The 72,089-nt window shown below is 30.9% G+C and overlaps 4 protein-coding genes and 1 non-coding gene across 8 annotated transcripts in view; 3 read left to right on the top strand and 2 right to left on the bottom strand.

Moving 5' to 3' along the window:
- Window positions 1-2,493: 2,493 nt before the first annotated feature.
- Window positions 2,494-2,952, top strand: LOC107261422. Its single transcript, XM_015720525.2, has one exon. It carries the CDS (start codon window positions 2,494-2,496, stop codon window positions 2,950-2,952), a length of 459 nt encoding a protein of 152 aa, XP_015576011.2.
- A 19,458-nt stretch (window positions 2,953-22,410) lies between these two features.
- Window positions 22,411-25,238, top strand: LOC8262806. Of its 2 annotated transcripts, none has more exons than XM_002521128.4 (5): window positions 22,411-22,677; window positions 23,418-23,680; window positions 23,783-23,994; window positions 24,442-24,703; window positions 24,782-25,238. In XM_002521128.4, the coding sequence occupies exons 2-5, from the start codon at window positions 23,420-23,422 to the stop codon at window positions 25,076-25,078; spliced, it is 1,032 nt and encodes a 343-aa protein (XP_002521174.2). In that variant the 5' UTR covers window positions 22,411-22,677; window positions 23,418-23,419; the 3' UTR covers window positions 25,079-25,238. The 2 variants fall into 2 exon arrangements, with proteins under 2 accessions (XP_002521174.2, XP_025013493.1); XM_025157725.2 differs by having other exon boundaries at window positions 22,673-22,773.
- Window positions 25,239-29,069: 3,831 nt separating this feature from the next.
- LOC8262807 lies at window positions 29,070-52,783 on the bottom strand. 3 transcript variants are annotated; one of them, XM_015720528.3, is made up of 21 exons: window positions 52,505-52,783; window positions 52,307-52,391; window positions 51,861-51,903; window positions 51,521-51,766; window positions 51,228-51,327; window positions 51,063-51,137; window positions 49,077-49,175; window positions 48,531-48,647; window positions 48,290-48,405; window positions 48,057-48,156; window positions 46,495-46,853; window positions 45,700-46,030; window positions 44,813-45,027; window positions 42,074-42,292; window positions 37,820-38,006; window positions 36,192-36,436; window positions 32,979-33,071; window positions 32,768-32,869; window positions 32,052-32,409; window positions 30,192-30,329; window positions 29,070-30,075 (listed from the first exon to the last, which is right to left on the bottom strand). In XM_015720528.3, exons 1-21 carry the CDS (start codon window positions 52,634-52,636, stop codon window positions 29,440-29,442), a joined length of 3,996 nt encoding a protein of 1,331 aa, XP_015576014.2. In that variant the 5' UTR covers window positions 52,637-52,783; the 3' UTR covers window positions 29,070-29,439. The 3 variants fall into 3 exon arrangements, with proteins under 3 accessions (XP_015576014.2, XP_002521175.2, XP_015576015.2); XM_002521129.4 differs by having other exon boundaries at window positions 51,861-51,900; XM_015720529.3 differs by lacking the exons at window positions 51,063-51,137; window positions 51,228-51,327; window positions 51,521-51,766; ... (1 more) ...; window positions 52,307-52,391; window positions 52,505-52,783 and adding an exon at window positions 49,563-51,029.
- A 17,197-nt stretch (window positions 52,784-69,980) lies between these two features.
- LOC125370430 overlaps window positions 69,981-72,089 on the top strand; it is a 2,361-nt gene continuing 252 nt past the window's right edge. Inside the window, exons 1-5 of the mRNA XM_048375819.1 lie at window positions 69,981-70,243; window positions 70,577-70,914; window positions 71,134-71,286; window positions 71,343-71,535; window positions 71,606-72,089. The exon at window positions 71,606-72,089 is cut by the window's right edge and continues 252 nt beyond it. Of these exons, the coding sequence (XP_048231776.1) occupies window positions 69,981-70,243; window positions 70,577-70,914; window positions 71,134-71,286; window positions 71,343-71,535; window positions 71,606-72,089 (1,431 nt within the window). The remainder of the gene's footprint in view (window positions 70,244-70,576; window positions 70,915-71,133; window positions 71,287-71,342; window positions 71,536-71,605) is intronic.
- On the bottom strand, window positions 70,373-70,480 carry LOC112535198. Its single transcript, XR_003079374.1, has one exon. It is a non-coding gene; the product is annotated as a small nucleolar RNA R71 (small nucleolar RNA).

Genomic DNA, 72,089 nt, shown 5'->3' with positions numbered 1-72,089 from the left:
ATCTAAAACTTGTTCTTGCATGTATAATCATTATAAGAAAGTAAAGTAACCTAAGCCTCAAGCAAAGAGACATTTGAGCAAGATAAAATTTAATCCCAATATCAAATGTCATTATTACATGAGGAATGGGCACATAAACATATATTTTTAGGAAGGCATAACTCCAACTAGAGGAAACCTTCTCAACTAATCCCAAAGGATCCAAAATAGTTTGGGTACCTAAAAGAAAGAAAACTTAATTTGATTTTTGTAGGTATCCTTCAAGTCAACCTTGAAAGAAGGAGACCGGCATGTAGATAGTGGTTGCTCAAAGCACATGACAGAAAATAACAACCTCTTCTCTCATTTAATGAAAATTGATGGAGGAAAAGTGACTTTTGGAAACAATGCCAAAGATAAGATTGTAGGCATTGGGTCCATTAGTAAGAAAGACTCTCCTCTCATTGATAATATTCTTCTTATTGATGGTTTGAAGCATAACTTGATGAGTGTAAATCAATTATGTGATAAAGGTAATAAAGTCACCTTTGACTCTCAGGGTTGTCAAATCACCTCCTTAGGGAATGACAAGAAAATCTTTAGAGGAGAAAGGTTTAACAATACCTATACAATTAACTTATACAAAATTGCTAATGAATCTTCTGTATGTCTTATGTCAACTAGTGAAGATTCTTGGTTTTGGTATAAAAGGCTTGAACATGCAAGCATGGAGCTACTTCATAGCCTAAAGAAGGATGAGCTTGTGATTAGGTTGCCCAAGGTAAAGTTCTCAAAGGACAAGACTTGTGGACCTTATCAAATGGGAGAGCAACACAAAGCCTCCTTCAAAGTAAAGAATATAATGAGTACATTTAGACCTCTTCAACTTATTCACATGTATTTGTTTGGCCTTACTAGAGTTGCTAGCTTAGAAGGAAAACATTAATGCATATGTCCTCGTAGATGATTACTCTAGATTTACTTGACTTAGTTTCTTAGCTTATAAGAATGATGCCTCTAAAGCTTTTAAAATTTTTGTAGAAAGGGTTCAAAATGGAAAGGGCTTTTGTATTTTCAAAATAAGAAGTGACCACGAAAAAGAATTCGAAAATGTTATTTTTTAGTCTTTTTGTGATGAAAATGGCAGTTCACATGATTTTTCTTCCTCTAAAACACCATAACAAAATAGTGTTGTAGAAAGGAAAAATAGAACTCCTTTAGAGATGGCGAAAATAATGCTTAATGAGTAGGGTTACCTACTTACTTTTGGGTCGAAGCCGTCAATACATCATCTTATTTCATTAATAGATTTTTTAAAAGACCTATTTTAAATAAAACGTCTTATGAGCTATGGAATAGAAGAAAATCCAAAATTTTATATCTAAAAGTATTTAGATGCAAATGTTACATTTTAAACACCAAGGATCATCTCGGAAAATTTTCTTCCAAAATGGATGAAGGTATATTTTTGGGCTACTTCTCCTCTAGTAAGCATATAAGGTATTTAACAAAAATTCTATGGTAGTTTAAGAATCTATGAATGATGTTTTTGATGAGTCTAGTACACTTAATCTTGTGAAAGGTTCTTTTGACTATTTTATAGATGACTTTGAGAAGCTCAGAATCAATGATAATGTGAATCAAGAAGGAGAAGCTTCTTAATCTCAACCTCATCAAGATGAACCCTCAATACCTCCTCAAGGGGAAGCTCAGCAAGAATTTCCTAGAGAATGGAGGAAATCAAGAGGACATCCAAAGGAACTTATGATGTTACAAAAGGTGTAAGTATTAGATCCATTTTAAAAATTTAAATAATAATCTTGCTTTTGTCTCTCAAATTGAGCTAAGGACCATTAGTAAGGCTCAAGATGATGACTGTTGGGTGATTTTTATGCAAGAGGAATTCAACTAATTTGAGAGAAATCAAGTTTGAGAACTTATCCCTAGACCCAAGGATCATCCGATCATAGGTTGTAAATAGGTGTATAGGAATAATTTAGATGAGCAAGGTGTCATTACTAGGAAGAAAGCTTGGTTGGTTGCCCAAGGCTATAACTAAGAGAGAGGCATTGACTATGATGAAGCCTTTTCCCTCGTAACAAGATTGAAAGCCATTAGAATATTGCTAGCCTATGCTTCTCACATGAACTTTAAACTTTTTCAAATGGATGTCAGAAGTGCTTTTTTAAATGGTTTCATAGAAAAAGAAGTGTATGTTGAACAACCTCCAAATTCTGAACATCAGGAGTTTCCATATTATGTTTTTAAACTAGCTAAGGCCTTGTATGGTTTAAAACAAGCTCCTAGAGCTTGGTATGAAAAACTTAGCTCATTCTTGTTGCAAAATAGTTTTTCAAAAGGGAAGGTTGATACAATACTTTTTATAAAAACTCCTAAGCATGATACTCAAGTTGTTTAAATTTATGTTGATGATATAATATTTGGTGCTACTAATGAATCCTTATGCGAGAAGTTTTCTAAGTGCATGACTAAGGAATTTGAAATGAGCATATGATGGGTGAGCTCAAGTTCTTTCTAAGATTGCAAATCAAGCAATGCAAGGATGACATCTTCATCAACAAATCCAAGTACACAAAGAAACTTCTTAGAAAGTTTGAAAAGGAAAGATGCAAGATTGTTAAAACACCAATGAGCACATCAATAAAGTTGGGCAAGGATGAGAAGGGTAAGCTTATTGATGAGAAGAAATATAAAGATATGATTAGTTCTCTACTTTGTCTCATAGCTTCTAGACCCGATACCATGTGTAGTGCATGTGCTCATTTTCAATCTAGTCCTAAAGAGTTTCACTTGCATACTGTTAAGCGAACCATGCATCTAGGTCTTTGGTATCCAAAGGATACATCTTTTGACATAACTGGCTTCTCCAATCCCGATTATGCGAGTAGTCTCTTAGATAGAAAAAGCACTTCTAGAACTTGTCATTTTTTAGGAGAATGTCTATTTTCTTAGTCTAGTAAGAAGCAAGTAACGGTTGCCTTATCTATCATCGAAGCATAATACGTTATGGTCGGATGTTGTTGTACTCAAATTTTATAGATAAAACAAGTTAAGGATTACGACTAAGTGCTTAGTCATATTCCAATTAAATGTGATAATACTAGTGCAATAAACTTTTCTAAGAACCCTATCAACACTCTAGGAGTAAGCAGATAGACATTAGACATAATTTCTTAAGAGATCATGTCCAAAAATGTAGTACTAGAATTTATTGACATAAACAATTAACTTGCTAACATCTTTCGAAAACCCCACATTAAGGATAGATTAAACTTCATTAGGAGAGAATTAGTCATGTTTGATGGAAATTGTCTAAATTGAATGCTTCTTAATTACTTATTTTAATTATGAATGGAATCAAACTTAGATCAATAAGAAAATTTTATTGGTTGATTCATCCATTTATACATCAGTGTAAATTGCACATATGGTGGGACAAAAGAAGACATCACTTGCATTCAATTTTTTAAACACCTTATGCAAAATTTCAAAATTCGTGGTCGTCAAATATGGCAACAATTGAAGCATTGCTTTTGTGGTAAAATTAGCGGTCGCACTCCATGATCACGGTTGCGAATTGCACGATTTATGCAAATTTTTCACCGTTATTTTAGATAAAATGACGAGTTACACCTTTAAAATGCAATTATTGTATAAATATCCCCCAGGCCTCATTACATGCAATTTAACTCTTTCAAACATTCTTCAAGCAATTCCTCTCTCTTTCTCAAAGCTTTTTCTCATTTTTTTAATATACATTTCATTTCATCTTTATCTCCTCTCTCTCTCGCAATGGCTCCTAAGAATATCATCTCTCAAGACAACAAGGGCAAAGGAAAAGCCCAAGATGATGAATTTCTTGCATCTTCTCTAGACATACCTACCAAAATGAAGGGAACAAGCCAAGAAGTAAGGAGCAAGTACAAGATCCTTACAAAGAAGAAATTCAAAGAATCAAGGGTACCTCTCAACGTGGACTTAAGAAAACTTGGCCTCTATAAAGATGTCATAAAGCACATTAACAATGTGTAAATGAAGAAGATTGTATACCCAAGTTTGGATGGATACAAAGAACTTACCTTGGAATTTTTGAGTTCTTTAGAAGTCAATAAGAGACAAGAAGTGAAGAAGAATGGTTTGAGCAAGAAACGAATGTAACTTAAAGAAAGATCATCCCAAGAGACAAAATGATGATCTTCATGACAAGACAAGCGAAAAGAATTGAGAAGTTCTATAAGCTTCTCAAGCATGTTCATGAAGATCTCATTAAAATGCAAAAGCATCATGGGATACCTCTTTGCCGTCCAAATTCTTGGTGCTTATCGGATGATGAGTCTAGTGATGAGAAGGATGAAGAGAAAGAAGAGACAAGTGGTTCAAAGGACATCTAGAAGCTATTACTTCTCTCATCTCATCTTGCGTTGCATTCATTTCTTTTTCATCTTCTTTATTGTTTTTCACCATTTTCATTTTCTTTTGTGTTTTGTTTATTTTGTTCTCATTGTCCCTAGTTATGTAATCTCCCATTCTTATTAATATGATTTATTTTTTATTGTGCCAAATGATTCCCTCTACTATGCCTTTATATTAATTTCTTTTACTCCTTTATGTCATTTATCTTTCTTTAATGCCTTTACATGTTTCATCTTTTGAATTTGATAAAGGGGGAGAGAGATTAAAGAGCAAAAATTATCCTTAACTTACATGCATAAATTGAGGGGGAGTCAAAATTTTAGACTTTCTTATATATTTTACCTTTTTACTCAATTTGTTTATCAAAATCAAAAAGGGGGAGATTGTTAGACTAAGTGCCTTGTCACATGGCTTATTCTCTAATCTTTGATCTTAACAAATAAATTGATGCTTGAACTAATGTAATCTTGAGTTTCATTAGTGTAGCATAAGTCAAGTTCAAATCGCAATCGCACCACAAGGGCGCGCCTGGGAAAATCAACATTTTGGTGGCAGCAACTTCTAATGTACAATTGCTCAAAATCATGACCGCACCATGAAGGGCGCGACCGCAAAAAATCGAAGGTTTGAAGGCAGAAGTCTCTTGCCTTAAAAAGCTTGAAATGGCGACCGCGCCTCAAGAGGGTGCAACTATGAAAATTGAACACTAAAGTATCTGTTGGAAACTACCAATGATCATATCAGAAAGCCGCTAATGCCATGGTGCCACGTCAGATAAACATTCGAGGCATTTCAAGAATCACAACCACGAAGCAAGAATCACGACCGTGATTTACATTCTCACAAGTGTATTTAATGCACCTCTTAAAGTAAAAACTAGTGGATCTTTTGGGTTATGTGAATAACGGCTCTTTAGGATTTTTAGGCTATAGAAACCACATCAAATGGTTATTTCTCTTCTTCTTGCAATTAATATTTCTCTTTTAGGTTGTTGAAAGAGCTTGAATGCTCTTGTGAAGATTGACTGTAAGCCAAAAACACTTGGATTAAGGTTTAAGGGTTAGCCTAGAAAAACTCTTGTAAGGGTTATGTGTGAGCTTAAGAAACACAAGTTTGTAAGGTTTAGTATGAGCACTAAAACACTAAGTTGGAAGTGAGCTTGAAAAACTCCAAATGTAAAGATTGTAGTATAGTAAATACCCAACTATGAATTGGGGAGTGGACGTAGGGTTTGTTAACACCCAAACTACTATAATTCTTTGTGTGCTATTTCTCTTACTCTTTACTCATTCTTCCTTACCACAAAACTTTAAATTACCATCCTTTCTAGATTCACCAAATCAATCCCCCCCCCCCCTGATTTATTATGGCAAACATACAAATTAATGTTAACCTTAGAAAGCATATAAGAAATTTCAAAAAATTGCTTATCTTGCTTGCTTTCTTTCAATCTGTTAGGGAAAGGAAAAGGAATATGAGGCTTATAAGTCTCAGCTGCCTTGTGGAATTCAGGTCTTAAAAATGCCTCATTTTCTTTCTTCTTTTATCCAAAATTGGGCTCCACTCTTCCTACCTTTTATACTAATGCATCAGCAATCTCCACATCTTTTTGTGTGCTACATAAGGAGAATCTTTGTCAATTAAAGTTTCAAAATCATTATCAAATCATTCACCATCTTCAAGAATGATGATGGCTTTTTCTTGCTCAAATTGACTTGGTAATTCTACTTTCTTATTTTTGTCACGGCCCGATCTGTGGGGCAGTGACCCGTGCTAGGAAATGGGTAGACGTAAGGCCACCGAAACCCATAGCAAGTCTGACCATTCACTAACTCAATCAAAGTATAATTCAAATTCTATCCATTATAACATTTTTGCATAACCAACTTTCAACCACTTAGATACTATATATTTAATTCAGTTTGTCAGAACAAATTAGACAATATCTGGTTTAACATGCCAAAACAAAATAATAAGTTTTGGAATCACTACTGCGAAGAATCTAGAATTCTAAGAGCCAAATATACAAATAAAATTAGTTACATTAAATCTAAAGATGAAGGAAGTCCGGCTGCCAGAGAAGAGCAACTGCGGGAAAACTAATAAAACACTTGAAAAATAATTAAATTTGAGACTGTCAGTCTCGAGAGTGAGTTAAAATCATATAACCCAAAAATACATCCAACCATCTCAATAAAATATTTATTTAATCAGAATAAAATATTATATCATATTAAAATGCGTGTCATGCTATGATTCAGTAAAATACAATTTAAATGTTATGGGACGAGTACCTCAGCAGAACCCTAACCCCAACACTAATAGCCTTTCGGCTCTCTCGCTCCAATAGGACTGGCGCATAGAGAGCAATGCTCGACCAGGGATATTTAATCCGGCAATCCAATCTTCATAGCTTAGAGAGTCGAACTCGACCATGGCAAATCTCAAAAATATTCATTTACTACTTGTCTCAAATTTATACCGATGCGCACGCGGTCCTGATGCAACCTATCAGGTGGCATGTTCTATTGGCGTCTCATCCCGTGTCAATATGCAATCATAATATCGATGATGTAGAAAGTAATATATATATATATATATCAAGCAACTTAACTAAATATTGAATAAGAACTCATAAAAAACTTTAGCAATATCCACCATAACAAAATATACGTTGATAATAATATACATAGTAATTATTAGTCGAAATTGCTATATAAAATTTTGGCATATGATAAATGTATAGCAGATATATGACTTTAACTCACAATTTTGATGACCCCTTGCTCTGCTCCTAAACCTCGGGTGAAGCGGGCTGATATGATGGATTATCTATTCAGAGGAAAAATTCAATCAATAAAAATAAAATATTTAATAAATGACCCAAGGACTAAACTCCTAGAATTAACTATTTAAGAATTTTAACTAAAAAATTCTACCAAAAATTCGGGAGAACTTTCTCTAAAATACGGACGTTTACCCTCCATATAATAGGTCTAGAACCTGCCAGAAACACTTTCAATATTCATCAATAACAAAATCAATTTTTATTATAGGCTAATCACTTAGTCAAAATTTTAATTGCAAATATCTAATTAAATTACTAGAATTTAGAGCTATCGATTTAAGGTCCACTAATTTATTTATTCTAATTATTTAGCTTCATTTTATTAAGAGTTCTAACGCAACTAAATAGAAGGTAGTATATAAAATTATTATATTGCTCAATTTCGATAGCACATCTTTTTAATTTTCAAAGATACTTACACATATACTTTAAATTATTTTTCTCCAATAAATAACCAATATAATTTTTTATTAATAATTTCTAAAATCAATAGGCTAAAGAATTACCGAAATGCTTGATAAATCCATCGACTCGTCTTCAGCTGCTGCAGTCTGATTGACGATCCGAGCGCACCTACGGACTCGAGATAACGCGCAGGCGATGATTCTAGCATCTAATTTTCAGATCCAACCCCGATTATTCTGATACATCAAAAACAGTTTCAACCATCCATTTTCAAACAGAGTCCGATCGCTGCAAAATTAGTGTTATTGGAAAGCTTGTGACTAAGAGAGTTCATCCATAAACTTTGATCAGCCAAACTTGGCCGGAAGTCGCCGGAAATCAAGAAAAATCCAAACTGTCCCTATGAGTTTATCTCGCCGTATTTTTCAATATTCCGGCAGCCTTAAGGGATGAAGATGACCGAAAAATAAAACCTCACCAGTTGCTGGTCGTTTTGAGAGCAAAAATACTAAAAATAGACGCCAGAATCACCAAGCAATACATGTGAGGACCACCTAAGTCTAGCCCATTTTAGATTTAGCCCAATTTCCCATTTATGTGATTAGCCTAAATTAACTATTCAATTATGTACAAAGAGACCTACCTAGTCTAGTTACAAATTATGCTTCAGCTATCAAGTATTTATCTTAGATGGGCTACACTTTACATTCCAAGGCCCAATTCAGTTTTTCTAATGTAAATGTGTTAATTCATTTATTAAATATAGCAAAGCCCGCCTAAGTCTAAGTAGATTTTATAATTTAGGTCTAGTTTACCATATTTTAAACCTAATAGGCTACAAGTTATATACCAAATTCCAATTACAAAAGCTAGGTCTAGATGTCCATCTTTTAATCTTCAATCATACAATTCGCACTTAATCATCAAATTATAGGAAAATAAAGCTAAAATAAAATAAGAGAAAGTGATAAAACTAAGCTATTATAACCCTCATATAACTAATTAACTCAAAAATGACTGTAAATATCCAAAAATAGCTAAAAATGGCAAAAATTCTTGAAATCGGCAAAAATGGGTGACTAATAAGATGAATAGTGATTGGCTACATCACAAAGCCGATCGACTCTACGTACAGTTGATTGACTCTAGGGTTTCCTCTAGGCCAATTTTGATAGTTTTTCGCCTCTAACGCCCATTCATCCGAGATACATGCATGAAAACACGTAAGAAACAATTAGAACATGTACAAAAATAAAATTACACGAAAAAAAGTCCATTTTTAAAGCAATAAACTAAAAGATAACTTACAGTAAATAAAATTTCTTAAATATGGCAATTCCTAAACATGTAAAATTTAACATAACCTAGATCAAATATATGAACTATCATAATGAAAAGCAAGTTTAACATGTTAATCAACTCATATGATTCATCAAATTCAAAATCATAGGAATAAGAAAGTTGTCCATTTCAAAATCTAGGAATATCAACATGATGGAAAACATACAAGTCATAATAACTCTAAATAAGTACATAAAACAGGTGAAATAATCATTAAGAGCAATCATAAAAATCTCACAATGTTACTAATCATAAAGAATCATAAAAAGAAGAAGATGATGATGTGACAATGGATTTGGGAGCCTCAGGTTGTCATGTATTATGCAGATCCTCGAGTCTCAAGAGTATAGGAGGAGGTTGAATCAAAGATTAGGTAGGAATCTAAAGTGTTTTGACTATGTGTTTGGTTTTTGGAAGTTTGTGTACGTTACCTCGAGAAAGCTTACTGTCATTCTATCTACTGATGATTCCTTCCTTAGGCTTAGTGTCTCCCTTTCTATTTATAAAGAAGGATGGAGGAAACCCTAAAATGTTCTAAATAATGAATATTGAATAAATCATGAAAAATATTAAAAATTTGAATAATTATTAATAAACCTTCTTGAAGAAGCATTTTAATTATTTTTAGTGTTCTAGTAAAGTAAATGTGCAAATGTTTATGATCTAAGAAAATATGTGATAAATCTTAAATATAGTATCTAGTCTAGCCTATTACTTAATTCTACCCTTGTTGTTTTAATATATACGAATCTAATGAATGAGATGGTGATATTCATTTTTCTTTAATTACTCAAACAAATAATGTAACTAAAGTCTCTTAAATCAATTGAAACAAAGATGGTGTTTTCTAATGCATTCAACTTAGATATCTTAACTCTTAAAACTGAATTACTATTATTGACCTCAGGATCAATTGATCTCTATTTTGAACTTAACATCCAAATTTAGAGTTGCTAATGAAGTTTTTGAGTGTTTATATGATAGCGTTAAAACTGGACAAAGTATGGACCAAAGTGCCTTAAGCTTTTCAAGAGTATTGTGGAAATACCCTAAAAGCGCGAGGGCACTTTTGATATGGTCAAAGTCTACCAATAATGTGGCAAGTGATCCTAGAGGACAGCCAACCAATCAAAGACATCTGAAAGTCAACAAGTCTTCTATGAAAGGAGCATGAGGGCACTTTAAAAGCACGAGGGTGGTTCAATTCAAGACAAAAGCATAAAAATGGTAAAAGGTTACGCAAGGAAAAGCAGAGGGCAGCCTCAAGGTGTGAGGTCAGTTTTTATAATTAATGCTAAGTCAGTGACCATTAGAAAGACAACTAATATTACAATGCCACGTGTCTGGAGTTGTTGGAAATATAACGTCTACTTTTAGAAAGCGCTAGGGCATTGTTTAGGCAAAAATTCACCTTTTGCCAAATCGCTAAGAATTTCATTTAATGAGTTATGAGACCCTTGTAACATCCTTAAAGGATTGGTATGAGTATAAATACCCTTTTTAAAGACACTAGAGATAACAAGTGCGAATTTTAGTGCACTTAAATCTTGCAAATTTAATTCTCGACTTACTACATTTATTTCTTTCTTTGTATAGTGTTCTAAGTTGAATTTCTTTATTCAATTTAAGGGTTGTTGTGTGAGCCTATATATTAAAAACATAGAGAATTGGTTATTGAGTTTTCATTAAAACTCAAAGGTTAAGGGACTTAATGAGTGATTGATACACTAAAGAAAGAGGTTCAATATTAACCTGTAAAAACACCAAGTTGTTGGGTGAGCTTATAAAATCTAAGGGTTGTAATCAAGTATTGATTATAGTGAAATACTCAAGTGTGGTCTTGAGGAATGGACATAGGGAGACACTATAAATGCCTTGTCTCAATTTTCCTAACCCTTACTCTCTATCTTTTTACTTTTTTAATTTCTTGTGTGATTTTAAAACTAGGACGTCATCTATTTTCTGCAATTTGAAGTCGCTAATTCAACCCCTTTAACTTGTTTTCAAGGGATAATAATATGATGTTAAACAATAATAATAATCGAAACTAATCAAGAAATCTTCCATTAAATATAAAGATAACAAGGTTCATACAAAGTAGAAAGACTAAATTAAATACTAACAAAAAACTTAGCCTAACATATTCAATTTCGTAATTATAGTAATTAAATAATTTAACATGACAATTAAATATAATATAAGAACTCTCTCTAGCTCCAGAATATTTTCAAGATAGGAAGATAATTGATCATCACTCTTACTCCTCAAAAGTCTTTTTGATCTTAAAAGAATAATAAAAATCTAAAAACTAAATTTTTTAATGAAGAACTATAGAGAAAACTTCCAGGGACAAAAATGGTGGATAGATGATAATATAGAGTAGTGTGTATAGTCTCCAATACTAATCTAAATCTGTAGAGATTCCTTTTTGCAGAGTCCTTTTCCAAAAATAAGTCTCTTAAAAGTTATCTGTAATTATCCTAACTTAAACAAATACCTAATAAAAATCCATAAATAATAAAAACAAGACTAATTTTTTCCCTGGGCATTGATGGGTGTCGAATCCAACAAAAATAAATTTCTACTCTTTAAATAAAAATAACTTGTAAATAGTGACAAGTAGGGTCGAATCCACAGAGATTGGTAAGATTTATTTCTTTAACAAAATTCAAATAAAATTAGGGAGGATTTTAAATTTGGAATCAGAACAAATTAAACTAAAAATCAATTAGAAGCAATAATAAAATTTAAGATAAATCAATATGAGAAAACTCTAACCCAAGGTATAATCTTAGTTTTAATTCATTGAATTGATCATTGATGCAAATATAATTTCCAAATCCATTAATAAATTGGTTATAGTTATTGAGAAGCTCTAGCAACCTAATTTCTCCTTAATTTTTCGTTAATCAATGAAAGCCATTTGATTAATTCTCTTATTAAATAAACAACCTTAGAAAAGCTTCTAAGATTTAATTTACCAATAGCAATGCAATTTAGAGAAACCCAATTCTAGCCAATAAATACATAAAATGAATTCATTTACACTAGATCATGTATCCACATAACATAGGTATGTTATTCTACCACTAATCATTAGAATAATTAAACAATTACGGATTTAATATTCTAATTTGGCATAGATTATCTTGATAATTGAGTAATATGCATTTTTACACAATCAACAAAAATAGAATTCCTAATAGACATAGAAAATACATGAATATTAATAAATTTGAGAAAATAATGAAGAACAATTAAATCTCACAATTCATATGAATTCAAACCTTAATTAATCTTGAGTTGGAAAGAAAAGAGTTCAACCACACATAATTGTTATAGAGAAAATAAAACAAAGAAAATGCTAAAACAATGAATGAAAAATATTGGTATGAGAGTTGGTCCCTTCTTAACCCTAAAACTCCTAATATATATCTTCTAATTCTCCAAATAGGAAAACTCACCCAATAAGAAATAGTAAAAGTTGTGTCTAAATAGGAATCAATCATTCCTAAATAAATCTTAAGTAATAAGGAGTTTAAGTAAATAAACACTCCCAAAAATAAATTAAAAATCCATATGGCAAATAATATCATTTTAAACTTCTTTCCACAAAATTCAGATTGCTGAAAAACGCCGTGGGCACGCTCTAACTGAAAAAATCTTTTGTTTTCTCCCTTTTGTCCAAAACTCTCCAAAGCATCATTCTTTATGCAAACTCATCAAATATCATCCTTTTAGCTTCATGGTGCATCAAAACGTTCCGTCTAATATAAAAATCAATAATCACATTTAAAATCCACAATTAAGCAAAAATACTCAATAATAACTAAGAAAATATGATAATTAGTATGCATAAAATGTACACTATCAGGCATATACTTTTCAGCTGGGCCTTGAAAATAGCTAGTTCACACGTCTCTTTCTTGGATCTTGACAGCAACATATCATATTAAGCTTATTTTTTTAAGTAATTTGCTCCATAATTTTTTATGACTAATATTACCTGAAATTAGAACATTAAGTTTAAGTGAAGTATAAAAACATATATTCGCCATATTAGAAATATAAGGGAGAAGATGCATTTTCACCCCTCAAGTGCTTCGAGGTACAAATATGCCCTTTAAAGGGACATTTAACTTGGAAAACATGTTTTTCCTATTATATTGGCCCCTCGTTTCAATTGGAAGAGAACTGCATGTAACACTGTTTGTGAATGCTGACATGCAGAATAAGAGACCCATTGCTCATAATTAACAAACCATTACAACAAGAGACTCTTGTAAATAACAAAACGTATATGTTTCTTCTCTAACTGATAACTGCAAAAGCAGTTACATCCATAACTAATTGCAAAAATAAGAAACAGGAAGATGAAGACAAAGGTTGAAGTTGTATTGTGTTAAACACGGGGGTCAAAACTCCTTCCACTGGATTGGAAACATGGCAGATGGTGGGGACCTTTGTGTTGATGCTATCAAAACTGTATTTCTGTAGGTTATCGTCATATTGATTGTGCTCATCTTTATAGGAATGAGATTGAAATTAGGGAAGCTCTTGATAGAGCTTTTAAAGCTGTCACTCTACCCCGAGTGGCAGTGGCGAAAGTCTTAAACTGAAACTTAGAATCGTCAATGGCCAGTAACTCCTTTTTAGAATTAAGATCCCAATCCAAAACTCTTATCATCTTCACCATGACTCTGTTCTACACTAAAAGATAAGGAAATGCCAATTTCCACAACATTACATGCCTCTGTTTTAGCTCATTCCTTTCTCTCCTAACTCTTCACATACAATGATGCTTCTTTTACTCAATCTTCTATAACTCACTCTCAGCAACCATTTCAGTTCTTATAAACTTTTTCCACAAGTCCAGACATTCCATTTCCGTGGCTGCAGAGGTTTCGGTCTTTAAGAATTCTAATGATTCAAACACCACCTAAAGATTTCTTGAAGACTCACCTGACGCGAGTCGACAAACTCGGATGAATTTACTAACATCTGGATACTGAATGAAATGACGGAGAGCATAAAACAAAATGGCAAAACTCTATTCTTTTTTGCATTCCATCTCTTCCGCTACTAAACACATTAGAAATTAAAACAAAAAGAAGAAAAGAGCTTTACAAACACTCGCCTGAACAATTAAAAAAAAAAAAAAGCTACTTTTGAGTTTAATGAGAAGAAATAAATAAAAAGAGTAAACTAAATAAAGAAAAACTGAAACTCAAAAAGACACTTGGCATGTCTTGGTTTGCTTCTTGAAAAGAGAAAAGAAACGCGAATAAGTGAAGTAAAAGAGATTGCAACTGAATCTTCACTAATCTCACTTTCTCTGTCAACTCACTTCACGAAACCATAAACTCTTCTCAGTTGCAACTTCTCTCTCCCCACTATCACAACAACAGAACTCGAGCCCTAGTTTCAACTTCTTGGGATGCCCCCGTAGTAGCAAGAAATGCCATTGCTGTTACTGAAATTCTTGGTAGGAAATTAGATGTCAAGGAGTTGGTTCTTGCTAGGTTGGAATTTGAAGCTTAAGTTGTAGGTCATCATGCTAATAATATAGCATTTGCTATTATCGGTAGATTTATGTTGATTAGAAATTATGAGCATTAGAATTGATGAGATTAAAGGGGTAAAATGCCCCGCTGGTATCAAATTTTTGCCTTTGTTTTTATTTGGTATCAAACCTTTAATTTGTTTCTTTTTAGTATCTTTTCTATTATTTTTGTTACTTCTGCCAATACTAACGAGGATTCCGGCAATTAATTGATGATGTGGCTGCCGAATTTATAAAAAACCACAGACCACTTGACACATGTTTTGCTCACTCATTTATTTAATCCTAGTCAGCAAATAAATAACCCTAAAACATTTAGTACTTACTTTTACCTTTAGATAAACAATTTGTCTCCATTTTACCCAAGAGTAATGGCTTTCTTTTAGCTTAGATGAAAAATATTTTACTTCCACCTCCATTGTCAAAACTTTCTGAGCTTTCTCTTTCTAGTTTTTTTACACAACTGTAGCTGCACATTACGAGATTGGGTAGCAATGTCAATTGATTGGCGGGTAACGGAGCCCATAATACCATAAGTAAATGCACCTCAAGTTCTTATATGGTAATTCAAAGAATTGAAGTTCTTTTCATGTTGAATTTGCATCTTTGTATGCGTATTGCATGTTGCATTAGTTTGGAAGTTATTTGACTATAAAAATACTAAATATGCATATTGGGCTAGGATTTTCTCATTATTTTCTACTCTGAAGAAATCCCTTTTATGGATTGAATGTTGATGATGTTTATTAATACTAATGTATGTTTAATTAATTTAGGGTAATTGTATTTTACAGTGTCTAATTCTGAGTACTTTAGTTTGTATTGGCATGATTATGGAGTTGATGGTAGAGGTCAGCCTAAGCTATGGGATGTGGGAGCTATTGATTTTTACAGTTTAGATAAGATCTCTAGGTTAGAAATTTATTCAATGGCTATAGAGCTAGGAATGAAACCTGAAAATAAAATTATTATGTGGAAGTATCCTAAGAAGAGTATGAATGATGGATTGAGAAGCCTTGATAATGATGCTTTAGAAATAGTAATGTCTGTGGAGGATTGTAAAATGATGCATGTTTTTAGTAGGGATAAGTTTGAAGAAATAGAAGAAGTTGGGGAACCACATGCTAGTGAAGAGGCTGTGAAAAATATGTCTGAGATGGAAGGAGAGGAACCACAAAATGAAAAAAATATTGATGATGACAACTGTGAGAATAGTGATGCAGATTCAAAGGACAGTGAGTTTGTGGACTCTGATTATGACCTCAAGGATGAAGATATTGATGATGATGCCATGTTTAAGAAGTTTGTTAATAAGGAGCTTGAGAGGGACAGACCATCTAGATCTAGTAGTGCTAGGCAACCTACTGAGGAGTTGTGTGAAGAGTCAAATGTGACAGTATGTGCTTCATCAGATGAGCTATTGTCATGCTCTTCAACTGAAGATAGTGATGCAGATTCAAGGAAGCACAAGTGCCCTATGTTTAATAAGGAGACTGACATGGCAAATCCTAACTTTAAGATTGAAATGCTTTCAGTTCCTTCAAACAATTTAAGAATGCGGTTAAGAGCTCATCAATCAAAACTAGAAATGGGTAATATTTGGACTAAAAACAAGGTAGAAATGCAAGGCTAAGTGCAAGAAAAGATGTCAGTTCTTCATTTGGGCTTACTTGATGAACACAGACAAAGAAATAATGCAGATTAAGTCAGCTTGTTTGACTCATAACTATTCAAGAGAGGCATACAATAGGCATGTTAATGCCAAATGGATAGCTGACCATTATATTGAAAGGTTCAGAGTTAATCCCACTTGGGCAATTCAAGGGATCATACAAGCTGTGAAAGAAGATCGTGGTGTTGATGTGTCAAGATTTAAAGCATGGAGAGCAAGAAATGCTGCCTTGAAATTTATCAATAGTGATGAGACAGAACAACTTTCTAGACTTCATGATTATAAGCTAGAACTGTTGAGAAGTAATCTAGGAAGTACTATAGTTTTTTATTTCAATGAAGGAGTTTTTAGCAGTATATATGTGTGCTTTGCTGCGTTGAGGAAAGGATTTAAGTGTTATAGGCTTTTGATATCTCTGGATAGGTGTTGGCTTAAAGGAGTATCTGGAGGACAGTTTCTCACAGTTGCTGCTTTAGATGCAAATGACTGCATCTATCCAGTAGCATGGTGTGTTGTCCAGAAAGAAAACAAGCGATACTAGAAATGGTTTTTGGAGTTGCTAGCTGAAGATTTGGAGATATCAAACAGTTATCACTTGGTGTTCATGAGTGACAAGTAGAAGGTAAATATTCTTTACATTTTCCTTTTTTAAAAAGAAATTCATATATATATGGTATTAATTTTGTATTGTGATTTTGGAATAGGGTCTTATTCCTGCCATTGAAGAACTATTCCCTAATTATGAACAGAGGTTTTGTGTTAGACATATGCATAATAATTTTAAGAATCAATTTAATAGTCTAGGGCTGAAAGAACTTGTGTGGGGTGGTGCTATATGTCGAGTTATTTTAAAAAATAATGGACAAGCTTGCATCAGAATCAAAATAAGGACATAACTACATGAATAGCATCCCCCCTCATCACTGGTCTAGATCTCATTTTAGGACTAATGCTAAGGGTGACATGTTGTTAAACAACTTATGTGAGTTTGTAATAATTTTATCTTAGATGCTAGAACCAAGGGTGTGATAGCTATGAATGAGGTTATAAGAACAAAATTAATGAAGATGATACATAAGAAAAGGGATGCTATGAAAAAAGTGGCCTCTGCTTACTGCCTAAGATCCTAAAAAAACTAGAAAAGTCAAAAGAATCTTGCTGGATGTTTAGAACAGAGTGGTCTGGGGATAAGAGGTTCCAAGTGGTTGGGCCAGGGGGATAATTTGTAGTTGACAAACAGGAAATGACATGCACATGTAGGAGGTGGGATCTAACCAGTATACCTTGTTATCATGTTGTATATGCAATTTGGTATAACAATGAAAACCCTGAATTTTATATACATGAGTACTGCAAGGTTGAAACATACCTAAAATGCTATAGCATTTGTTTAACCCAACTACTAGTAAAGAATTTTGGCCCAAGGCAACTTCCCACCATCCTACCCTCCTCCCACCCCACTTCAACCAATCAAACCTAGAAAAAGCAGGCCTGCTAGAAAGAGAAGGTTAGAGGAAGAAGAGATGGAAGCTTTAATAAAAAATGGCAAGATCACAAAGAAGGGCTTTGTAATGACATGCACAATTTATGGTGCTAAAGGCCACAACAAGAGGTTTCATGGTGCTAGTACTTCTACAAGGCAACAATAGAGGAGGGAAAAACTGCATGTAAGTATTCATCTCATATAATTCTGTCTGCAATAAACCTCATATGAACTAATGTGAATATATTATACTAGGTGATGAGGAAGACACAAAAACAATAAAAGAAAAAGGGATCCAATGGTGAAAGTAGTGCACAGAATGTAAGCTACTAATATACTGTATATACTTCTGCTTGTATTAAGACGTGTATTTTTGTTTTGGTTTACCAAGCTTGTGAGTTGCATTTACAGGTGCAAAGTGGTGCTGCCACTTTTTTTAATACACATGAGATGATCATGGAGCTTCAAATGTGTTTGAAATACATGAAGATGATCATGAAGCTTCAAATGTGTTTGAAATACATGAAAATGATCATGGAGCTTCAAATGTGTTTGATACCCACGAACTTGATCATGAAGATGACCATGGAGCTCCTACAAGCACAGCTCCTTTAGGGATAGGTTCAACATTTGATAATTTGTCACCGCTAATACCATCATGACAGATAAGTAATCTATCACCTCTAATATTTACTTAAGTAATGAAAAATAGTGGTATGCTAAATAGAGATTTTATTATACAATTATTCAATATAACACCATCAGCAACACAAGTAAAAACAGTTGCAGTTGAGCTTGGCATACCAGCTCATTTAGTTAATTTCGAGGATTATGCTTTACAGTAGAAATCACATTTACAGTCTATCACATCACCTTCAATAACTACTAGCAAGAAGACTAAGAGCATTTAGTGAGCTACCACTAGATCTGGACATTGGAAGACTTTCACAGACACAAAATGGAGGAAGTGCAAAAAAGCTAACAACTGAAGCTAAGGGAAAAAAGACTTTCAAACCCCCAAGGTTGTTGAGCAAAGAGATTAGGACTGAAGGAAGTGCTGCAATAAGTAAGAATGAAGTTGGCATAATAACAAAGCTTCAAGACAAAGGAAAATAAAAGACTGATGGAAATGTTTCAATAAAGAAGAGAGCTTGGGTGCCTCCAAGAACTGTAGAGAACAAAGGAATTAGGATTTGAACAAAGACTTAGATGAAGAAGACCTAAGAAATAATTGTTTTGTATTTTTGAAACCCTAATTAATACTTTTTTTTATTGTTGTGTTGTTATTATATGTGTGGATCTAACATATGGTCCTTTGACATATTTTTTTGTAATGGTTTTTAATAGCCTTGGGTGTAAGGTTCATGTGCTCTCTTTTTTATCATAATAGGAATAGAATATTGCACAGGAATTCCACACCCATTCACTTTTTGTTCAAACATTTGATTATTAAAAGTAATCAACAACTATATTATTTAAATGACAGCATATTATTGCTATGCTTATTATTAAATTGTCACTATATCCGTCTGTTTCCTAGTTTGGTTTATATAACAATTTATTATGCTTGTTTATGACATTAAAATAAGAACCACAGGAAAAACCACAAGAATCTATGAAGAAAACCATATTTCATTTCATTTCATTCATTCATCATCAAAATACCAAAGTAATAGTAGTTATAAAAATTATTGTTTTCAAAATATACACCACACCACCATCTAACTACCTCTATTTCCAAAATACACCTCACCACCTATCCAAAGTACATCTTCAAATTAAGCTAACAAAAGTATATCTTGTAAATCAGAATTCCAACTATAGCGTGAACCAAGCTTATATAGGTCCCTACTGTACTTCATGCTCCCTTTTTCTTTCTTTAATTTCTTCATCTTTGAATTTAGCAAACTAACTCCATTCTTGTGCTCATTCAGCAGCTCACTTGTAATCTTAGATTCAAACCTCTCCAAATTAGCATTGAAACGCCTTAACTTAATTCTTGCAACATCACTAGTGTCCTTTCATTAACCCATACGTAGTGTCACTTAAAAAGAATCATAGATGAAGAACCTATACAAGAACAAACTTTCATAACAATTAAAACTATAGCAATGTAAACTAAGAAAAGCACTCTTATACTTACTACAAATGAGCATCCCTAAAACTTGCGACCGGAGCTCCTCTCAGTTCAAGAGACGAATAATTTTACAGGCCTTCCACATGCATAGTTAAAATTCTCAACTCCAAAAATATATTTCTCTCGGTTAAGTACACTTTTAGCTGTTTTTTGCTTTATTTTTTCAACAAGGTAAAGTACAAGGAAGCTTAAGAATCGATTATAAGAGAAAGGGGAACCAGAGAGTGAATCGAGCCAAATTATAAAAACTAGGGTCTAAAATTGGAAATTTTCTTTTTTCTGATTTAGGGTTATTTATTTAGGGGTGGGACACAAGTGATTTGCTGACTAGGATTAAATAAAGAAGTCAGCCAAATATGTGTTAAGTAGTTTGTGGTTTTTTATAAATCCGACAGCCACATTATCAATTAATTGTCGGCATCCTCATTGGTACTGACGGGAGTAACAGAAATAATAGGATCGGTACTAAAAAGAAACAAATTAAAGATTTAGTATTAAATGGAAACAAAGGGCAAAATTTTGTTACCGACGGGTTATTTTACCCGACATTAAAGTTTTCAATTGAGAAATATATTTTCTTTGTACTTGTAAGCCCTGATTTTGAAACACTCACTAAGAAAATGCGAGTTTCTGTGCAGCAAGGGGAAAAAAGAAATCACAAGCAACAAATGATAGACAAATAAAAAAATTTTAAAAAAAGAGGGGAGAAGAAGGGGGAGAAATGAGGGCCATAAAGAAAATTTAATATTGAGAAAATATTGGAAAGGGAGAAATATTGAAAGAGGCAGGTAAAATTTAATGTTGAAGATAAAGAAAAATCAATAATCAAACTTGATATTGCCATTGGAAATGACCAGACAATCGTCCACCTGAGCCTTTTCTAACATTCAATAATGTGGTTATGTAGTATCGTTATGGGAGGAGCTTATATATTCCTTTCTACTATTGCTTTGATTAAAATAAAATTATTCTATTTTATTTTATACACTAATTGAATCATTTATAATTTTATAATTATAAAAATAATTAATATTTTATAAGAAATGACAATATTTTTTATAAATTATGCTAATTTTTCATAAGTATTACTAGTTGCGAAAAAATAAATGATATTATAAAAAAATGATTACTGTAGCGAAATTTAACTATTTATGAAAAAATTGACAAATCTATAAAAAATACTAAATTTTTCGTAATCATGAAATATATTGCTAAATTATGAAAAATGACAATCTTTTTCATATTTTTTTCGCAAATTACATTACTTTTTTTTTTTTGCAAATAAAACTAGTTGCAATAAAATGATTAATTACAAAATTTAATAATTTAAAAAAATTGACAAATTTATAAAAAAATTAAATCTTTGCATAATCGCGATATTTATTGCTGAATTATGAAAAATAACAATCATTTTTATATTTTGTTTCAAATTAAACTAATTTTTCATATATTTTAAGAGTGTATAGATTTTTAAAACTACCTTATGTTACTTTAGCAAAATCCATTTTAATTAGTAACCTATTAGAAAAGAATTATGCAAATTGTCATTATCTTATAGATAGATTAAAACATAGTATGCCCATCCATTTTTAGCTGATTTGTAAGTCTTTTGTTCTAAAATTTATTTTAGGGGCATATATGAGCCATTGTCAAACACGAAGGGCTAAATTATACCTTTGTCCTATATATATAATATAAAAATAAAGCTCTAAACCACCATATATATAGGTTTATATATATATATATATATAAACCTATTATATGTGCTTTGATAGAAATGAAAGTTAATTTAGAATTTTATATAATTAAATGTCTGAAATATTAGTTATAGCTAAACTAAAATCTAACAAAATATGTAGAATTTTTAAATAAATCTTATGTTAATAAATCAATGTATTTCATAATACTGAATATATATTTTTTAATTTTATTATTTACATTATTATTTTTTTTATATATTCTTTTTAAATAAAATGAATTTCTCAATTAATTTTAACCAACCCCAATAAATTGGTCAACATTGAATACGCATGGTATGCTCACACAGCAAATTAATAACAACATTATTTGATGAGTATAAATGGGCTCGTACAAAACCACAAATAGATGGCTTTATATAGCTGTTCATGTTCCTGTTCCTGTAAACTGCTTGAGAGACATAACTGAAAATGACACTTAAATAAGAAGGAATTAAGAGGAATATCACTATCCAAACAACCTTCAACTTATTAATACAGATTTTATAAGCTTAAAAAGGATCCACACATGCTAGTTGAAAGACATTTTTAAAACTTTTTCAACTGCTTGCATCATGGTACCTAATTATTTGTGGAAAATTTATTTGTTACCTAATTTTTTACTTTTACTAATTTCTGGACTATTATTGAGAATGTTCAATGAATACTTCATACCCAAGACTTGTGTATTGTTATTTTCTTTAATTGGACCATCATCGTAATATGTTTGTTGGTTTTGGTTGGGGTTGGGGTTGGGATTGGACCTCTAACATCATCATCAGTATCTGTAGAATCTAAATGCCTGATTAATTAATTGGTAGTTGAAAAAGAACAGTGCAATGGACTGTCACTTTTCTTTCTTGTTCTGCATAACTTGTAGATTTCCAACCAAAGTCTTCTAGATGCGCCCTATGACTAATCACACATACATACGTGTTTAATAGTTGACCCACATAATCGTACTTACACTAGTGTTCCATAAGTATAGGCGGCTGTAGTTATTTGAATATATGAACTAAAGTTACTGTTGGCTGTCCCTTGTGCACTTCAACTTATTGCCCATTTTCAGCTTCTTTCAGGTCCTTCCTCTCTCTGTTATTTACTGGGTTTATGTCTGTTAATCTGTTATCATTCTTCATTTTTGCTTTGCTAATGCATCATTTATTTTCTTTGAGGTTATGTTCACTCATCTTCTCTTTTTTTCTCTCCAAAATTGAAGCTGATTGATTTCTTACTTTTCTCTGTGGCGACTATGAATGGATGTAAAAGCTTAATTTTTTGAACAATACATATGAAAGAATTGAATAGCATAAATGGGTTTCTTCAGCAAATGGATACCGATTTTATTTCTCTAGTTAGCATTTAAATTGTATGATTCGTTATTTTCTAGTTTCAGAGAAATCCTTAAGTTCTGTAAGGCAATGTCTATAAGTACTTTCTCCAAGCTATATTCATATGTTATTAATAGGTAACCTGTAAACAACCCTTTGTTTGCTTTTTTAAGTGCCTTTTTTTCAATGGAATGATCTTGATTCATATGAGCATTCCAACAGAATTATGGAAATTACTCTTTTACCTTTACATGCATGATACCTTGTTCTTACATATTTTTTAGACTTGGTGTTGTCTGTCGTAATGTATTGTTGATAATCTAAGCTTTGAAGCAGGCTTTAGATGCATTTAAATATAGAGTATAATCCCACATTGTATTACCTTGATAAAATTTAGGTCATAATCAACTTATTCTGAGCAATTATAAGTGTCAAGTAAAGTAAGTACTTTAGAGCAGCTTTTGAATATTTGTTCAATTTCATTTTAGGAATGTTAAGGGAAATTATTGTGGTTCTGTTGATTGGGTTGCTGGCATGGGCATATCAGTCCACCTACCCTCCACCTCCCAAAATTTGTGGTAGCCCAGGCGGCCCTCCCATCACAGCACCTAGAGTAAAGCTAAGGGATGGAAGGCATTTGGCCTATAAGGAGCATGGTGTATCTAGAGAGATTGCCAAACATAAGATCATTTATGTTCATGGCTTTGCCTCCACCAGGCATGATTGTACAACTGCTACAAACATCTCTCCGGTACTTCATCTTCTTTATAAATCTATTGTTATTCAATAGAATCTACTAATATTATGGAGAAACTTATCTCTAATATTTTGCTTTTGGAATGTTCATTTTCAGGAAGTTATTGAGGAGCTGGGTGTGTATTTAGTGTCTTTTGACCGGCCAGGTTATGGCGAAAGTGATCCAGATCCAAAGCGAACTCCAAAGAGTTTGGCTCTTGATATAGAGGAGCTTGCTGATCATTTGGGACTGGGAGAAAAATTCTTTGTGATTGGTCTTTCTATGGGAGGCCAGGTTGTCTGGGGTTGCCTCAAGTACATCCCTCACAGGTAAGGTTTTTCTTTTTACTCTGTTGCCACTATCCCCTGATAAATTATCCATCTCAGATTTTTTGCCTTGTATTGTTTGGAACTTGTTATATCCTATTAATGAAATGAGCAAGTTCAGGGATTTTCTTTTTAAGTACAAGAAAACATAGCAAGCTGTGAAACTGAATTACCGATGTTCTTCTGATTTTTAAGTTAGGAAAACATATGTTTTCAATTATGCTTTTAACGTGAAAAAATGTTTCAACTTTATAAATGATGTCAAAGAATGTGTTTATATGATAAATGTTTTACTAAACAGTTTCTCATCCATTGAGTAGGAGAAACCCTATAAATCTTTATTCTTGTTTGTCCCTCCTTAACAGTTACAATGTAAAGATGGTGCTTTTCTGCATTGTCTCATCTGCTTTTGGCTGGTGTTATTAATCTGTTTGAGTGGGGTTCTTACAGGCTTGCTGGAGCAACATTGATTGCTCCTGTTGTCAACTACTGGTGGCCTGGATTTCCTGCCAACTTGTCTAAGGAAGCCTACTCCCTAAAGCTTCCACAAGACCAATGGATGCTACGTATTGCTCACTACACTCCCTGCCTCACCTACTGGTGGAACAAACAGAAATTGTTCCCTGCATCAGCTGTTGTAGCTAGAAGGCCTGAAGTTTTCTCTCCAAAGGATCTGGAGCTCCTTCCTCTGGTTGCCAAACAAAAATCCAAGGTCCTATTTTCTGTAACACTTAAGTTAATGGTGTTCCGTAGACTATTCTCAGAAGGTCTTACCATGATATATACGCAGCTGGAGATACTACAACAAGGAGAGTTTGAATCCCTGCATCGCGACATGATGATTGGATTTGGGAAATGGGAATTTGATCCCATGGATCTTGATAGTCCTTTTCCTAATGACGAAGGTTCCATTCATCTATGGAATGGTGAGGAAGACAGGATGGTGCCAGTCAGCTTGCAGCGTTACATCGCCCAAAAACTTCCCTGGATTCACTACCATGAGGTGCCTGGTGCTGGACATTTGTTACCATATGTTCCAGGGGTAAGTGAAGCTATTCTAAAGGCTCTTCTGCTAGCCGGAAAGTAGCCTTGTGATTGAATTTAATATCCTACTGTCTCTAATTTTCTTATACAATAATTTATCTGCAAAAGTGATATTTGAGCCATGTTGAAAAAGGATTTGGTTTTGACAATAATTTTCATCAAATTATAGTGTGAGCAATCCATTGAGGATTGTGATTTTAGCAGGGTTTCTCAAGTTTCCACTCCTGAATTCGACCTTTCAGTTTAAAGGTCAACTACTTCTGGAATTAGAAAAATGCTACTCATTAGCATATCATTGGAGATTCGCACCAATGATAAATGGGTGCACCTTGTAGAGAAATGAGTAGCAGTGCAGAAATACATCTTTCAAGTGACAAAGAATAATCCGATCTATTTGGCCAAATAATTGATTTGGACTTTCATTTACTTGTGGAATTGTTTTAAACTGAATCTGAAATCTTTTTTACTTTGGTTTTTTTCCCTCTGGTTGATTGGGTTGCTGAGGCAACTCACCTGTAAAGAGCAGGATGCACTTAGAAGATTTGGCCTTGAGCTTTTTCCTACTATCTGTTTTACCAAACAGCAAGGTGATGACAATAGACTCCATAGTGCTGGCTATTACCTGCACTGCTCTTTCAAATGGGAAGAATATAACCTTGTTCCAAGTTACTAAAGCTGTAATTATCCTTCAGCAGCTAGATTTAAAAAGATCTCACTCCTTTCTAAAAGACATGCCAGGGAACCTCAAAAATTAAGCAATTTTTATCAACATATATTTACATGTTATTGGTGCCTTTTCTATGCCAAATCATCAGGTCATTTAGGGCATATTCCTATATTAATTCTAAGGGATTGATCAATGAAGTGCTAATCTAGTTGAACTTGGGAGACCTTGGATCCATCTAGCCAAGGCAATATCTTCCTCACTTCATCAGAAAGCTCAAATTCTTATATTAAGGCTCTACTGTAGTCATAATCAAGCCAGACAGTTGTGGGAAAATCACAACTCCATGCATAAGTCCAGTCTCAGAGACGAGGGATTGTTATATCATGTACCGGGACCATCAAGTATCATGTGTCCAAGACCAAAACACAAGTGTGTATTGTTAAAAACAAAATTAGATGTGTGTTTTAATATATTATGAAGTAATGACTTGTTTGGTTAGATATTAATTGACATTTTATATTATTAAATGACTAATAGATCAAAAAATAAAAATAAATTAACATTATAAATTTAGATTTATAACAAAATAGATGAATCAATATAATATAACTTTTTATTATGTCTCATCTCTTAATTTTATATTATACTATATTATTAAAAAAAATTATAATTTACTGTATTTTATATTTCTTTTTTACTATAACACTAAATATATCTTTTTAAAATATATTAATACTTTTATAAAAAAATAATATATATTAAGATAATAGAAATTTTAATCAACATTATTAAAAATAAACATAAGAAGAAAAAAAATTTATGTTTCCAACAAATAAAAATAATTTTAACATTTTCTTTCTCCAAACATTATCATTATAGTTTAAATTTATAAAATGCTTGTAGGTTCATATCTTGTAAATTATAAATTCATCACGTGTATATCTAAGGTTCATAAGTTATAGTCTAAAAAATTATAAATTAAAAAATAGATTCATATGTTACATAAAAAATTCACCAATAAAAATTAATAAATATACATTTCATATTCAATGAATCTTATAAGTAATCAACCTAAAATTTATGTTTAATAGACATAGTACTGATAATATATAAATATATAATTTATAGATAATGAACCTAAAGTTCATATTTAATGAACCTCACACTAATAATAACTAATAACTAATAGATTCACATTTTAAAAACAGGTTCATAAGTAAAAAGTTCATGCATATACACTTTATATATAATAAATCTTATACTAAAAACATATGAATATACAATTTATAAGTAATGAATCTAAAATCTACGTTTAATTAATTTGGCACTAATAACAAATGAATGAATATTTTATAAGTGATGAATCTAAAGTTCATATTTAATGAACTTGACACTAATAATAAATGAATATACACTTTATAAATAACAAATATACTATACGTAAAAACCAACAAGTTTCTTATCTATAAACTACAAGTTCATCAAATATGCACTTGAGGTTCATTTAATATAGTACACATATTAATATCTATAGAAGAGTCATTTAGTCTCAATTAGCTATCTACTTCCTATAATTACACTTATTAAATGCTTTCTTAATCTAAATAAAATAGTAAAAAATGTTAATTAGTATGAATATATACTTTATAAGTGATGAATCTAAAATCCATGTTTAATGAACTTGACACTAATAATAAATAAATACACACTTAATAAGTAATGAATATCCAGTCTATATATAAAACAAATAAGTATCCATAGATTAAAAAATAACTTGTTCATTATCTATAAACTACAAGTTCATCGAATGTATACTTGAGGTTCATTTAATATAGTATATACATTAATATCTATAGAATGGTCATTTAGTCTCAATTAACTATTTCTTTCATATAATTAAGCTTATTAAATGCTTTCTTAATCTAAGTAAAATATTAAAAAAATGTTAACTAATACAAATATATACTTTATAAGTGATGAATCTAAAATTCATGATTAATAATAAATGAACATACACTTCATAAGTAATAAATATACCGTCTATGCATAAAAAAAATCAGTATTCATAATTTAAAAAATAACAGATTCATTATCTATAGACTACAAGTTCATTAAATGTACATTTAAGGTTCATTTAATATAGTACACATATTAATATCTATAAAAGAATAATTTAGTCTCTATTACCTTAAGCTTATTAAATATTTTCTTAGTCTAAATAAAAAACTAAGAAATCATTAATTAGTATGGAGTGAAGGAAGTAACTATTAATAAAATTTTAAATAAAAAATAAAATTTTATTTAAAATTTAATATTTAAAAAATTATTAACTTACCTAATATCAAAGATAAATATTATATTTTAAATTTTATAATTAATTAGTTTGTAACATGACTATTTTATTATCTATAAAACTAAATTAAAAAAAATTATTACAATTAAAGAGAAAACCAAACAAAACTCTGAAAAATAAAAGTTATGCAATGTAAGATGACCTACAACCAGACTTTGGCCTCCGCATCTGAAAATTTTCTTTAGAGTTGTATTGCCATGCGTTAATATGTTCATGCATTAGGGTGCAAGAACCATTGAATCTGGCTAGGGTAATCTTGATCATTGAAGGGAAAAAAAATTGAAAAAAAAGCTGACTTTCTCTATAAAATAAATAAAAGAAAACTCCTGACTTTTTATTATTTGTGGTGCAAGACTTGTTAGATAAAGTCGATCATATTTGTGATATGCAACATATTGAATCAAATTATTACTGGTTCTATTCTTTTGTCAACTGAAAAAATAGTGCGCCAAGGAAAATAATAGCGCTTGTTCTGGAAACAACCCATCCAAAATCTGTTGTTTTTTTATTGCATGATGTAATGTAATTTAGCCATATGCAATTTGAGTTCACGCCAGGTCATGGATTAGTGGATGCTGCATGCAAATTGTGCATAAATGAAATCTTCAAAAACTTTTGATGGACTCCAAGCAAATTTTTGATATGGCAAAACCAACAGATTTAACATATTGTATATAAGAAAAAACTTGTGAGCTTCTTGTGACTTAAAACTCCATTACAGTTGTTTCTACTGTGGATCCACTATAGTATTGCTGGTAATTAGACCAATTCACTAGAAAATAGCACCAATTAGAAGGCTCAAGAAACCTGTATCACATAAACGAGAGCAAAATGAAAGACCAACTTGGCCAAGTACAATTGACAAATGATTTTTCTTTGTACATTAACTCATCTTGCAACTCGTATGTGCTGTTAAAAAGGGAGAAAGAATATAACATCTGCAAACTTGTTTAATTCTGAGAAGAAAGCATGACAATTTCAAGGTTAAAACAGGTACCTGAAAAGAGCTTTGCATTGTAGTACAAACATGTAAACCTGAATACCATTAAATCAAAAGCTATTTTCCGCCTTCTACCATCATGGTAAAATTCGAAAATGGAATAATTGATGCTTTGGAACAACTCCGGTAAATCATACAAGGATACAAGACCTAATCAACACCCAAATATGTAATCGTGTATGACTCGCTGCAAAACTAATATGATACACCACGCTCTCTTCATGTACAGACTAATGTCTACATACAAAATTCCTTGGAAGTGAAAGAATCATTAAGGAATTTCCATGGCATTCTGCTCTCAAACAGGTCCCAAACTTGAAATTCAAATAAGAGCATCACTCATAGGGATTGTACTTGAAATGCTTGATCCTTTGTTAATGAAATTCAGATGAAATCATCACCCAAGGGCATCATAGTTGAAATTTTTGTTCCCTGGTTATTTGGTATTTGAGGTTGTATCTCTGTTGATGTTATACTATCCGTTGATGTTGGTGGGATATTATCTCCTGAAGTGGCTAGATCTGGATTACTCCCTGAGGTTGAGATAGGAGTTTTATCATCGGAACCATTGGGTTCACTTGCTTCCAATGGGGGTGAAGCAGTTTCTAATTCTGGTGCAGAGCTCTGAGGTGCATTTTCTGGTGCAGAGCTCTGAGGTGTATTTTCTGGTGCCGTTTCAGTAGCTGTGATGGGAGTAGATTCAGTTATTGTTTCAGAATTAGCAGGGGGAGGTCCTTCTATTTGCAATGGCTGGCCAGGTTGCTGCTGTGAACTTTGTGTGGCAGGAGTGGGTTTTTTCTGGCTAGTAATAAAGGCAGAAAGCGATGGCATTCCTGGAGGAAGAATTTCAATTGGTGGCTTTTTCCCTGCTTCTGCTAAACTTGTAAGCTTTGGCTCCTCAAGGGAAGCAAGAAATGCAGTTGCAGCATCTGCCTTGGTTGATGGACTGTGTTCAACCTCTTTCTGTAGCATTTTGTTCCATGCCTGAACCAAGTTCTTAAGTGTTGGTCGCCCATGAGCCTGGAGACATACAGGAACAGCTTGTTAAATATAAAATAGGAAAGCAAAAAGATATTCTCATTTCAGGGTTTAAACAACTTTGGTGTTAAAAAAAATTGAAGAAAAGAAAAACATACTTGAGCATGAAGTACAGACTCAGCAAGCATCCCAGTGTCCTGCCAGGCTTTTTCCATGAGAGCATTATCTCCCAAAACAGCAGCTGAAAATGCTGCTTCACGTCCCAAGCCAATAGAAATCAAATTGTTCACCAAACTCTGCAGTCATGCATGCAACCATCTTTAAAAGTATATATACATAAATTATACATCATAAGAAATAGATAGAAAAATAAAAATATTATATATATATATAATATTGATACCAAAATGAGTAAATCTCTGCCATGTCAGTTTGATGTACCATTTGATAATTTCATATCTGAGAACTAACAAATTTAATTACATATGTATTCACTTCCACAGCTAATGTAATAAATTCCAAAACAAATTGCACCAACATTATGTCCAAAGACTTGTTAGGTAAATGTTCAAAACATTGTTGCTCATGGCAATTATGCCATATTTTTCTAGTCATACAATCATATAATTAGCATTTCATCTCTTCCACTTTCCCTCTCCTCCTGATACATAATAGCTTTGTTGTGAAAGCCAAATCATGTGTGCTTCTCTATTACAAATGCAGCTTCCTCCCATCCTTATAATCAAACATTACAGAGCATCACTCTGTTCAAAGATTCCTAAATATTCCTCAACGAATGGGAAAAAAGAACTAAATAACGTTTCCCATGCTATCAAATGTGAATCATTTCTTTAAAACTAAAGACTCAAAGTTAATAATATTTTAATGGAAGTTGACTAGAGCTACAAAGAGTAAAAAAGAAAGTATCTTGAAGATACATATAAAAACATAAAACAAGTAGAACATAATTTGACATGGCTCTAACAAAATGGTGAGTTCAGATTATCTTCATATATACTATATAAAGACCTAAGAATGACATCAATTTCATCTAGCTAACATGTTGTCCTGTCTCAATATTACTCCTTTTGTAACTTCCCTTCTATGACTGCTTCAACTTGCAATCAAACAAAAAGGCAAAGTTTACACAACCCCATCCCTGAGCCAGAAAATATCAAACAACAGCCAGACCATTAGGGAAGGATGTATATGGTTTCTACCAAGCAAGTTCCAGAAAATTTTTCACTGATAATTGTAAAGTGGAATCAGCACCACAACTTCCCCAGAACATGGTTCTTTGAAGAAATTGTTTTTCAAGATTCATAAATGGAAGCTAAGTTCCAACAGATCTTTCTCTCCATCTACAACCTCCAAATTTCTCCTTTGCAGCAAAATTAGCACATTGAAAAGAACTCCATGCCCAACAGTTTAATATACTGTTCTCCAATTATGAAAAACTGACAGATCTTTGCACATCCATTGTGTCCATCTACTTCTTTTTATGGTTATTAATTGTTCAGAGCTTCTTTGTATCATTTTGTGAGCCTTTGTAGCCCACCCATGATAATTTATAAGATTATCACTGATTACAACAAACTCTAAGCCCCAGCCTCCAACCTTTATTGCCCCCAGTGGTCACCAAAACATATAAATAAATAAAGCAATGCATGTGCCAGAGAAAACACATTCTATGGATTTAACCAGATGATACACGTGCTATATAGTACATTACCTGTAGATTCTTGACATCATTTTTTTCAATCTATAGTGCATGGAATGACATGGTTAAATATCCAACTGTTGTGATAACTTTCCTAGGATGCATTAGTCTAATTTAAAAAATTAGCATGTAATAGATGCAGAATGACTGAATGTTTGCATCATATTTGCAGTTTAATGAATTACCACGAAATCAAAAATTTATGGGCCCGACTACATAAACATATATGTTTGAAGTTCCTAGCATGCATCAAACAATTTAAGAGATGCAAGAAGCACAATTCAATGTGGCTACATACACTTAGCCTTGTCAACTCCCCATGATTGGCCAGGCGTAAAGCAAGTCCTCTTAACTCATGACCCTGTAAAGCTCCCTTTACAGAACCTGCAGCAGCTAACCTCTTAAGAGCTTCACGAGCAATGTCAGCCTGTGCAGTGGCATCTGCAGCATCAATGAGCTCCAAAAACTCCTTTGCAAACTTCACCACTCCTTGAACAGCTTCAACTATATTTTCCTTCTTTGCCGTTAAGTTCAGAATGTCAGTCAAACCAAGCCCAGTGCCATCTTGCCCTATGTCCCTGCTGTTGCTCATCGTAAGAAGGCACTGAAGTGCTCTTTTTAAATCATTGCTCTGCATGGCTAGATCAAACTCCAACCTAAAAGGACATGGTTAAAATGATTAGATTCCCAAACAAAAAAAGCATGCATTAACTTGCAACAATAAATGCTCATAATGCACAAAAAATAGTGCACATTTTAGAATTTTAATTGATTATCATGACAATATATGCATCTGACACATACAGAGGGGCCCAATGAATAAACCAAAAATGTAATTCTGTATAGAAGGACAGAGACATGCTCACATATAGCAATGATATACCCGACAAATATTTGTAACGAACGTAAAAATGCTTGATAACAAATGCACTAAACAGTTTAATCTATCAAGAGAAAAGGCATTGTGCTCCTAACTCAGGAAAAAAAAAAGAAACTACAGTACACATGGCAGACCTCTTAGATATTCCAGGTAAATGAAGGGCTTCAGTAGCATAGCCCATCCCTAGCATAAATTGCGCCAAATCATCATGATGTTCTCTACCAAGCCTACTTGCCCTGCATAAGAAAGATCATAAATTACACAGAACTCTGGTTATATAACAAGAAATCAGTACCAATTTTATCCACAATAATTGGAAAGATAGAAAGTTGAAAGAATAAGTACCATTTCACTGCACTAACAGCATCTCCATAGGCGGCAAGACACCGGCAACGAATACCGGGATGATTTAGGGATAAGGCATGCGCACTCATATACCTAACAAAGAGAGATTGTGCAAATCAATTTTTCTTGAGTACATAATAAGCCATGACATTTTTGCAACAAAAAGTTGAAGGTAAATAAATTGCCCCTTTCAAAAACACAAACCAAAAAGCCAGACTTCAAGCTTTAGTACTTGGAACTACAAACAAGTAATCTCATTAAGATAAAAAATGGTAAACATATCTTGGTTACAATAATCTCCTATCATCAACTATGTTAAACTCTGGAGGCCTGGTAATGTTGGGCTTAACAAACATGACCTTATAAGTGGGTTGGAACCTATCTTGCACAAAACCAATCAACTTGAGGCCCAATCTTCTCCACTTAAATACCACTTGTATCTTTTTCATGTGGATTCTTTTCCCATCTTCAATATTGTCCAGAAAATATAGAAAAAATATTTCTGAAACCACCCATAACAGAAGGGAAAAAAAAAAAAAGAAGGAGATGGAGGTGCATGCATGAGATGTGGGGAAAGACTAAACATTCAGGTATGATAATCAAACAATAATGTGGAAACCAATACCATTACAGAATCTCATCAAGGAAACCAATAGCAGTTAGAATGGTATGGCTATCAATCAGAAGCAGAAGTAGAATACCATCAAGGAAGTTAATGTTGAAAAAGGAGGTCCATTCAAATTGGTAATATTTAATGGCACATGCTTATTAACAGATTGGCAGTTATGTATTAGCATGGATTTAGTACAACAGGCAGATGAAAAGGCAGCAGAAGATATGAAAATCGAAGTGATATAAACTAATTTAGAGGCAGACAGGTAGCACCATATACTAATGAGGAAAGTTTAGCAATAATCGTTAGCTAAATTAGAAAGCTGTAGAGGTGATGTTCAACAGCTGCTACATGCATTTGAATATTCAATGGTTATGGCCATCATAAATGTGAATTTAAACTAGAACCAGCAAGTTGAATCAAATGGCGCAAATTTGACGGAATTTACCAGAAGTGCTACAATACTACTGCTCTACTAAATTTTGACAATTTAAGAGATAAACATTCTTTTACCTTATTAATACCAAATTATTTTCAACCGCTATGAAATGGCTTTCATGTTTAACATTTATCTTAACTATTTACTGAAGACTATGTAAAGCAATAAATGATGTAAAGCAAGAGTTTATCTGTCTTTGGTAGAATATCGAAACAAAAACATCAAAGACAAGAAGCAGATTAGGAGAGTTACATTGTAAAAACGCTTATATTCAAGCTTTGATAATCTTAGTGATGGCTGTTACAGCAGTATTTTAAAGGGGGCTTGGTAAAATCTTTTTTGCAACAGCTGTTCTGCTTCCTTGAAAGCCAAGAGCAGCTATGCTTTCTCTTAGGCTATGTTTGGTTAGGAGGATGGAAAGTGTAGGGATTTGAAGTTTGAAAACAACATAGACTAAGTACATCTCCCTCCTATTCTGTACCTAGCCATAACGTTTCAAAATTCAATTTCTTCCTGCTTCCCATCCTCCAAACTTAATGAAGAACGGACACGGATACAACATTTTTTAAAAGAGTGAGATACGGATACGGGGGAACACAACAAATTTAATATATATATATATATATATATATATATACAGAAGATGATAATTATTGTAATGCAAACTTATATAAATAACATTCATAAAAATTAAACTACAACTCTAAAATATTTTCTATCTCTTCATTTTCTCCCACTTCATCTACAAACAACAATGACTCAAATTCTGGTTCATCGAAGGAGAAAGAGAAGTACAAAATGGCTAAGGTTGTGTGGCTAGGGTTTTATGTTTTATGTTTTTATAATTTGACCCACTAATTTTAAAGTTATTTCAAAAAGGACCCCATGTTTTTCAAATTTGCCCCATAATTTTGCAAAGTGTGTTCCCACCTGAAAAAAAATGTTAAAAATTAAGACACGCTCTTTGGCGTGTCCCACACATATTACAGTATGTCCCCATGGAATGTCAGTGTCCTCGGAGTGTCCAACACGCATATGGCAACCCCCTAGGAGTGTTGGTGCTTCATAGATATAATCTTAATGATGAGGAAATTTTAGCAATTACAGCTAGGTTAAAAGTAAGCAGGAAGGTGATAACAGGGGGTCAAATCCAATAACAGGAAGGAAACATGCTTGCCGATACGAGTGAAATCAAACTAGTCCAAAGTCAGACCATTATGAAACAAGAAGCTTCCTATCCATTCCACTCTCTGAAAAAAGTATTACTCAATAGAAGATGAAATTCAAAATTATTCCCCTAAAATTAAAAAATTTCAACTTGGTTTTACTCAAGACTAATTGACCTTGTTAAATGCACTACTTGAATGCCCCCCTTAGTAGATTGGTTGATGTTGCATGTATAAGAGGAAAATTTGGTTGAAATGCTCTATATTGTATCATCATTTCTAATCTTGGATTACTGGACCATAATCCCCAAGTAAAATTTCCCTAATCTGCCCGACTGACTTGGAGATTAAAGAAATTCCTGGAAGCCACAAACTATGATTCTAAATATTTATCAGACACTGATATTTTCACAGTCAACAAAATTTCAACTTATTTCAGCATTAAAATGTAATAAGAATTCCCTATATAATTGAATGTTCACAAAATAGTTAGTACATCCATCTCAATTTATCCTAATCTAATAGAAATAGTGAATGAGAATCCAAAATCGTTAAATATCCTCCTTAGTAAGTGTATTATAAACACATGACAAAGATATGGTCAAAAGGAAGCATGTCGGTCACCAAATTACATAATATTCAAACTAACTTACTTTATACGTAAAATTCAAACAAACTTAATGTTACAAATGAATGTTATCATTCCAAAACCACCTCATGATTTTGTTAATAATTTAATATTCATGGGGTTTGGAAAAAATGCTTCAAATAGTTCTTGATATTTACAACTAAAACAGTAGTTTTTGTGCACTTGATAAAACATCAGATTAGATAGTAATAACACGAACCATAGCAGGCGAGTGGCTTATAAATAGAAGGTGAATCATAAAAGATCAAAGTGGAAAATTTTATGTCTCATTTTTTAATATGAGATTTAAAATGATTTTCTTTTTAACTAGATAAAAAAATCGCTGGAGTAAAGATCATTCTATTACCTATCTATAAGCCAAAGAACTCCATCTCTTACACCCACCATTACTAGAGGTCCAACAGGTCGTTTCTGCTCTGCTGGAAAACGAGTGACTGCCACAGACACTCCTCCACCACCAACTGCTATTTCATTAACCCGTTCTATCTCCTTTGGTAATGCTGAGTCACCATCATCAACTTTTGTCTGCTTTGGCAGTGTCAAGAAAGGTGGTACAGAAGGAACATGCTGAAATGAAGCTAAACGAACCACCTGAAAAGAAATGCATTTATAGAAGGTGGAAGGTGATGAATTCTTCTAACCAGATCATCATTTATGGTTCAAAGATGAACAAACTGCACAATTACTTCGTAAAATTTAAGCCAAAGAATTCAGTAAAGATGACATATTCAATAAAGAATCCAATCATCACTATATAGTACGCCATTTTTGTTTTCCAGATATAATGCACCATATTAAAATATAGGTTAATGCCTGGAAAATCCAACTCAACTACACCATTATCCCATCTAAACTTATTCAGTTTGCTACATAATATATGTATTATTATAACAAAGATAGTTTGAATATTTCCTCGTTTCACATTTATAAAACTATTTAAGTTTATTGAAGGTAGAGATAATGAATCTCTACACTGATAGAGGGCGTACATTATCTAGTCCAAACAGGACATTATGATACTAAACTAGTTTGTTTGTTTTACTTTAGAATCGAAATAGTTCAGTTTACGTAAATATATCCCAGACAGTTCTAAAACAGTTTAGTTTGATTTGAGAAAATACAATGAAAGGAAAGCAATATATGAGCAAACAATATTACAATATAAATATCTTCCAGAAAACTTGCATCATTCATGTGGACATGTGTAGTTAGTAAATTTTGGAGTTGATTTCCAAAAGAAAAACTTAGAGTTAATTGTTAAATGTTAAGACTAATTCTTAATATTATATAGTAAAATAAAGTCATAGAAATATATTGGACATATTTATTTGTTTCTTACATTGTGTTTAGCTTCTAAATGTATCTATATACTTTTTTCGCCGGGTATAATGATTGAACTTTGGGCATGCTCATATTATATAGTTTCTATTACTTTATAACACAAAACATACTGATTGGCTTGGCTTGGTTTAGTTACCCTAATTAAACAATTCATTTTAATTTGGAAAATTTGAAAGAAGTTAGAACTTCTGGTTCATGTAATCCTCTCTTTCCCTTCAGTAAATTTTTGACTGGCTAGACCATGGAATCTAGTATGAAGTAGGTTTTAATCTTTTACAAACATAACCAACCAGAACATCAAGCAAGCCAAATCTAGGATGTGAAAGATCTACCTAGCAAGAAAATCATAAAGTACAGAAAATTGGGATCAAACATTTCTGGCAACTATCACCAAATACCAATTAAAATTTAAATTCTAACTGTTCGAATGTATGTACCATTGTGCAAATGCCTAGGGTTTTGTTTTTTCCTTCCCCCTCTCTCACTCCCCACCCTCTCTTCTTTCTTCCCCCCTCCCTTTCCCCTCCTCTTCTCTTCCTCTTTTCTCCTTTCTCTCTCTCCAGCTCCTTTCCTGAACAAACTAAAGCACACCATCCATATTAACAAATATAAGTTAAGCCGTGGACTATTAACCTGTAGCATAGGTGGCCTTAATTTTATTCGTTCTTGTGAAGCACTTTGGGGACCTTCTACTGTGATTAGGGCTAAATCTCCATGCTCAGCTATTGCTCTTGCCTGTGCCTCTTTCATTTTCATCTCCTCCTTCATTTTTCTCGTTTCTATATCAATTGCTGCAATTCCAGCATCTACAAAAACACACCTAAAAAAACGCAGCACATTATATTTCTTCATCTTCCTTTTTATTTCCTGAAAATTAAATAATAATGATATACCAAACATAACCATGCTATGTAGTACATGCAAAAGTGAACCATCAATCTATTTATTTTGGTTAAAAAAGAAAATAAAGAAGAAAAGACTAACAACAAAGAGCATTAATGACCAAAGCATAAAGTCTCAAGAACTTGAGAAAGAATTATAACAATTGAACACATGATGGAGGTGTATTCACAGAAACCAAGCAGTTGTAATTACATGGTTTGTGGAATTCAATGGCTATGTATCTTTTTGCCCTCAGACAGTAGGCCATAAAAGGAGGAAAAGATTGTAGTAGAAGTAGCTCTAGTTGCTTCCAGCAGCATGTTATTGTCCACAAGTTTTTGCCATATAAAGCTGAGCTTAAGTTTTCTCTTTTCATTTGTTATTTTAATTTTCTAATCAAGAGCTTCCTCAGAAGATTAATTTCAAAAGAGGAAAAGGAAACAATTGCCCAAGACTAATGGTGCAAATAAATGTTAAAAGTGTTGAAAATATCTTGCACCAACTAGACCACGGCAAACACTGCCAAAGAAACTTCTTTTTCACCCTTCCTAGATATCTAAAATGAACCAGCAAAAAAATTGTTCCAAAAGTTATTTATGGGCATATACCAAAGGTTAGATTAATCTAAATAAATTCATATCCTAAAAGGAGAGAAAATTCTTCACCTCTAATATTAAGATTCTAGAGAAAAAAACAAAAGTATACAAAAAAATTGTCCCTTCCAAAGTGCAGAAACTGGTGTTAAAGCATTATAAAGGACTGAAAACTGATAAAGGAGAGGAAAGGCTTTGAAAGAGGAGTAACCCTTTTGCTTAAATGTTCTCAAAACCAAAAACGAGCACTAAAAACAAAAGTAGCATAATTGTCAAAGGCACAACTCATACGTAAGGGGCGGTAATATCTTCACCAAGGATATCCTGAGTACCGGCACCAGTTAACAGACACTCAACCGAACTCTTAGGTTCCAGCTTAAAAGAATAAATTTCAGGCACATGCCTTTTGGGCTCGATAAAATTTCTTTTCACATGCCTTTTCGGCTTGATAAAATTTCTTTTTCTTTTTACTTAGTAGGATATTGGATGCATTTATATCATGCCTTGACAATTACATTTAGACTATTACATATCTATGCTATACATAAAAGAAAAGTATGGAGATGATACCTTCTTTGACTACACCTTCATATGTTGATATGATTTTTCCATCTTACTTGCTTATATTGTGTTTTCTTTTGCTCCCTCTCTTTGTAGTCTCTTACCAATTTTTTTTAACGTGCTTCAAGTATGACTCTTTTATTATATAAATCCATTAAAAATCTTATAATACATGCATATGTGATATTGACTAATAAACTAAAATAGGCATTATCATGAACTGCAATCATTAGTAACATTATGAAATTAATATTTAAAAAAATCAAAATAGTAATAGAAAATCAAACGCTTTACTAACACATGCATTATCATGTACTACAGTCATTATTATAAATTTTAAAAAATAAAAACAAAATCGATATTTCTTATATGGTCGAGGCAAAATACTTTTTTTAAACATTTCATCTTTTCTTATTCTAAATATATTGTAAATCAATACTCTTAATCTAATCTTGTAAATATTCAAAGTCTCCTAATTAGCCATTATTCTGTATCCTAAACAAAAATATATTGTAAACAAATTAAATTTTTGTGGTTTATTATAGATTTACCTTTAAATAGTAAATTATTTATTTTTTAATTAAATAATGATTCGTATGCTAAAAGATAGCATATTTCTTTCCTTTTACTTATTTTCTAATTATCCTAAGAAGTAGCACATTAATATTTTAATTTTAATATTATTTCATATGAATTTAATTAATATATTACCAAAATAACCCTATTTTATAAGTACATTTTTGTAATAATGTTATAGGAGCGTTTTAATAAATTTGCTTATCCTTCCCCTTATTCATACTGTTATATATACTAGTTTTTTAATCACATGCATTGTACGTAAATATTAATTATTTGGCTTGTTATCACTCATAAAATATTAAAAAAAAATGTACATTTTTAAATTTAGCATCATAGACACTTATAGTAAGATAATGACAAAATCCTTAATTTCTAGTAAATCTATCTGTAAAACCTACTTGTTGAAATCTTAATTTCAAATATATACTAAGTTTAAAGAATATAGAGAAATTTATGTTCTTTTAATAAAATTCTACTTATTGAAAGTGTTAATAAAGTTTGATTTCTAGAATTAGACTTAATTATATATAATAATTGAAAATTTTTATAGAGTCGGACTTCTAGAATTAGACTTATATTATACAAATTATAAATTAAATTAACAAGAGATTAATTAACCTAATTAACTAAAGATTTAAATAGCCCTATCAGTAAATTTATCCATCCACAGCTATTGTTGCACTATGTTATGATATTATCACATTATGAATAACTCATATTTGGCCCCTGTACTTTTATTGTTTTCGGGTTTGAGACCTTACACCTTTATTTCATGACATTAGATCCTTGTACTTTTATTTTTATGAGATCTAAGTTCTTTTCTAACGATAATTAGGAGCGTGTATTACACGTGCTATTAGTGCATGTGGAAATAATTTTTAAATTCTTTTTACTAAATTTTTGTACTTTTATTTTTTGAGATTGAGTCCTTATATTTTTATTTTGATAACACTAAACCCCTATACTTTTATTTTGGTGATATTAACCCCTACAAATTATTGTTTAAATTTTAATTTATAAGAATGATAAAAAACTCATTTATAATTTAGATTTAAAAATTATATTTTTTATATTTTGATAACACTAAACCCCTATACTTTTATTTTGGTGATATTAATTTAATTGGAATGATTCCACTTAACATTAATCTACTTAAATTAAAATTCTAATTTGTAAGATTAAATTACTTATATTAACTAAAACATAATGTTTTAATTAATAATAATAAGAGATGAAATAATACAAAAAGAGACATAAGTTATTATAAAAAGATAATTATAAAAAAAGACTCTAATTTTAACAAATAATAAATATTAAGACAAATGATAAATATATTAATAAGAACTTATTAGTTATAGAAATATTCAATTAGGACGTTAGTCAAATCTCATATCTATTAATTAAATATATGCACAATAATGACCAAATAAAAAATTTATTAATTTATATATATGTTATGAAATTTAAATATTCATTATAAAACAAATTTCTAAAATTTTCATTATTATATAACTCATAACAAAAAATTTTACTTTTTATTTTTAGATAAAGTACATAATTTAGTCAAATTCCTAAATTATTGAACTAAACTTTAAATTAATTTTAAATAATTTTAGTGTGTTAGGTAACATTTTTTTTAATAAAATAACTAAGGACTTAATTGGTTAAAAATTAAGTTCTAAGGACTTGATAATTAAGATTAAAAATTATAGGAACCAAATAATAGCATATTTTGCACACAAAGTTAACACAGTTTATACCTTCCGTCAATAAAGGACTTAAATTTCATAAAAATAAAAGTATAAGGACCCAATGTTATGAAATAAAAGTGCAAGGACTCAAACCCGAAAACAATAAAAGTCCATAGGGCCAAATATGGGTTAATCCTATGATATATATACACACACACACACGAACACACAGATTTATCTCTCTTTAAAGCACATGTTAGCACATATTACAATCAGAATTGTCTTTATTAATGAAATATCTCACAACCCTTGACTAGTGTTGCATATTACTTTTGTTTGTCTTATGCTCCATTTTAGCACATTACATTTGAAAACCAGCTAATTATTGGAGAATTTGTATAAAATGTGTTAACAATTGAGCTTCTTCGTCCTTATTTTTTCCTAAAGAGTACAAGCACCACTAATTAATGTTTAAATTCCTAAAATATCAGAAATCTAAAATATGAAGTCTATAGAGCTTTAACATATAAATCAGGAATCCAACTAAGAACATAAAAGTATTAATAAACAACAAGACTTACTCAATGGTAGTTGGGGTAGCCACAAAAAGCTGTCTTCGATGCCAAACAGCACCAGTAGCATAAGGAATTGCAACATCTCCCAGATATCGGTATTGAGGACGCAAAGAAGATATGACTATATACTGCTGATAGGCAAAAGCACAATACTCAACTGTTTGATCCCATGCAGTCCATTCTGGTTGAGGCAGTAGACCACCCACAGGTTCAAAAGTTTCCCAACTGCAAAATACAACTTTAATAAAATGTTAACAAGGATCAAAAAGCCTTAGATCTTGTCTACCATCAGGTAAATTCCAATATATATTCATGCACGTTACTACAAAAATTAAAATTATGTACCACACAGCACACATACTTTGGTGTTCAACATAACTAACTAGATGTAGATTAGGAGCCTGAGGTAAAACATTTTTGCAAGAAAGCAACCTTTTGATATAACATACCTATTTGAAAAAGGTAATATTTATGAGCATTTTATGAGTATGTATTGAAAGGCTAAGCAACAGTGCAAAGGAGGAGAGGAATAACTAGCATAAAGTTGTTTGGTTTTTGGGGGAGAGCAAAGCCAGAAATACCAGTTAAATACAGCAGAAGTCATAGTACATTTTAGATAAAAATCAAGTTCCGAGACTCTGTTCTTTCATTTTTCCACTCCATCAAATCCTATAAGAAATCACAAAATGCCTTCCCCTCAACTCACAAGATCCAGTGGAAAAATCTGTTTCCCAATCAAAATAATCATTTCTTTTTCTTCTTTGGCACCTTTATTGTCATTAAAAATACACCTGACGAAAAAGTTCGGAAACAAAAATGGGATCTCCAGTTTCTAAAATCTGGATTGCATACCAAGCCAGCCCGGGCTGCTGAAGTACAGATCCAGGTTGTAATTTCCAAATCAGAGTACCATGGTAGTGTCAGGAAGCCAGATAACTATTGGACAATTGATTCTCATTTCTGCAGTCTAAAATTCCTAACATCATGATTTTACCAAATCATTTAATATAATAAATATTTAATCATTTAATCATTGTTAACATGTACAGTTCACACTTTTTGGCTCTACCCATGAATTATCTAGTAATAGGTCTTTCACAAAGGAGATCCGTCTATACAGTAACGGTATTTAATTATGAGGATACTCTAATTAGCTGACCCTGTTAGTCCGTTCTTGCAAGAGTAGGGGTATATTTTTTGGCCTTTTAATTTAAATAAGATTAACAAGATTTCCCCCGCTTAAAGGATAAGCATTTGTTACCAATGGGAAACTCTTTCTCGTTTTAAATTGAAAATTGAGGCTGCAGCAATGAAACCATAAATTTGATACACAATAAACGAATATGGTAGATCTTTTTTTTTTTTTAGATAATGAAGGGGATTCTTCTATTCTATCTTATTCATCCGTACTGATCATAGATATTGGAAAAAGTTTTCTTTTGTCCAAGTTCACGATCTGAACAAGTTGCACAATAAAACTCCTTTTAGGTTAAGGATTTTAGAGGACGATAAGTATATAGTTGAATACTTCCAAATACCAATAAAAATACTTAATAGAAAAATTGAAAATCTTGTAGCTATACATCAGATCATGTAATGTCCTAACCTTAAATGTCATTACATAAGACTCTTAGGGTTCACTTTCTCCGGTCATTTCACCCAAAACTTATCTAAACTTTCACTAGTAAAAAATTTCATGAATCTTCCCTTTGAAGACCTAATTATCCACATTAAAAGCAGGTGAGATAGAAGGTGTAGGTTTTGAACCCGGACACGAACAGAATCAATTATAAAGAGAACCCAAAGAAGACAAACTCTGAATAGACTGTTTGGTTTACATTTTACCATATCAGACCTTTACTATTAAACATCCTATGTTCAGTTTTTCATTTTTCAAAATTAAATTATACGAATCATCCATACAAACCCTAAAACCAAAACAGAGAAAATTTCTTTTTTGGTTTTACCATACCGGCATTCAATCCCGGCAAAATCCCTTAAAAAAATTATTCTACTGCTACCTATATCACTTTTTTGGGAGTTTATCCAACCCCACTTTGCCACCCCACATCATAAAGCCATTCCATTGGACAAATAATCTTTTATTAGCATAATGAGCATAGAAGATAACAAAAGCACATAAGAGGATAAGAACAAAGTATTACCAGGTGCATTGCAAAATTAAGAGAGGATAAAATAGATTAACAGCACTGCAGGTCTGCAACTGGAAAACTCTTTTCTGTTCTATAAAACTCCAGCCAGAAATACATAAATACACAAGGACTTAGAATATACTCATGAATGCAGTTGTTCTTTTATATTCCACAGACAGTGTCACAAAAGATGCAAATGTTCAGTAGATCTATGGACAATAATGAACAGCATTTACACTCAATTTGACTCAACTATGCCTTAATCCCAGACTAATTGGGGTGAGCTAGATGGATCGTTTTTCCATGTTATTTCATCCAAAATAAATGCATCACCTACTGCTGATGATGCAAGCACTGGAAACTATAATCTTAGACTTTAACCTCAAGTTTTTCAATAACTTATACGAAGGGAAATTTCTAAGGGAGTTTCTTCAAAAGCAAGGCTATATTAACACCCATGAATTTGGGAAATTGGTGCATTTAAGCAGATTTGTGAACAAATGCCATCAGAAAAGTGGACCAATATTAGTGGTCATGTGTCTTTATTCAAATTACATATTAATGTGCAAGTTAAAATAATTGTGATTCTCACCTATATAACTGAAAGTTTTGTGGTGCAGCTTCAGTAGCAGATCTCTGAGAAGAAAATCCATCTTCAAAAGTACTAAAGGAAGAAACACCACTACCTCCGAATCCTGACAGAGGCATAGATTGAATAGTAGATATAGCTGTTGCTGCAATAGGGCTAACCCTCCGGGATGTTCTATAGGCCACACCTAGCAGTGCGCCTCCATGCAAGCCAATGACCTAAAAGAGATCATAATCAGTTAAAGGGCCCTTATTATTAGTTTCAGTAAACAGAGAAGTAAACCAAATAAGCAACTTAAACTCTACAAAATCTGTTCTGAGACACTTTCCTCATGATTACAAGAGGGTTAATGCATGCAAGATCATACCAAAAAAGTCTCAACCTAAGATACATGGAGCACATGACATCCATGAACCATATACAGTCTTCTGACTTTTTAACATGAAGGAGGTTTACAACTGTCCATAAGAAATTTTCAGAGTAGCATCTTCAAAATCACAAAGAGGAATCATGGAAGTGAAATTTTAATCCAAAGGTCACTTAAAGTACAAGACTTTTTACATTTTTCAAGTATTCAATAAATCAACAAAGAGTACAAGAAGAATGCAATTTAAACAAGGGAAATATATATATACACCTAACTACTCTAGAAATCAATTTCATTCATATTCAATTTTTAAAAATACAAAGAAAAACTTGAATATTATGATTGTGATGCAAATATATCAGCAGACTAGCAGAAATAGTGACTGTAAGCACAAAATGATTCAGCATAAATAAATAAGCCTGAAATCCTATTCCACATGATTAAGGAACAATTTCACAACAAATAGCTATAGAATCAATGGAATTTTTAGAATATCATAAAGCAAGAGAAGAACGTCATGTACCGGCTCAGAACGGCTTCCTATGGACCTCATGAGGATATTTGATGTACCATCTTCAAGCAAGATACGAACTTGCACACTAGCTGCAGAAGCAGCACTAGCAGCTGCTGCAGCCGCTTGTGCTGCAGCTGCTGCTGCTTCTTTTGCTTTCCTCGATGACACTCCCTTGGGAATTACAGGAATTCTAGGAGCTAATGCAGATTCTAATATAGCAAATCTATCACGACATGTATCCCAGGCCAGAAGCCTTGCACTGCCTGAATCTACAATAGACCAATCACTAACCTTGTATATAGAGAAATAGGGAATATCAGGCCACACAATTGCAAGATATCTGCATAGAGAATTCTGTGGTTAGAAACTGACTCCACTGATATGAGGATATTCAGCTCCATGAAAGGAACGCCAAAATCTCTATTGAAAGAATAAAGACAATAATAGCTCCACAGAAAAATCACAATGAAAAACAAAGCAAAATGCAAAACAAGTAGATCCACTTTTATAGCCACATGCTATTTGAGTAAGAAAGAGGATTATGGGCTTCACTTATATGAAAACAAAAAGGAGAAAACTAAGAATAACAATCAACCTGAATTCATTCTTGTCTGAAACATCACAAGAAATAACTAGCTAAAACATATCAATGGCATAGCAAAAGTCATTTAGAATGATAAATGGCTCCACTTTTCAGCACTTCATATTTCATAAGGACAAAGAAGAAATAATAAACAAATCATAGCAACTGTTCATCCATGTCTAAAACATCAAGAGCATTAAAAGATAACTTAGGAAACTTACTTCCCTGAACTGCTTACAGAAAGAACTGAATATGAATCATGCGGAACAGGTGTACTAATATGCTTCTTAATCTGCTTGACAAGCAATGGTTCAGATGAGTCTCCCTTGTACTTCCCTGTTTCAGATAAGGAGCCATTGCTTCCAAGAGAGAGATTTGCAGTGTTGGACAATTGAAAATTTAGTAGCTTCAATTCCCTTTCAACGACATAGACAGCAGAATGCTCTCTATTTCCTGATGGTGTGGGTAAAGCAGCTACAGCTGGAAGAGATCTGGGATCAAATTCGCTAACGATAACACCAATATTGGTTCCAGTAACAACAAGGTGTGGCTGTAAAGAATGTGCCACCATACAATAAACCTGCAGTGATGTCCCAATAATGTTAAAGCGTTTTTCTTTTCCTCCAAGAAACCATCTACATATTCATCAAAGCTGGGAATAAGTATTGGTAAAAAAGCAAAATTAGACAGCTTTTATAGACCAAGTATCACTCACAAAAGAATACTACCATCAGCAGTAATAACAAAGATATTGTTGGCCTTCACTACAAATGGACTACAAAGTCTAGTAGTTGAATGACATAACAATACTATGATTTCAGAACTGATCAAGATAAGCATAACCTGTTGAAAGTATTTTAGACAGCAAGAGATACATCAACCTGAACACTAATATGAACCACACACTAAGAACCTTCCTGCCCGTTGATACAGAATTAGCATCAGATACTAGAGTAACAGGAGTTAAAAACAAGAACAAGAAATTACATAAATTCCTAAATGCTTATATCGCATCTTGACAGGCACTTAAGTTATACTAATATAAGAGGGAAAAAAAAAAACTTAAAGAAATGAAGGGGAGAGTTGGAGGGAGTGAAAGGGGGAAATAAGCAAAAGACCTAAACCCTGATAAGGTTACTTCTAGGAGAAGTTTTGAACATTAATCCTATCTCTCAAATCACTAACCAAAACAACTGGAAGTCCTTAATGTGCTAGTACTGCGATATGATAACAAAGAAATTGGATAACTAATTAAAATTTGGGTAAAGTTCAAAAAACTACCATTTGATTTGGCTCTTCTACACTTGGGGGACAAATGTATTTTTTATGTTAAATGAGCAACATGTATTTTAATATTTTAGCATTTTTAGGTACATTCAATGTTTTTCTCATTTTTTAGAATGTAAATGTTAGTAGAAACATAAATTTTTTTAAAAATAAGTAGTTTTAAGTAATTTAGCATTCAATTAAATATTTTGTGATTATAACAAATTGTTAAAACATATATTTTTCTAATCAAATTTAAAATAAAATTTAAATAAAATTTTAATATATTTATGAATTATATGATGCATTGTTAGATGCCTCGCTGCTTATAAAATCATAAGTCAGTAATGGTTCATGTTAAAAATATAAATGTGTACCTAAAAAATGCTAAGAAAATAAAACATATGATACTCCTTTGATACAAAAAATTTCTTCGTCCCACAATCAAACCACAAGGTAAATCTTTAAACTTTACCCTTAAATTTTACAGACAAAGAGCCCAAAATCAAGTGCGTACCCTAAGTTTCTTATTCGGTGCAAGAACTTGAGGAGGGACAAGTGAAGAAAGCTCACATAATGGCCTTGTGAGAGCCGAATAGGTGGGGTGTTCAATAGCCCTGCAAAAAGTTCAAATTAATTTATTATTAGGCAGCCACCACACATATATCCTCAGTAAACTATACCCCCAAAAAGCTAAAATCATAAAAAATTAGAAATTTGCAAATAGCACAATTAGGAGACAAATTATACCATATATGTGAATCTTTGACACAAGTTAATATATCAAGGTTTGGAGCTCGAGGATGGCACCAAGACGCCACACTGTGACAAGTCAATTTTGGAACAGGTTTAATTCGCCGCAACTCCTGTGCATATGACATATGCATACAAGAAATTTAAACAAAAAGCTAGGTAAACAACTATATGAGACGAACAAGGAAAATAAAAATCAGAGCCTTCATCAATTAAATTATTTCACAAAGTACAACACCTTAAAAGAGATTGTATCCCATATAGCTAATGTCTTATCTGCACCAATGGTAATAAGTTGTGGAGCACCTCCTATCACTCTGGATAACTCAATAGCCACGACCCCACCATCATGTGCCTAGTATGGAAATTAAAAAAATTAATATCTACCTCAATCTACAAAATCTACAACGAAAAGGCATTATCACATCTGCATTACATAGATTGGAAAAATATTGAACACGTGCATGCATGTAAAAGAGTTGGCAAAGAAATTGGAGGAAAAACTCGTAGCAATTTCTAAAATACCAAGGAAAATTAAAAAGAAAGCCATTTTAACATGGCGATACCATTTACTTTGTTGCACAGCAAAGAAAGTAGTAAAAGAATCATTGCATCTCTTTTCTAAAGCTATTATCATGGGGACCTTGTATACATACACTACTGTGTCATGAATGTATTCACATAGCTTCAAGATAGGTATGCATGAACGACCACATGATGGAATGAATTACCGCATTAGTTGTTAGATATTAGAAGAGTACAAAGAAAAGACATAGAAGTTTACCTTTAAGCTTAGTTTGGGTACAAGTTCTCGAGAATCTTGACCATGGTCTGCACTCCAAAGTACAAGTAAACCGTCGCTACCACCTGAGATAAGGAGTCCCTGCAATCCAAATTTATACACATAAGTCAAATACATTACATAAGTAGTTAATGATTTTTAAGTCAATTATGAAAATAGAGTATGTGCAATCGGTATGTAATATTTATATTTCACAGATCAATAGAACAATGGGAAACAATTAGATGTGAAAGGTATCAAACAATAATATTCAAGGACAAACTTCTAATGAAACATGTTATAGAAAAACATCTAATAAATGGTAGATAGCTTAAAAAAGATTAAATAATCCTTCACAAGATAAACTGGATAAAAGAAATAAAAAATTATTGCTATGTCGAATGATGTATTCAGTAAATAGCTTGGTTATGCCTTCGACTTAGAGGATAAATGTTCCGAACATTGCAACTCTAGCCTAACTAATATTACCATGAAACTCCTGGTGATATCTGATACTCAAGGCTTTCTTTTTGTATTCCCTTGAATTGGTCTCTCTTCTCCGATTCCATATTTATTTCTCGCATTTAGTTTGATGAACTCCATAAACAGTGTGGTTTGCTTTCAACTATTGCTGCAAAAACGTTAGAAAAACTACTCCAATTCTAGGTATATGTCAATCCCAATGTGAATATGAAAGATTTCTTACTCTCTCTCTCCCTCTCTCTCTCTCACTTTGCACAATTTTTTTATTTCTACCACCTTTGTGCAATGACATTTATATGAGCAGCCCTATTTTTATCCAAATGAGACCCTACATATCGAAGTAATTTCTTCAAATAAGCTCATAGACATTCTCAATATCTGTGTTAGAAATGTTCAATTTCCAATATCCATAGAATTAATCATTTCAAAGGTCCAACCATCTGAAATTCAAATATAAGGAAACTTGCACTTGATTCAGAAGGTGGATAAAAATTATAGAATTCCTGCTCAGTTTATAAACAAAATTTACTCTGAGAAAAAGTTAAGGCCTGTGCTCTTTTTTTTTTGAACTGAAAGATTTTGAAGGGATGCTGTAGTGGTTTCAACATAATTACCAAACTCGGAAAGTCCTAAACCATTAGCAACTTGGTAGGCAGAATTTTGTTGTGCCACAATACATATATCTTCTATCTAAATTTCTTCAAAACTTAAATTCCTTGTATTGTCACGAAAAGAATATGCCTTGTTTTCTTTCTCTTAGACTTATGTCTTAGCTTTTCTCTCTCTCTCATGCGCACAAACACTCAAATAGACTTTGTATATCAAGAGCAACCAAACTTCCTTTTTTGTCTGAGTTTCACTTGCTACATCCAATGGACTCACCCCCATGCCTATAATATAGCACCAATCAACAGAAATGCAGAGTTCTGACTCCATGTCATATAGCTTGAATAGCTACAGGTACAGAAACTGAACGACCTGTTCAAACATAGAACACCCTTGTCTTCATACAAAACCCCCTTGCTCAATGTCCCTCTAACGCTGTATCATTATAGTGATTAATAAAACTATACCCCTGCAGTAACCAAAACATGCACAAGTCCTTAGAAATCCTTTTTCAGTATTTTACTACTGAAATGGCCATTATTCATATGTCTTTATTTATAGAACAAATGTTTCTTGTAAATCGCAATCTTGAATGGTCCTTGATAAATATAAGATAATGATCATAAAGGAAAACATGCTATAAAGGCATTACCGAGGCATAAACTATTTTTAATTCTATCCTGAAATTCCAAGTTCCAACTCAAACACTTAGCCTCCAAGAAAGCATACAGCCTAATGCGGAGCATTACTTACTTATCAGCTGTTTTGCCCCACTTCTAAAGCACCCTACTCAAGAATGCTACAAAATACTCTAGCTCATACTACTGAATCTAATGATAAAGCTGGCTGCAAGGAGAGTACTGGGTTACATCAGTTGAGCAGTGAAAACTGAAGACCTACCTCACCCGAGGATGCCATGAAAGTCATCAAACAAGAGATCGATCCTTTATGACCTCCAGTATATCTACGTACAAGCTGCAAGAAATAAATATTAGGATAAAAACATTAATAATACTTTAACAGTCATAGCAACACAACAGCACAACTTTTTGGAAAAACACAAACCTTCCATGTTATCATCGAAAGAACTCTAATGACACCGTCTGATCCACCAAATGCAACTAAAGGGCCATCACCAGCAGTAGATCGACAGAGAAACTCCATACTGCAGACAGATATCATCAATTTAGATTGCAATTTAAAAAAACATAAGCATAAAAATGATAAGAGCACAGAAAATTAGCCAGTAAATCAAATATAAATACTTTAAATTTTGACAAACTATTTATACCAGCGAGTATAGCAAATAAGAATTAAAAGCAAATCACAAGATATGGAATTTCTGGAGTGGAACTTGCCATAAAAGTGACTTATTGTCGAGCTCTTGCTTGAGCACATCACGACCTCGCATTGTTACCAAGTCCAAAAAAATAGCTTTATTTTCACAACAAATGACAAGAAAGTGTCTTCCTTTAGTTGATGGGGCAGGAGAAGTAAAAGTGGAAACATTATTAACAGCAGAAGGAGCTTCAGCAGCTGCAGAACGATTATGCCAAAGTTGCCAAAATCGCACATCATCATCATAAAAGCTCACCTGCTTAACACTTTTTTTCCAAGAAAGATAAATAAAAGACACAATTAACACATAGAAAATCTTAAGGTCTTTCTCTAACATAAGGAAAAAGAAAAATGTGGTACCTCCCTCCCCTCATTGCTTCGGTTGGTTTCCCTTTAATGTCTGCTAAAGACAAATTAAGTAAATAAAACAAAAGTGAGCACTTGAATTACCAAACTATTTCCTACCAGTTCATTGTACTAATCAATGAAATGGCAAAATGAAAAAATAAAATCACAAAATAAAATCAAAAAGTAACATGGTGTTTAAAAATTCTAAGGTGCAATAATTATTCATTTCAGCTAAATTATATTTAGTCAATTTTCATGTTGGGAAAGGTTGTAATTGCTAGAATTTATTTCTTTCAAAGAGAAACAAAGACATTATGGAAGAAATGAAATCATGCCACAATTGACATGATTTTTGCCCAGATTTATTCCAAACAGCTCTTTTCAAAAAAGAAAATTACATTAATGAATAAAGGTGTGAACAGAAATAAACGTAAAACAGTAACACAAAAATAATTGACCTGATTCACCCTCAGCAAGCTTCTCCAATTTAGCACCAACCAAACGCCTCTCATCAACACCACCAGCTTTTAGCTCATAAATTACCTTCTCATGCAAAAATTAAATCTCAATTAAGCTAAGGAAAAAAAAAAAACATAAGTCGAAAAAAATTGAAAGATTTATAGAAATTGAAGTTCAAAAAGTGGAAAAAGAAGAACCTGGCGATGCTCCCAATTCCAAACCGAAACGCGATCTGATGCATCAGCAGTTACTAGCCATGGATGCGTTGGATGTAACTGAATCTTCACTATCTTTTCACTGCTCGGTCTATATGCCCTCAATCGCAGCATTTTGCTTCTTTTTCTTCTATCTCTTCAATTATCTGAGCTTCCTCTTTTATTTCATTTCGATTTCTACGTACCAATTAATTGCTTCCTCTGAAAAAATTTCTCTCTTTTTCTTTGTTGTTCTTGATTTATTCAGTTCAAAGAACAAGCAAGCAGCTAATTGGGCTGGGCCTATTTATAATCATTATTATCATTATTTTATTAGGATGTGGAATACAGACTAACATCAGTTTTATTTTTTAATTTTTTTAATATTAATATTTTTTGTTTATTGTAAACTTTTGATAAAGTAAATATTTTGTGATTATAATAAATTATTAATTTTATATTTTTAAGATTTTAAATTAAATTTAAAAATATTTTTAAAATAAAATCTAAATACATTTATAAATTCTATAATATATTATTATCGTATTATTTGTAAGATTGTAATTTAGTAACAATTAAAATTAAACAGATGTACAACTATATTAAAAAAGAATAAAAATATAAGTATGTATTTAGAAAATACTAAGAAAATAAAATAAATGTTACTTTTTTATATATAAAATATTTTTATATTTCAAATGTAAAAGCACCAAATCAAAAAGTAATTTATTGAATTTTGGCCATTTTATTATTATGAATGTGCCATTCATGTTCAATTCTATAAACAACTAAAAAAATGGTCCAAGATTGGGTTGTAAACAAACCAAGCCTCTTGTGAGCTACTTTGAGTAAACGAACCAAGCCTCAAACTTTATAAATTCTATAATATATTATTATCATATTATTTGTAAGATTATAATTTAGTGACAATTAAAATTAAACAGATATACAACTATATTAAAAAAGAATAAAAATATAAGTATGTATTTAGAAAATACTAAGAAAATAAAATAAATGTTACTTTTTTATATATAAAATATTTTTATATTTCAAATGTAAAAGCACCAAATCAAAAAGTAATTTATTGAATTTTAGCCATTTTATTATTATGAATGTGCCATTCATGTTCAATTCTATAAACAACTAAAAAAATGGTCCAAGATTTTATAAAGAGAGATAGTAGGGAAGATAGTTCAAGCATTCAAGTGATGCTTCCCTTCATCTAATTTACATCTATTTATAATAAGAAGTAGGACACTATTCGGACTTCAAACAAGCTTGAGTCCGTTACATTATTACAAAAGATAAATAATTAAACTACTTTGTCAAAAAGAAAAGATTCTTGTCCGCCACTTTGTCCAATAATTAAACTACTTTGTCAAAAAGAAAAGATTCTTGTTCGCCACTTTGTCCATTCTTATCATCTTATTTTGTCTTCTTGTTTTGTCTATTATTCTTGTCCATTACTTTGTTCATCCTTATCATCTTCTTTTGTCCGTTTTCTTCCACTTGTGAAAAGGAAAAGATTCCTTGTCCATTTAGTCAAAAATAATGTCATAATTGTCGAGTACATAGCAATCATCTTCATTTTGAGGAGTAAAGCTAGGTCCACTAGTATTTCCATAAAAATCACTAATCCTTGTTCTAACTTTTTCAGCGAATAATTTAGGTAAACCAACAATAAATCTTTCTTTCCAAAAACTATGGTTACAATCAGTTCTAGAGAAAACTTTTGTTAAAAAGACATCTTTGTACCAACGAAAATCTTGAAGTTTAGGACAAGTTAGATTTGAAAGAATTTCAGAAGATCGAATTTGATATTGATTAGGTTCACCAACAAAACATTTTGTAATAGCAAAAAGTAAAGTTGCTACAGCATCTTCTTCTTCAGTTTGAATAGATGTTTGATTTTCAGTTTTTATAACTATTTTCCTAGCATTTAAAATCCTTGATTTATCTTCTAAGGAGGTGTAATTATCCCACCATCCTTTTAATTGACCAAGAAAGCCAGGATATTAACATCCGAGCTATTTTTTATCAGTATTATTTACAGATCCGCTCAGCATTTAAGTACGTGCCATGGTCATTTCTTGTAACATATTTAAAATCCGATATTCGCATGACCATCTAAGTTCCATTCATAAACAGAATCTCCATCATATTTTGCTTGAGTAAAGCTAACTCTTTCCTCAAACAAGACATCTGAGGGAGTAGGTCTAGGGTAATAATGTCTAGTCCTAGGTTTGTCAAAACCTCTATTATGGTATATTTTATTTATTTCAAATTTATCATTAATAAATTGACTCTCTAAATTTTTAACTTCATTTTGTTCAGGATTATCAGAATTAAGTACACTAACAGAAGGTTTATCTTTTAAGGACAGACTAGCTAATTTTAAATTTATTTGGTTCAAAATATCATCTTTATCATTTAATTTAATTAATTGTTGTTCAGGAATCTCATGGGGTTGAAAAATAGGTTTCATAGGTATACCACCTGGCCTAGGTGCCTGATTATTTAGGCTAAATGTCTCTATCCTATCAAGTTGTGAAGCAATTGTAAAAAGAATTTGATTTGTATAATTATTTTGATTTTGAACAAGCCTCAAACTTGTTAATATTCAACTTGTTAGCTTGCGAGTTAGGTTATTTATAGGCTTATGAGCTTATTCATAAGCTAACTTATTAATAAATTTATGTTTAAGGGCCATTATTTAGTGTCATATGATACCGTATCATGTTAAATTTTAGTAGTTAGATTATTTATTTTATATCTCAACCATTTAATTTTATTTACTTAAATAACATGTAACTTGAATAACTAGTTAAAAGAATTAGATTTAACTCAAAACAATAATAATAGATAAATAGTAACTATTTATCATTCTTTCAGAAATAATCTATTTTATTTATTAAATTAATCATGTTTATTAAACTAAAACAAAAATTAATTTATTTTATTTTATTATATTTCTAATTCTTTTCTTTTTATTAATACTACTAAACATTTACTTAAAATAAAATACTAATTCAATTTTGTGAATATTGTTTGTATAACTGTAATTGATAGGTCCTATAAAAATAATAGATTAGTGAATCAATCAAATTACTTATATTTGTCAAAAATTATGAATTGAATTATCAATTTATATAAATAATATTTTTAAAATTAATTTAATTACATATATTTGTCAAAAATTATGAATTGAATTATCAATTTATATAAATAATATTTTCAAAATTAATTTATCACACACTGTTATTATATTTATATTATTATATGTATAAGAAAGATTAAATAAAATAAATATTAAATCTTAATACCAAAATTTATTGGAAAAAGACAACACCACTTAAAAAATACTAGATGAAATTTTATTATGATAGGATTACACTAGGTTACGGCATTTATTTGTAATATTAAAATAAGAAAAACTAATTGAAATTGGTAAAAATATGGTTGAGAGAAAATTAATCCATATGATTGAAAGATTATTTAGTTTTACCTTATTAACTTTTACAATTGAAAATTTTCTTAGAAAAAATTACAATTGTATAGGAAGAGTTTTATTTGATATTATTTGACACTAATTTATAGATATAGACTGTTGTATTTAATTCCATCAAATATTAACAATTCATTACAAATCTCTTAATATAGAATATTTTTAAATTTGAGTTTGTCATAGTATAAAAAAAAGTAATAATTGACTAATGAGATTATAGGCTTTTAACTTTTTATGTTTGATAAATAAACATGAGAATATGTATTTTAGTTAACTAATTTTTTATTTCTTTCAAGATTCAAAATATTTATTGTTTTTATGTATATTATTTTACTGCATCAAAAGTTTAAAATAAAAATAATTAAAAGAGAAAAGTGCCTTTTAGTTTCTTTTTTAAAAAAAGCATTTTGTAGTTGATCAAATTTTAATTTTAGTAATTTCAAATAATATTAATATAAAAATCTTTTTACAATTGCTTCACAACTTGATAGGATAGAGACATCTAGCCTAAATAATCAAACACCTAGGCCAGGTGGTAAACCTATGAAACCTATTTTTCAACCCCATGAGATTCCTGAACAACAATTAATTAAATTAAATGATAAAGATAATATCTTGAACCAAATAAATTTAAAATTAGCTAGTCTGTCCTTGAAAGATAAACCTTCTGTTAGTGTACTTAATTCTGATAATCCTGAACAAAATGAAGTTAAAAATTTCAAACCAGATAAAAAACGGAACATTTATCTTAACAGAATTTAAATATTCATAAAATTTTTCTTGAATAGTCTCTCTCTCTCCCTTTGAAAAATGATTTTGAAACCATAAAACTTTTTCACGATTTCTTATATAGTAATAATCAGATCGTAAAAAAGGTTTATTTATTTCAAAAGGTGTAAAAATCATATTTAAAGTTGAAAAATTTTCCATAGTTGATCTAGAAGGTGACAAAACAGGTTCATCAGAATTTTTATCTTGTTCTATATTAATGTAGTCGGTGTAAAAGGTTGAGGGATCCTATTTTCAAAATCAACTCATTGTAAATTTGTATTAGAATTTAGAAAACGTGTTGTGTGTGTGGAAGGTCTAGAATTTTCAAAAGTAGACAATCTAGATGAAGGTACAAAAGTAGGTGAAAAACTTATTTGAACAGAACCATTAGATTGCTCTAAAATTTGTGAAACTCTAGAATTATTTTCTATAGATTAAGGCTTATTAATTTCTTGTAAATCCCAAGTTCCAGCTTGGGACAACTCATTTCATTTTAGTCTTTTGGGGACTTGTATTTTAGAATGTAAAGGATTAGCTTCAAATAAAATCGTTTCATTTCTTGTTAAAGAATGTCTTGCTCTAGGATCTATAGTTGTTGTCATTACTTTATAATAGATCCTATAAATGACAGCTATAGATCTAGAATTTTCAGCAAAATCCATATTTTTGGTTTTAACAGTTAAAATCAAAGTGTCTGAAATATTTGAATCAAATAATAAAATTGAAAAATTTGGATAACAATTAAAATAGACAGGACTATTGGCTAAATTTGATTCAGCCATAGCCAAAAGCGAATTTGAAAAATTCAAATGTCTTGCATTTCTTAAACAAAGGAAAATAGGTATGTCCAATCCAATTCTAAATAAAGGTTTAACAGCAATTTGAACCATGCCTATATGTAAAAATTTAAATTTCTTTTTAATATGTTCATGCAATGCAGTAAATGTAAATTTTCATGAGATTTATTTAAAGCAATAGTTTGTTCAGTTTGTTTAATAGAATAATTTTGTGCAAAATCAAAAGTTCCAATTCGATAAATACTATTAACATTTTGTTTAGGGATGGACCAATTATGTAACTGATTTTCTATTTCTAGATATTAAACTCGTAATATTGTTTAAGGTAGCGTTGGTCAGCCTGGTTTTCCGTTGGTCAGCCCGTCTTCCCAATTATCGGTCAAGGCAGTCCCGGTAGGTGGTCCCACTATCCTAAATATTATTTACTTGTTTATTGTCTTTGGTAATGACATCGTTGTTTCGCAGTTTTAGTAGTCGAGAAATAGTTTCTCCTTCTTCTTCTTCTACTCTTTCTGATTTAAATTTTGAAGAATTTACTGTTCAAGGGTCTAATATCTCAGAAATAGAAAATCAGTTACATAATTGGTCCATCCCTAAATAAAATGTTAATAGTATTTATCGAATTGGAACTTTTGATTTTGCACAAAATTATTCTATTAAACAAACTGAACAAACTATTGCTTTAAATAAATCTCATGAAAATTTACATTTACTTTCCGCATTGCATGAACATATTAAAAGAAATTTAAATTTTTACATATAGGCATGGTTCAAATTGTCATAAACCTTTATTTAGAATTGGATTGGACATACCTATTTTCCTTTGTTTAAGAAATGCAAGACATTTGAATTTTTCAAATTCGCTTTGGCCGAATCAAATTTAGCCAATGGTCCCTACTATTTTAATTGTTATCCAAATTTTCAATTTCATTATTTGATTCAAATATTTCGGACACTTTGATTTTAACTGTTAAAACCAAAAATATGGATTTCGAAATTCTAGATCTATACCGCCATTTATAGGATCTACTATAAAGTAATGACAACAACTATAGATCCTAGAGCAAGACATTCTTTAACAAGAAATGAAACGATTTTATTTGAAGCTAATCCTTTACATTCTAAAATACAAGTCCTCAAAAGACTAAAATGGAATGAGTGTCACAAGCTGGAACTTGGGATTTACAAGAAATTAATAAGCCTCAATCTATAGAAAATAATTCTAGAGTTTCACAAATTTTAGAGTAATCTAATGGTTCTGTTCAAATAAGTTTTTCACCTACTTTTGTACCTTCATCTAGATTGTCTACTTTTGAAAATTCTAGACCTTCCATACACACAACACGTTTTCCAAATTCTAATACAAATTTACAATGAGTTGATTTTGAAAATAGGATCCCTCAACCTTTTTACACTGATTCTGTTAATATAGAACAAGATAAAAATTCTGATGAACCTGTTTTGTCACCTTCTAGATCAACTATGGAAAATTTTTCAACTTTAAATATGATTTTTACACCTTTTGAAATAAATAAACCTTTTTTACGATCTGATTATTACCATATAAGAAATCGTGAAAAAGTTTTATGGTTTCAAAATCATTTTTCAAAGGGAGAGAGAGAGACTATTCAAGAAAAATTTTATGAATATTTAAATTCTGTTAAGATAAATGTTCCATTTTTTATCTGGTTTGAAATTTATTGTAACAATAATGATATAGAATTTCCATTTAAAAATCTTTTTACAAATGATAGAGTTTCTAAAACTTGGAATACAACCGTAGGAAATAAACAAATTATTTCTATTCATCCACCTTTAGAAGAAGTTAAGATAAATTTTCATAATCAAGAAATAATTGCTTCACCCTTTAAAAGGATAAGCTCTGAGAATGATGACAAACTCCCTTTATTAAAAGATATTAGAAATGTTCAAAATCAAAATAATTATACAAATCAAATTCTTTTTACAATTGCTTCACAACTTGATAGGATAGAGATATCTAGCCTAAATAATCAAGCACCTAGGCCAGGTGGTAAACCTATGAAACCTATTTTTCAACCCCATGAGATTCCTGAACAACAATTAATTAAATTAACTGATAAAGATGATATCTTGAACCAAATAAATTTAAAATTAGCTAGTCTGTCATTGAAAGATAAACCTTCTGTTAGTGTACTTAATTCTGATAATCCTGAACAAAATGAAGTTAAAAATTTTGAGAGTCAATTTATTAACGATAAATTTGAAATAAATAAAATATACCATAATAAAGGTTTTGACAAACCTAGGACTAGACATTATTATCCTAGACCTACTCCTCCAGATGTCTTGTTTGAGGAAAGAGTTAGCTTTACTCAAGCAAAATATGATGGAGATTCACATTTATGAATGGAACTTAAATGGTCTGTCCGAATATCGGATTTTAAATATGTTACAAGAAATGACCATGGCACATCTGTAAATAATCGATAAAAAAATAGCTCATATGTTAATATCTGACTTCACTGGTCAATTAAAAGGATGGTGGGATAATTACACCTCCATAGAAGATAAATCAAAGATTTTAAATGCTAGGAAAATAGTTATAAAAACTGAAAATCAAACATTTATTCAAACTCAAGAAGAAGATCTTTGTAGCAACTTTACTTTTGCTATTACAAAATGTTTTGTTGGTGAACCTAATCAATATCAAATTCGATCTTCCGAAATTCTTTCAAATCTAACTTGTCCTAAACTTCAAGATTTTCGTTGGTACAAAGATGTCTTTTTAACAAAAGTTTTCTCTAGAACTGATTGTAACCATAGTTTTGGAAAGAAAGATTTATTCTTTGGTTTACCTAAATTATTCATTTGAAAAGTTAGAACAAGGATTAGAGATTTTTATGGAAATTCTATTCCTTATGATACTTTAACCTATGGAGAAATTATTAATTTTATTAATAATGAAGGCTTAGCTTTGTGTACTGATTTGAAATTAAAAGCTAAAATTAAAAATGAATTTTCACAATCTAAAAAGGAGTTAGGAGATTTCTGTTTTCAATATGGCTATGAACGTATTCAAGCCCCTTCCTCAAAAACTAAAAAATATTTGAAAAGAAAATCTTCTAATAAAAATTATAGAAAGAATACTTCAAATTTTCAAAAACCTTCTTCATCCAAAAATATTTCTCAAAATAAAAATAAAAATAAAAATAATAAAAAGAAAAGTCCTCCTGTCTGTTACAAATGTGGTCGTGTTGGTCATTTTAAATCCCAATGTAGGATGAAAGAAAAAATCAATAATTTAGACATTTATGATAAACTTAAAGATCAAATGCTTAATCTCTTACTATCTGATACAGATCCTGAAAATTCTGATTTAAGTGATTTTGAAGAAAATGATTTAAATATTTTAAGTGATTCATCTTCTACAAATACTGATTTTGAAACATGTGAAGGTCCTGGAATTTGTACAGGTCCTTGTTGTAATTCAACTTTAAATGTTTTAACAAAAGAAACCCTTTCTGATCTTTTTGAATTAGTTGACAAAATTAATGACCCTTCTGATAGAGAAAAATACTTTTTAAAATTAAGAGATATTGTTTTGCATAACGAAACTCAAAAATCTGAACCTATTCCTTATAACTTAAAAGAAATTTTTCAAAGATTTGACTCAAAATCTTCTAGAAATTCTACACCTAATATTTAAGATTTACAAGAAGAAATTAAAAATATAAAACAAGAAATTAATAATTTGAAAAATGAAAATTTAGATTTCAAAGAAAGAATTTTAAAATTGGAACTAAATAGGAAAAATAAAGATATTACTTTGAGTCCTCCGAAATACGAATGATTCTCATATTAATGAATTTTTAGCTCATATTACCGGAGTAAATTTTCATAAATGGTTTATTTTTGTTAGAATTCTTATAAATGATTTTAAAATTGAGACGATTGCTTTAGTTGATTCGGAGCGGATCAAAGTATACAAGAAGGAATTGTACCTACAGTTTTTTGAAAAACAACTGAAAAATTACATACTGATGATGGTTCAAGAATGCAAATAAATTATAAGCTTTCTAAAGTTAAAATTTGTAATGATGGATTATGTTTTTACACTTCTTTTATTCTAATAAAAAATCTATCTGCTACTGTTATTCTTGGAACTCCGTTTTTAGCATTACTTTATCCTTTCATAGTTGACACACACGGTATCAAAACTAGATTATTAGGAAAAGAAATTTGTTTTAAATTCATCTTCTCTGAGCAAGAAAAAGACATATATGTTTTGAAGAAAAATTGCGTTTTTAATGATCTTATTAGTCAAAAGAAAAAATAAATCGTTTTTTTAAACAAAAAAATCTTATCTTTAAAGATTAAAGAAGAGTTAGACCTTGATGTGACAAAAGACAAAATAAAAGATATTGAGAATCTCTTTACTAAAGACTTATGTGCACCTGTCCCAAATGCTTTTTGGAATAGAAAAAAACATGTGATTTCTTTACCTTATGTTAAAGATTTTTCTGAAAATGACATACCAACAAAATCACATGCTATACATATGAATACAGAACTTGAAAATCATTGTAAAATAGAAATTGATGAGTTATTACAAAAATGATTAATTCGTAATTCTAGTTCTCCTTGGAGCTGCTCTGCTTTCTATGTGTATAATGCAGCTGAGAGAGAACGTGGTGTACCCAGACTTGTCATAAATTATAAACCTTTAAATAAAGTTTTAGAATGGATTAGATACCCTTTACCTAACAAAAGAGATTTGTTGAAAAAACTTTATGATTCAAAAATTTATTCTAAGTTTGACATGAAATCTGGTTTTTGGCAAATCCAAATTGATGAAAAGGATCGTTACAAAACTGGTTTTAATGTTCCTTTTGGTCATTATGAATGGAATGTCATGCCATTTGGATTGAAAAATGCACCATCGGAATTTCAAAGAATTATGAATGACATTTTTCGTGATCATCAATCATTCACCATCGTTTACATAGATGATGTCTTAGTCTTTTCAAATTCATTAGCACAACATTTCTCTCATTTGCATAAATTTTGCAATATAATTAAGCAAAATGGTTTAGTTGTTTCTGCACCTAAAATGAAATTATGTCAGACAAAAATTAGATTTCTTGGACATGAAATTTTTGAAAATAATGTTTCACCAATTGCAAGAGTTTTAGAATTTACTTCCAAATTTTCTGATGAAATTAAAAACAAAAATCAACTTCAAAGATTTTTGGGATGCCTCAATTATGTGTCTGATTTTTTCAAAGATATTAGAATTCTTTGCAAACCTTTATTCAATCGTCTTAGAAAAAATCCAAAACCCTGGACCCATGAACACACTCGAGTCGTACAAACTATTAAACAGAAAATTCGTCACTTACCTTGTCTATCCATACCACATCCAAATGCCTTTCTCATAGTAGAAACAGATGCCTCTGATTTAGGTTTTGGGGGTATTCTCAAACAGAGGTTACCTGGTCAAAATACAGAGTCTTTGGTTAGATTTCACTCTGGAGCATGGAATGAAACCCAATCTAAATACTCTACTATTAAAAAAGAGCTTTTATCAATTGTTTTGTGTATTACAAAATTTGAAGATGATTTAGTTGGAAAACATTTTTTACTACGTATTGATTGTAGTGTTGCAAAAAATATTTTGGAAAAAGATGTTAAAAATTTTATTTCGAAACAAGTTTTTGCCAGATGGCAAGCACTTTTAGGAATATTTGATTTTGATATTGAGTAAATTAAAAGTTCTTCAAATTCTTTGCCTGATTTTTTGACAAGAGAATTTTTGCAGGGAAATAAATCAAGCTAGTTCTTATGGGCACTCCCATTAAGAAAAAAATTATCTCCAGCCGATTTTGTGGCTAAAAAGTCTGGACAATCTTCGTTGGTTTCTACCAACAGATTTGAAATACTTGACAAAACTCCTTCTACCCCACCTAAACCATCCAACTTTTTACAAGCTGTTACAAAACTGGGTTCTTCTAAAACCGAACCACCCAAATATTTCACAAAACCTCAACACCAAATTGTAACTATTCTTGAAAGCGAAATATTCAATGGAAATTTGAAAAATCCCAATTACCAACAATTATTCCAACATATTTTTCCCTCTGGACAATTTTTCATTCCTGAAAGTTCGTACAAACTAAAAATTTTTTACGAACTTATCCTTTTGGACACTCACTCAATAGAAATTGAACATTCCTTTGATAAAGACGTTCCTGAAAAGATCTCCTATTCAAAATGCAGAATTTTGAAAGTCCTTACCCTAACCGACTGGAATCAAAATCCTTATAATCGCCAAAAAATTTTCCCGTTACCTTTACACCTCCTTGTTTCAATTATTTTGATTATAAGAAAGCCTCGGTACTATACTTTTTATCTTCGAAATTGGAACCATTCCACAGTTCTTTATGTTTCACAAAACCAACTCAAAAACTTTTTCCAATTGGTTTTCTGATTGGTGGACCTATTTTGGACTTTGCCCAGAAATTCTACCTACTAAAATTATGGAAGGATTTACCATCTTTAAAGAAAAATTACCCATTCTTAAACATGACAAATTGATCATTTTTTCTGAAACTTTTAACCTACCTTGGATATTTTCTTGGCAATTCAAGGTGAAACCCTATAAACCCTCTCCAAATGTAAATTCTATTGCCTGTTTAGTTCGAGAATATAGTGTCAAATGGTGGACAAACTGCAAAGACATTCAAGCTAATAAAGAAACTGTTTTGAAACATTTTGCGGGAAAAAATCCCATGATATCTGGCACGAGCCAATCTATGGGACAATTTAACTTTTTATCGGATAAAAGCAAAATTTTAGCAAAATTATCTGGAAATACAACAAAGAAGGAATTCAAAGCAGCTTTGGAACAAGCTTTGTCATAAGTCTCTGGAGATAGTGACAATGAGGACTCTGGAAGCACTAGTGGACCTAGCTTTACTCCTCAAAATGAAGATGATTGCTATGGACTCGACAATTATGACATTATTTTTGACTAAATAAGCAAGGAATCTTTCCTTTTTCACAAGTGGACAAGTGGACAAAGAAAGACAAAACAAAGTTGATAAGAATGAACAAGTGGCGGACAAAGAATCTTCTCTTTTTGACAAAATGGACAAGATGGCAAGAAGATAAACAAGCAAAACAAAGTTGATAAGAATGAACAAGTGGCGGACAAAGAATCTTCTCTTTTTGACAAAATGGACAAGATGGCAAGAAGATAAACAAGCATCTTTTGAAGAATGGACTAGGACAAAACAAAGTTGATAAAAATGAACAAGTGGCGGACAAAGAATCTTCTCTTTTTGACAAAATGGACAAAATGGCGAACAACTACTGTTTTCTTTTGACAAATTAATTCAATAATGTAACGGACTCAAAAATGTTTGAAGTCCGAATAGTATAGTTTTTCTTATTATAAATAGATGTACATTAGAAGTAAGAAGGCATCACTTGAATGCTTGAACTATCTTCCCTACTATCTCTCTTTGTAAAATCTTTTTTATTCAATAAAAGTTTAAATTATTTACTTACTTATTCTCTTACTTATTCTCTTTTCTCTTCTTCTATTATTAACTATTTCTCAATAGAATGAGTTGTCGCAAGCTGGAACTTGGGATTTCTATAATATATTATTATCGTATTATTTGTAAGATTATAATTTAGTGACAATTAAAATTAAACAGATGTACAACTATATTAAAAAAGAATAAAAATATAAATATGTATTTAGAAAATACTAAGAAAATAAAATAAATGTTACTTTTTTATATATAAAATATTTTTATATTTCAAATGTAAAAGCACCAAATCAAAAAGTAATTTATTGAATTTTGGCCATTTTATTATTATGAATGTACCATTCATGTTCAATTCTATAAACAACTAAAAAAATGGTCCAAGGTTGGGTTGTAAACGAACCAAGCCTCTTGTGAGCTATTTTGAGTAAACGAACCAAGCCTCAAACTTGTTAATATTCAACTTGTTAGCTTGCGAGTTAGGTTATTTATAGGCTTATGAGCTTATTCATAAGCTAACTTATTAATAAATTTATGTTTAAGGGCCATTATTTAGTGTCATATGATACCGTATCATGTTAAATTTTAGTAGTTAGATTATTTATTTTATATCTCAACCATTTAATTTTATTTACTTAAATAACATGTAACTTGAATAACTAGTTAAAAGAATTAGATTTAACTCAAAACAATAATAATAGATAAATAGTAACTATTTATCATTCTTTCAGAAATAATCTATTTTATTTATTAAATTAATCATGTTTATTAAACTAAAATAAAAAATTAATTTATTTTATTTTATTATATTTCTAATTCTTTTCTTTTTATTAATACTACTAAACATTTACTTAAAATAAAATACTAATTCAATTTTGTGAATATTGTTTGTATAACTGTAATTGATAGGTCCTATAAAAATAATAGATTAGTGAATCAATCAAATTACTTATATTTGTCAAAAAATTATGAATTGAATTATCAATTTATATAAATAATATTTTTAAAATTAATTTAATTACATATATTTGTCAAAAAATTATGAATTGAATTATCAATTTATATAAATAATATTTTCAAAATTAATTTATCACACACTGTTATTATATTTATATTATTATATGTATAAGAAAGATTAAATAAAATAAATATTAAATCTTAATACCAAAATTTATTGGAAAAAGACAACACCACTTAAAAAATACTAGATGAAATTTTATTATGATAGGATTACACTAGGTTACGGCATTTATTTGTAATATTAAAATAAGAAAAACTAATTGAAATTGGTAAAAATATGGTTGAGAGAAAATTAATCCATATGATTGAAAGATTATTTAGTTTTACCTTATTAACTTTTACAATTGAAAATTTTCTTAGAAAAAATTACAATTGTATAGGAAGAGTTTTATTTGATATTATTTGACACTAATTTATAGATATAGACTGTTGTATTTAATTCCATCAAATATTAACAATTCATTACAAATCTCTTAATATAGAATATTTTTAAATTTGAGTTTGTCATAGTATAAAAAAAAGTAATAATTGACTAATGAGATTATAGGCTTTTAACTTTTTATGTTTGATAAATAAACATGAGAATATGTATTTTAGTTAACTAATTTTTTATTTCTTTCAAGATTCAAAATATTTATTGTTTTTATGTATATTATTTTACTGCATCAAAAGTTTAAAATAAAAATAATTAAAAGAGAAAAGTGCCTTTTAGTTTCTTTTTTAAAAAAAGCATTTTGTAGTTGATCAAATTTTAATTTTAGTAATTTCAAATAATATTAATATAAAAAAAGTTGTTACTTGTTTTATTTGTTATTGTAGATATAAATAATTATGACACCGGTGTCATATGACACTAAATTAATTACATGTGCTTAAACTCATAAAAAGTGTACAATATTTCTATTTTGATATCTTATTTTACATATATATATAAATATTTATCAATTTCTAAAAATTAATGTGTAAAAATATTTTTATTGTTATTATATAGTATAATTGATTTCTATTAAACATTTAATGTTTAAAAATATATTATATTATTAAGTAAATCAATAAGTTAAAAAAATAATTTAAAATTGATAAATAAGTTCTATATAAATTTTAATAAGTCAAGCTCAAAATAAGCTCGAGCTCGACTCGGGTTTATAATTATTGAATTTGAGCTCAATTCGAATTCGTACAATATAGTAACAAATCAAGCTCAAACTTATTAAAATTCGGCTCGGCTCGGTTCGTTTAATTTACAACTCCGGTCAAAGGTTCCATTTGAATTTTTAAAAAAAATATCAATTTAGCCTTTGAATTAGTTAGAAATAACTTTTTTGACAAATAAATTTATAAGTTCTCATTTTTAATTCAAATAAATCTAAAATTTTGATAAAAATTCAACATATACAATATCCATCTAAATCATGATATTTCAGTTTATTTATATATAAACCTTTTATTTTAAGAAGAAGTTTGTCTTTTCAAATTCTTTTTTTCCTTAAAAACTCAAACTAATTTTTATTTTCAACATAGGATTATTTTGACACCTTAACGGGTATTACTGTACTAAATATGCTAAATTATAACTGTTTAATAAATAAAACTCTAAACTTTTATTTTAGACTAGTTTAAACCAAATTTATATTAGTTTTAGTTTGTGTTTTATAAATTCTTATTAAATTATTTAAATAAATAACCGTTAACAATTTTAGTTTTAGTATTCAAAAACCAAACTTTTCAATCTTATTTTTTTACAACTTTTATTGATACTGTTAATTGAAATTAAAAACAACTAAAACCACCATTAAAATATAGTTAAAACCATTATTAGGACATAAGCAAACCACTGTCACTCTTACTATAAGTCATCGTCCAACACAACTGTATCCACTGCTGCCACTATTACTCTAATAGCAATTTATCTACGAATACAACTATACAATTACATTTTTATTTAGTGTTATAGTAGAAATCTGTATTTGCAGTGAGCAAAAGTGATGTGGGTAAATGTTACGAGCAATTATATTATGATATTTCGTAAATTTTTATCTAAATTGCGTTGAGATTTAAAAGTTATTTATCATCTATTTGAGAAGATATTGCAAAATGCACTTTTAATTACTAAAATAAAATAAATATTATTTATAAATTATAATTGTATTTTAATTATATTTTAACCACAATTAAAAATTATACTCTATTTGATTGGATAGGTATATGATAAAATCATCATTAATTATTTTGATATAAGTTAAAATTTATTTTAGCCAATTCTAAATTGAAAGCAATATTGATCGGTCCAAATTATGTATAGATATTTAAGGGTATTTTAAAGCTTTAATGATATATTTCTATATATAAAATGGTGAAAATATGTGATTTTGCCTCACTTAAGCTTAATTGTCTATTTTCAGAAATATTAGCAAAAAGAGAAAAATATGGAGCTAAAAGAAGCTTAATGGGACATGTTCGTGCCAAGGCCCAAGATTAAAATGCATGGACTGCTAATTATAAGGCCCAAGGGATATTTTAGTCATTTTTTATAATTATTAAGATTTATATTAATAGTTATTTATGGAATAGTATTTGGTGGAGATTAAGATACTTTAAGTCTTATTTCTTAGATATACTTATATTAGTATACTCATCTCTAGAGAAATTTATTTAGAGGAGAACTCTCCTCTATATAAATCTCTGCAAGGAACAAGGAAGGAAGGAAAGAAGGAGGGGAGTTTTCTCCTACCTGCTCTCTACACCCGCCACCATTATTCTCTCCATAATTCTCTACAGTTTTTCATAAACACTTTAGTTTTAGTTTTCATTGTTCTTTGAGGATCTAAGGAGCTTTTCAAGAAGTGGAGACTGATGACCAATCTTCTTCCTACTTGAAGAAATTCTGGATCTTGAGGGAGCTTTTTATTTTATTGTTTTATGTCTTTCTATTTAATACCATGATCATTGGGTTAAATATGTTAGGCTAGTTTTCATAAGTGTTTAATTTAGTCTTTCTACTTTTGTATGAACCTTGTTATTTATTTATTTAATGAATGATTTCTTTACCTTCATATCTTTATTAGTTTCAGTTATTATTGTTAGTTAACCATCATATTAATTTAGCAATAGTAATTGTTATGAAAATCTTTAGGTTTAAAATTATTAGAAACATCATCTTTACTTTAATCTATGTTGGTATAAGAAACCTAAATTGCATCATTAGCTTGAGTGATTTAGGGAAAAGGCACATCACCATCTCATTCATTAGATCAGGCTTAAAGTAAAACAAGGAGATTGCTAAGTAAATGGCTAGATTAAATACTATTTTTAGCATATAGTTTTAGATCATAAGCATTTGCATTTGCATTGCATATTTATTTATTGTTTAGTTACTTTACTTTATGACCATTATCCTCTCAAACATACGATTTAGAGTGTTTAGATGTACTTTTATTGTTTTGTGTTGATAAGTAGTCTTTATAATAAGTGGCCTCATAGTTCCTTGAGAGATCGACCTCGTGGTGAACTTACCCTTACTATAGGAATGGTTCGTGCACTTGCGAGTACTAAAAAAGACATATCAAGTTTTGGCGCCGTTGCCAGGGAACTATGTCCAAATTTATTATATTGATTGATTATCAAAAGTATCTTGTGTTTGTTAGTTTGTTTTGTGTTTTGTGATTTATTTTGTTTATGTGTTTTTGTTTTATTTGTTTGTTTTGTGTTTTGTGATTTGTTTTGTTTATGTGTTTTTGTTTTGTTTGTAAATTTTATTTTTAAAATTTTATTTTTTAATCTGAAATTTTCTTTTGTTTTGTATGCTTAGCAGGAAACAACTAGAAGAAGAATTAACAGAAGAAGTTGATATCATGGCAAACCCACCAAGAGAAGTAGGAGCTGAAAAACGAATAACTATGAAAGATTATGCAATGCCTACAATTAGTAACACTACTTCATGCATAGTTCTAGGTGATACATCTAGGAATTATGAACTTAAGAGCATTCATTTTAATATGCTTCCTTCATTTTATGGTATGCCTAGTGAGGATGCATTAACATTCATTAGAGAATTTTATGCCATAGTTCATACTTTCCCATTATCTGGACTTAATGAGGATCAACTAAGAATGAGGTATTTCCCTTATTCATTGAAAGAAAGAGCAAAGGCTTGGTTAATGACCTTGCCTCCTAATTCTTTGAGAAATTGGAATGAAATTTATTAAAAGTTTATGAGTAGATTTTACTCATAACAAAAGACCAAAGAATTAAGAGGTGAGATTTCTAATTTTTATCAAGAGAATGCTGAATCTTTTCATGAAGCATGGGATCGCTTCAAATCACTTTTATTGCAATGCCCACACTATGGATTCCCACTCCCAATAACTAACCAATCATTTTATGATGGGTTGACACACCAATACCAATGTATGGTTGATAATGCAGTTGGGGGTGCTATGTTATAAAGGACACCTGATGAGGTTTATAACATCTTTGAGATGTTAGGAGCTAATTCTCAACAAAAGAGTGTGAGGACAAAGAGAATAGAAGTAAATGAAGTGGTAGCTAATAGTAAGATGACCATGCAATTGTCTGAATTGACTAAGCAAGTTAATATGCTTACTTCAACAAAAAACTCACCAAATAATGAGGTATGTGGTATTTGTGGTATTTATGGTCATAGTGCTAATGTTTGTTCATCTTTTGATAATTACAGAGAAAATATGTATGACCAAATAAATTTGATGGATTCTTACCAACCTATGCATCCTATGAATGACCCTTATTCTAACACATATAATACAGGTTTGAGAAACCATCCAAATTTTTCTTGGAAATACAATGACCAAAACCCACCACAATTATTGAGAAATCAAAATCAACCTCATTACCAAGACCAATATTCTCAATTCCAAAGGGACTCCAATCCTTTCTTTCAAGATTAAGAACAAACTCTTCGATCTAATGAACAAAGGAAGCCAAGTTTGGAAGAAATACTTCAATCATTTATGATGACTTCTCAAGATAGGATGGAGAGGAATGAGAAAAAGACAGATTCCATTGAGGCTTCACTAAAACGTTTAGAAGCTCAAATGGAACAAATTGTTGAAGAACTCAATAAAGAGGAACTATCAAATCAACCTGAACAAGCCAATTCCATTACTACTATTAGAAGAGGTGAGGTTGTCGATAATATTGCTATGGAAACTGAAAGGAATTTTCTTCTTATACAGGTACACCTAAAAATGATGGATTAGTGCAAAGCAATGAGGAAAGCATACAAAAGGAAGAAAAAGTAGAGCCTAATCTTAGGCTGGAGAAGAAAGAAAATGAAGCATTTTCTAGAGCTAAATTTCATAAGGCAGCTCAGCCTTATAAACCCCCTATTCATTTTCTAAACCAACCCAAAGACAGGAAAAATGATGAGTTTTTTTTTTGAAAGTATTGAGATGCTCTCTAAAGTTAATACTAACTTACTTTTGTTGGATGTTATCAGGAATAAACCAGCTTATGCAAAATTCTTTGAAGAGTTGAACACCAACAAAAGGCGATATGCGAACAACGAAAAAGTACAAGTAGCAAGTGTAATACTTCAACATCAATTGCCCCTTAAGATGAAGGATCCTGATAGCTTCACCATTGATATTACAATAGGTGATAAAAAACATACAAAAGTCATGTTAGATTTGGGAGCAAGCATCAACTTGATGCCGTATTCGATATATGAACGACTTGGTTTGGGAGGGTTGAAGCCTACCACTATGTCTCTACAATTTGCAGACATATCGATAAAATACCCTAGAGGTATAGTGGAAGACTTGCTAGTGCAAGTAGGTAAGTTAATAATTCCAGTTGATTTTGTAGTACTTGATATGGAAAATACACCAACAAGGGATAAAGAGCAAACCATACTCCTTGGTAGACCTTTCATGACAACTACTAGAACTGTGATTGATATGCATGATGAAAAACTTACCATG

Source organism: Ricinus communis, chromosome 6 (assembly GCF_019578655.1).
Source record: "Ricinus communis isolate WT05 ecotype wild-type chromosome 6, ASM1957865v1, whole genome shotgun sequence".
Taxonomy (NCBI): Eukaryota; Viridiplantae; Streptophyta; class Magnoliopsida; order Malpighiales; family Euphorbiaceae; genus Ricinus; species Ricinus communis.
The sequence above is the reverse complement of the archived record's forward strand: the minus strand, read 5'-3'. Positions and strand labels throughout refer to the sequence as shown.

Excerpts from the sequence above, each read along its gene's own strand:
- LOC8262807 (XM_015720528.3), bottom strand. The coding sequence starts at position 52,636 with ATGCTGCGATTGAGGGCATATAGACCGAGCAGTGAAAAGATAGTGAAG. Across the intron at positions 46,854-48,056 it reads CACCGAATAAGAAACTTAGG|GTTTATTGTATGGTGGCACA; the intron begins GTACGCACTTGA and ends ACATCACTGCAG. Across the intron at positions 32,410-32,767 it reads TTACCTGGAATATCTAAGAG|GTTGGAGTTTGATCTAGCCA; the intron begins GTCTGCCATGTG and ends ATGTCCTTTTAG.
- LOC107261422 (XM_015720525.2), top strand. The coding sequence starts at position 2,494 with ATGGGTGAGCTCAAGTTCTTTCTAAGATTGCAAATCAAGCAATGCAAG.
- LOC8262806 (XM_002521128.4), top strand. The coding sequence starts at position 23,420 with ATGTTAAGGGAAATTATTGTGGTTCTGTTGATTGGGTTGCTGGCATGG. Across the intron at positions 23,681-23,782 it reads CTGCTACAAACATCTCTCCG|GAAGTTATTGAGGAGCTGGG; the intron begins GTACTTCATCTT and ends GTTCATTTTCAG. Across the intron at positions 24,704-24,781 it reads TTGCCAAACAAAAATCCAAG|CTGGAGATACTACAACAAGG; the intron begins GTCCTATTTTCT and ends ATATATACGCAG.